Genomic DNA, 53,178 nt, shown 5'->3' with positions numbered 1-53,178 from the left:
TTACTAACAATTTTTTCTTTGTATTTACCTAATCAAAGATGTTAGCCTCTGTTGATAAGGTGTAAATTTACTTTTTGTTATTTTTTAAAGGTTATTTATTACAAGTTGTCTTAGTAGAATTTTGTTTTTATAACAGAGTGTAATATAACTTATGAAATGTTTATATGATTGGATTGTGCGTGCGTGTGTGTGTGTGAAGGCTAACTAAAATTGCAATTAGAATCTTAGAATCAATATATACAGTATATATATATATTGATTTTAGTTACAATTTTCTTCTTTTTTTTTTTTGTCAGTATTCAAAATTGATTTTCTTATGCATTACAGTATTAGTGGGTGCAGTACTGGTAGTACTGCACTTAGGGTTACCACGATACATAACTAAGCCACTTGCTGAAAATTTAAATTATAAACTATATTTAGCCATTTTTGATTTGTTATTTTAAATTAAAAAAAAAAAAAAAATTAAGTATCGAACCTAAATAAATTAATTAATGTTATGTACCGTTACAGTTTCTCACAGTCTATCAATACAGTACTAATATTTTAGAGTTATTGTGGTCAGTTTGTACTCCTCGTAATCCTCCCAGCAGTGATTATAATTAACTACAGTAGGCAAATTGTGAAAGGTACATAGTCACATAATAGTGGATATTTAAAAGTCCACATCCAAAGTTGGTGCAGAACCCTTTGAATTCTTGTGCAGTTTTTCTTAAGAGATTCACACCGCTCTTGACCTTGTTCATTTGCCATCTAATGAACACGGTATTCTGAACTTTATTAATGTAATATTATGACTGAAAGATGGTAAAGAAATATGTGAGTAGAACTAAAAAGAACATATGCAAAATAAGTTCACATGGAGTGTAAATTTAATTGTACGAGACCCAGTACAGCTGTACTGGTTGCAAATACCTATAGCAACGCTGTGTATACAAAGTTGCTAATAGGTATATATGTGATCCCATCAGAATCAATAAATAGATCTGGAAGTGGATTTGAACAGTCTGTCCAATATATACATAGTCTTTGACTAAAGTTCAGTAGTATATTGATATAGCTGTGATTTGTTTTTGGAGGTTTATTTAATGTCTAGGCAGCAGTCCTGTAATTTGAGTATCAGAAATATTTAATGTAAATGCTGTACTGTACTTACCATTTGCTTCTGAAGTAGAAATTGTAAATGAAGGAAAGGCAGTTACATAGTGACAGTATTGCATGAGGGGAATTTGGGTCAGTAAAAAGAGAGTCCAGGGTTGACTGAGGTCAGGGCACAAGAAGAGGCAAATGTAATATCCTCCATTTAATGCATGGTTGGAACAGATATAAAAGCCATTTCCAAATTATTGGAATGGATTATATGAAAAATGAACTATGAAATTTATTAATGAAGTACATTAACAAGTTATTGATCAGCTGTGAGCCTTTCAACAGCCTTTAGAAACATTTGTAAAAAAAATTCCTGCAGCATCACCTATTTCATGTAGTTCAGTTTCTCTTCTGTTATTTTTCCTGGATCCTCCAAACATTCAATCCTGCTAAGTAACATAGTTCCTCTTCTCATGATATTTTGCCAAATAATGTTCATTTATTTGACTATAGCCATTATTTAATGCTGGAGCACGCCTTTCAACCTGTAAATGAATTAATATTCATTTACAGGCTGAGTATTGTCTTACTAGTCATATGAATGGAAACACTTCAGAATCAAGTAATTTTAATATTATTTTAAGACGCAGCACAAACCAAGATTGATATGTACAAAGCTAAAATATATAAAATAAAAACACAATCATTAAATTAATAAATAAATTATTTTTAAGGGAAAGTCAGCCTAAACAGAATCCGTTCATAAGATACCACTTCAACCTTTTGACAGCTTGTTGTCTGGAGATTGGTGAGTGGAAGGTGGAAGGAAAATGTGTGCATTTTTATAGTTTTTTTGGTGTTTCATTCTGCACATCATGCAAATCAACCTGTGAACACTCGCTTGTACAGATATAATACGTGCAGTGCAATATGGCCTTAGATGCCAATGCACTATGTAAATAACAATAACATGTTGACAATATGTACATAAATATAAGTTGGATTGTTGGAAAGAGGCTCAGCAAACTACTAGTGCTGCAAAGTCTCACACATATTCAAGCTGACCGTATATTGACTAATCATGCTTTTGTTTTTTTAATTGATTTCTTGTGCATCTAATGCATCTGACTACAATTTATTTCTGGTTTTCTTATCATTTAGCTTGCATTCCACATTTATAGTTTAAACGTGACACTGAGATTCTAATTTCAACATTGTACATGTTTAATGTACATTTTTCAAAATTGCATATGCTTTTATAATAACCCAATTTAGATGCACCATATATGTTCCTGAGAAGTAATTCATAAGTTGGGAGCAGTTTTTCATATACATATGATATAATGGAGGATTCGAAAAATTTCTGGCATACCATATATTTTGTTATTCGAAAATAAAATAAACATAGTGATATTAAATTACAAATACAGTCGGGCTTCTCTTTAATGAACTTCCATATAACAAATTATTCTATTTAGCATAATTTTTTGATTTCCCCTTGGACATTACGCTGAAAATGGTTTCCATATAATGAAGAAAATTTCCATATAATAAACTGATTTCGGGAGACCAGGGTATGCATTGTTCGCACCTCTGGCCTTTAGGCATTAGAGCTGATGCTGTAAAAAGCACAAATTAAGGGCTAAAAGGATTAAGAATTAAGAGCTAAAACATTCTACAATTTAGTGGTGCCCATACAACTACCTCTATTGTACTGAGAAGTCGCACTGATCAACTGCTATCTATATATCCACAGTCACTGGCAAAGATTAAGGCATATTAAGAATGTGGAATTTGGCTCGGGTCAGCCTGTTTTTTACTGTAAGCACCCTATTAGAGAATTAGGAGAGAGTTATTTTCCTTTATCTCGGAAATTCATCTGTTGTTTCGCAGAAATGAGTCATCTACACTTTCACTAAATTTCGCCTGTTTCTGTTTACATGGTAGGCACAAGCGATCCGTAAATCAGTTTTGTTTTAGCTGCTCTGCAAGTAACCTTACAATGCCTAAGAAGAAATCCTCGAGTGTAGTGGAAAAGGTGGAAGTGCTTAATAGTGTAGATTGGGATGTTAAAAAAAAGAAATTGCTTTAAAATTTGGTATCCCTGCCAGTAGTGTGTCAAATTCCCAAAAACCATGTTTCGATTCTCAAACTGTTTGAGGAAATGGGACCCAGTCAGAAGTGTACAAAATTATGCCTGTATGAAGATGTAGATGAAGCCATTTTTAAGTGGGTGAAGTTGATTCGAGACCAAAACATGCCGATATCAGGGCCATTAATAAAGGAAAAGGCTTTGGAGTACACATGTTTTGTGGGGCACAAAACATTCCAAGCCAGTTCTGGTTGGCTGGACAAATTTAAAAAGTGCCATTGCTTACTTGAAAAAGTTTTTTTGATGAAAGTGGAGTTGTAATCGAAGAAGATTGTACCCATTGGAAAGAAGCAGTTTTGAAAAAAATTATAGAGGACTACGAGCCCAATGACATATTCAAAATTGACTAAACAGATTTAAAATGCATGGGATGCATATAAATTATCAAGCGACTCAGAAGCATATGGCAGATATAAGTTAATCTGTAATCAGGTCACAAAGGAGGTTCGGCAGGCGAAGGCAGATTACGAGAAATCCTTGGCAAAAGATGCTAAGAAAAACAGCAAGGATTTCTTTACTTATATAAACTCTAAAAGGAAGGGGATGAATCTGATCGGTCCACTTGACATCGATGGTTCGACTGTTGATGATCCTGCTCAGATAGCAAACAAACTGAATGAGTATTTTGCATCTACATTCACACGTGAGGAATTATTAAGGTTTGAAAATGGGAGAAGGTTATCAAATTGTAGCAAGATACTTAATGATTTTGTAATAACCGAGAGCAAAGTGGAAGAGAAATTGTTGAAATTAAACGTAAGAAAAGCACCTGGGGTGGATGGGATCTATCCAGTTATATTAAAGGAGATGGCAAAGCAACTAAGCAAACCCTTAGCCATAATTATGAGAGCATCCTTGGACTCAGGGGAGGTTCCCATGGACTGGAGATGTGCAAATGTATCCCCAATTCACAAAGGGGGATCGAAGGGTGACACGAGTAATTACAGACCAGTTAGTTTAACTTCTGTTCCGGGTAAAATAATGGAGTCGCTGGTTAAGGATGCATTGCAGGATCATCTAGACAAGACTGCAGCAATAATTCAGACACAGCATGGGTTTGTTAAGGGAAAGTCTTGTCTGACCAATTTGATAGGATATTATGATGTGGTTACAAAGGAACTAGATGCGAAAAATAATTTTGATATCATATATTTGGATTTCAGGAAAGCTTTTGACACTGTTGCGCATGGAAGACTATTGTACAAATTGGGGCAGAATGGTATCAAGGGTAAGTTGCTACAATGGATAAAAGGATGGTTAAGTGCTAGAAGACAGAGGGTGGTAATCAATGGGTGCTGCTCTTCTTGGACTAATGTTATTAGTGGAGTCCCACAGGGTTCGGTGTTAGATCCACTGTTGTTTTGTATATTTATCAATGATATTGATGAAGGTATATCAGGCTTAATGTCGGAGTTTGCAGATGATACAAATGTTGGCAGGGTTGTTAATGACAGTAATGGCGGTGTGCTACTGCAACAGGATCTAGATAATTTGGGCAGATGGGCTAAGAAGTGGCAACTGAAGTTTAACCTTGACAAATGCAAAGTACTACATGTGGGTAGAAGTAACCCCAGAGAAACGTACCAACTGTGTGGTACTACACTTAAGGTGGTAGAAAAAGAGAGACCTGGGAGTAATTGTGCAGGCAGATATGAAGTTTTCTGAGCAATGCAGACAGGCTGCCAGGGCAGGTCATGAGGTTTTGGAATTTTGCTAGCAGGGAAAAGGAGGTGATTATCCCTCTGTATAAGGCAATGGTCAGGCCACGGCTTGAGTACTGCGTACAGGTCTGGAGGCCTCATTTTAGGAAGGATGTAGATTTACTTGAGCGTGTACAGAGAAGGGCAACAAGATTGGTGAGGGGAATGAAGGGATCCTCTTACCAAGAGAGGCTTAAGTTCTGCAAATTGCAGTGGCTGGAGACTAGGCACCTGCGCGGTGATCTGATTGAGGTATATAAGGCCTTGAATGAGTTGAGCATGCTGAATTCTGATGGGATCCTTCCACTTGTTCAGATTACGAATCTAAGGGGGCATAAATTCAAATTAAGAAAAGACAGATGTAGAATAGATGTGCGGAAATTTTCCTTTAGCCAGCGGGCGGTTAATTGCTGGAACAAACTTCCATCTGTCGTTGTGGAAGTTGATAGGTTGAATAAATTTAAGGAGGAACTGGACAGGCATTTGGAGGGAATGGTGTGATTTTTTTTTTTTTTTTTTTGGCTGATGCTGCATGAGCTCATACATTTGCTTTCTTGCATCACATGCCACTACTACTATTTTTTAAATGTTTGTTGAACTTTTAAAGTTGATTTTTAATTAAAGGCAATAAATGTTTAGGTGGTAAAAATAGTAAGGAGAGAATTGGTCTTGGTTGGGCAAATATGGGTGGTAATGAAAAAGTGAAGCTTTTGGTAATAGGCAAAAGTAAACAATCCCAATGTTTCAAAGGAGTAAAGTCGTTAGAGTTGGACTACAACAAAAAATCTTGGATGACAAGTGAAATTTTTGAACAGTGGATTTTTAAATTTTGATAGAAAGATGATGAAAAAAACCTGAAAAATTGTATTGATTGTTGACAACTCCCCTGCCCGAAACTTGCAAGTGTGAAGCTTGTTGTCTTCCCTCTGAATACCTCCTCCAAACTGCAGCCGAGAGACCAAGTCATTATCAAGAATTTGAAAATGCACTACCAAAGGCACATACTGAAAAATTATACTGAGAATAGAACCAACAAACTTATAGATTCTGTTATAGATTTGCAGATGTGCATATCAGAGTTGGCAAAAGTGTGGAGTCAAGGTGTGATGGAAACAACCATTAGGAATTGTTTCACAAAAGCAGGTTTTGTTAAAATGCCAATGATGAGAGGGATGAACTATTGGAAGATATTGAGCAATCTTGGGAAGAACTCCAAGTGAGAGGTTAGATCAGTGGAGAAATTGTTCTTGACGAATTTTTAGGAGTTGATAATGATGTCATAGTAGCTGAATATTCAAGTGACTCCAACGTTTTGGAGAGTTGTTTGTTATTTTGTTTTTAGGAGCATTAGCAACTAAGGCCATATTGCTCCGGGGATATGCAGTGGTCATTCCGTGACTTTTCTGCATCCTCCGTATTTGGTGGTCACTGGCTCGCACCCCAGTCTAATCAAGAAGCGTGTGCTACGCACTGCTGCTCCTGCCCACCTGGCTACGGAGGCGCCTGTTTTGGAGAGTATTCAAAGAACTAGTGACAATATCAATAATGAGTTGGATGAAAATGAGGGCAATTTTAAACCTTCCAAACATGAAATGTTGGCAACATTTGAAACTGCGTCAAGGCCTTCAGTGTAAAGAAAAATGTGTGATAAAATGTGAGTGTTTAAACAAATGCAAACATTTTTATGAACGATGTACAGTAAAATGCAGTGTACAATAAAAAAAAATAACCAAATATTTTATGAAATAATTCTTAAAAATGTACTTATCTATTGTGCACATCACGTAAGTAGTCATTTCTTAATATGTATGTGTTAATAAATTTATTGTTTTAAAATGTTAGAAAATGTATTCATTACCACTTATTTCTGATTTATTTTCCTTCTTTTACTATATTTCTGAATGTTGAATCACAGTATTTTTCATTGTTGAAAAGGTCATATTTCTTTATAACGAAATTTCTGTTTAATGAATTTTTTCAAGCGAATGATCGATTTCATTATATAAAGATCTGACTGTATTTATATGTATGCAGTTTTAAAGTAATATCTTCAATATTATTAAAAAATTAAATAATTTGTGAAATGAATGCACTGCACTATGTTGTAGAATTATAATTTAGATAACTTTAATTGATTTACATATGCATTAAGATTTTCTCTACATTTTGTAACACTACATTCCTTCTGTGAATAAAACATGAAATTTTTAAATTATTAACAACTTATTTAAATTTTTCATCAAGACAAATATCTGTGACTTTCTCTTAATAATTTACATTTTTCATGTTTATCCACAGAAGTAGTGTTATTAAAAATTTACATATACATCAAGATATTCAATAATAAATTTATCTAAATTATTATTCTACAACACACTATAGTGTATTTGTTTTGCAAATTAAATGTTATTATTAGTTTTAGTTTTAAAAAAGTCATGTCCACCAAAACCAATAATTTCATAAAAGAAAAGAGCTACAGGAATGAAATAACTATTTTAAAGAACTATCTGGGAAGCAAATCTACAAGGATATGATTTAAACATTACACAATTGTCCATCATATGGTACCATAAAAAAACTGGGTTTCTGAATTCAAAAGGATCATAAAATCACCAAAGTTGAATGCAAGTATGGATGACCTGTGACTATCAAGCATAGAAAAAATTTTAGCTAAATGGATACCAAAAGATTTGAATGTAGTCTTGGAGAGGGAAAGGGTAAATTGTGCAGAGAAAATTCTTGCAAAAATATTCTCACAAATCAGACAGGTTTGGCAGCCATGGATGTAACATGAATTCAGCTATGGACAAAACTTGATTTATCTTGGTGACTATGGCTGAAACTTGATTCCTTGCTGTGATCCAAAGACCAAGCAGCAGTCTGTGAACTGACATCGTGAAGGATCTCCTCACCACAAGAAATTTCAAGAGCTACCAAAGTGATAGTAGCATCAGTTCTTTTGGGACCAAGGTGGCGTGATATTCAGTAATTACCTTCAAAAGGGGTAAATAGTAGTGAATATTGTTCTTCTTTGCTGCTGAAATATCACAAGCAATTAAAAGTCCAGATGTCATGGGAATAACAGAGGGAGAATCCATTATTATCATGTCTTTCTACATGAATGTGCTCTCATTCACATGGTTACAATTAACGATTTAGGTTATGAACTGTTGTTTCACCTACTTTATTCAACAGATGTGGCCCCTTGGATTACTAACTTTTTCTTGCACTGAAAAGACATTTGAAATGGCAACACTTGCAGACAAATGATGTTATTTATGCGGTAGAGAAGCAGTTAAGACAATGGGTTCTACATGAAAATCTGGATTTGGAGCCAGGAGTAATTCGTAAAGGCATCTTCAATTAGGGCTATCATTAACTGCCCTCAGGCAGAGGGAGTAGGGTTTCCTCCATGAGTTATTCTGGGTTTTCAGCCCGAACAATGTGCAGATCAGTTTGTGAACGCACACTTCTGCAGGCAAAATTGAGCAATATAGCCTAAGATGTTGATTCTCTGTAAAACTAGTAACAATGACAATTTATATAGCAGGTTTTGAAAAGAGGCAAGAATGTTGCTTCAGGCATTAGCCTTTAGAGGTGACTGCACTAAATAAAAGTTGCTTCATTTCCAAATTCTTTTTATGGTAGACCAGAATTTGGTGTGTGTGTGTGTGTGCACGCGCACAGAAATTAAGTTTAAATTAATGTATTAAAAAATGTAAGAAAAATGAAATACAGTAAAGCAACAGCAGTAGCTACAACACATTTACTAACCTCATATTACTTGAATTAAGTGATATTGAACTAAATTAAGAATAGCTATACAAAACGGCCAAGCTAAATAAGATAGGAACACAAAGAAAAACAATATACTTAACTGCAGTAACAAAAGGCCTTTCTGAATACCTATTCCTAATCTAGTTCAGTATATATTTATATATATAAACCATATGGTATTTGTTAAACAGTTATAGACAAAGTGATACAACTGTCAATGAGGTTTTCTTTTAAATTTACTTCTTTTCTGAAATTTCTCAGTTGTAATAATACTGTACTGTAAGATAAACATCAGGAAAAGCACTGTATATGCTGGATTAACAAGAAACTTCCATAGTGCTAATTTTACAAAAAAAAAAAAAAAAAACTATTGTACTTTATTGCATATGTATGTATAATATAAGTTAAATACTTATATTATACATACAGTATGACATTCTCATCCCCTTTACTTTAAAAAGGCTACATTTTTATGGAATTTGCTAAGTTGAGCAAATGTTGTTAGATCAAACTTTGACTCTGTAAATTGAATTTCTGGTATGAAAAATTCTTGTTTATAAAATTGAAAGTTTTGAAATTAGGATATTACTGTACAGTACTATTTGTAAGGTGTCCACAAATTGTTAGTTGAATGGGTCACACTTACAACAGAGAATGAATTTCTTGAGCAAAGGGAGTTAGAGGATGACTCATTTTGTGCAATTAACGATTTTGGCATATTTTTAAAGTCTGTGGGAGACCAGCCCCTCTTCCTTGTGATGCTATTTGTAGATGTACTAACAAAGCAAAAAAATATATATGTATTATCTATTATATAGTGTATTTAACATCTTGAATAACAGATGTGTCATTAAAATTTTTTAGCAAAATCTTATTTCTAAAATTTTAATGAGTTAACAGATAGTACTTTAAGCTTTAGCTATAAAATTATACAACTGTCATAATAGATGTGTGTCATAGATTATGCAGTAAATTTTTTCATAAAAAAGAAGCACAATATTAGAGTAATCATTTTGACCAGCAATAGGATATTTGATGTACTGTTATTGTGGAATTAAAGTAATTTAATATTAACAATTTTAAACAAGTCAATAAGTATATTTTAACCAATATAAACTGTTACATTAAAATTGTTACACTAAAATTGTTGGTGCTGTTGTGCATTTGTTGCTGTAAAAATTTATTATTCTTGATATTAATAAAAAAAAAAATTCATGTATATATATGTGAGAATAGCTGCTTTCTTTTCTGAATATATAAAACAGTTCATATAAGTTTTGTTAATACTGCATTATAGAATGTCTTATCCTGAAATTTTCCTAAAGTCCACTATCTCCTAGCAATATGAATTCTTTGTTTTGGTTGCTTTAAAGTCTTTTGTGAAAATAATTTTGTGCTTTACAAGGTTAATGATCAAAAAATTTGGGATTGTATTTCAATTGTCACCACTTAAACAAGTTCCTTGAGACTTATAAATGCTGATCAACAATTTAACAGATTCATGATGTGTGATCCATGTTTAAGGGAAAAAAAAAAAAAAAAAAACGTCAATTTCACTTGACATTCAAGCAGATCTGTTCATGCCAGTTTGAATGTGGAACAATTTCTGTGCAAGAGAAATATGACTGTGGTCCCTCACTCTCCATGTTTTACGCTCTTAGCTCCCCATGATGTCTTCTTGTTTTCAAAGCAAAGCAATTGCACAGAAAGGGCAGAGTTCCATGATTTTTAAAAGTATAGGACATGTTAAAGAGGATCAAACAACTGGCTCCAGAATGTTTCATGGTTACTGTGCCATCCATATCTGTGTCACAGTCACATGCCATATCTGTTTTGAAGGAGGTTGGGGGTTAATAGCATGCTATATCTTTTAAATGGCATTTTTTAATGCAATCTGGAACTTTCTCTTATAACTTCTTGCTTTATGTAGTGTTATTGTTATTTGTAGTTTCTGAGTGAAATGGTGTGTGGTATATATACTGAAGTATATACTGAACAAGAGCAGCTCATATTATAAGAAAGTAGTGATTGCAGCTTGATTTTTGAAATTTTCTAGTTTCAAAAATCATTACCAATATTGTTATTAAGGGAAACATTTTTAAATTTAAAAACAAAATATATTCATAAATTCACATAATTCTGCACTTGTCTCGTCCATCTGAAGGCACAAGAAAAAAATATAATGTGTTTAAAAATGCATTCGCTGAGCTATTGAGTTGCATATATTTCTTACAACCAATGTAGACCATGTATTGTGATGACACTGCACCTAGACTGTCACAGTTGTATGGAAAGACCACCGAAAATACATTGCTATGCTTAGTTTGTAGGTTAATTGCAATCAGCAACATCAACAATGTGAAATAGCAAAATTACATTATTACATGCACCATTTTATGATGTTTACTCATGTGCAGAAGTAAATAATATTGGTTTAAAGCAGATTATAGTAGTCAGAGCTGCCACTAAAAACAAATTCGTGACAGCTTGAATTTACGTGTTTGTCCAACTCAGCCTAATTGACAAAGCCTAAGGGATTCTTCCATTGGAGCTGAATTGGCCAATCTGAATGGTAGAAGTAGGCCACCCCCATAGGTATTCTGGGCCTTCTTTCATTCAGCATATGTAAATCCACCCATAGACAGTACACTTACAATCCCCACTTGCCTGGTCAATGTGGGACTTATGGTCCTCTTTACCAACCCCCCCCATATAGGAGGGAGCTATAATCTTGAAGTGGATAAGAAAATGAAGTGGATAATGGATGATGAAAAATGACCATTGATGAAGTTGATTTCTACTGTTATCTCTCATCAAAAATACTTCAATCCATATCTTCCATCTATTTTCCAGGACCCATTATCACAGAAAACCTTTCTTTTTCAGTTCTACTATCCTTTGATAATTCTGTTTTGTTAATTTGCATATCTTTTCCAATTAAATTATTAGCACTTCTATTTGTGATAGCCTGGGAGCAGCTACCTGTTCCCACAAAGTGTCCCTTGATCTGGTACATCCAACTTTTGTTGGGAGACAATGATTTTCTGCATTTACCAAAGTGTTTCACAGGTGTGATTGGCTGCTATGGCAACTTCTAGTATCGGGGGGTTTATGGTTGTGCCAATATGCATACAGTCCCCAAACATGGGACAGTTTTACTATTCTTAGGTGTAGCATTCCAGTGTCAGGATAGGTGGCAGTGGCATGAATGCTGTTCTCGTTCATCATATGCATCAGTAATGTTATGTATACAAGTTATATGCCTTTTTTTTTTTTGTTTCGATTATCCTGACAGGTAACAAGTGTTCATTTTGTAGTTTTCCATTTTGAAATAGTTTTGAGCTCTGTAGCATTCTGAATTATCTGCTTTTTTGAAAGAACCCTCACTGTTAGTAGAATGGCTATCGCCACTGTTCTTGCATATCATATGTAAAAAGGCTTGGGTTTAGTTTGTCATTACAGAAAACAGATAGACCAGACCCAAGAATACATTCACAACAGATACAGTTACTCCAATTATAGAAGTGACCTAGTCGCAGGGATGCATTGTGTGTGTTTCTGTGTTTGTGCAAATATGTCCTACCCACCCAATAATATGTTTAGGGTCGATAAACAGCCCTTTTTACCCACTCTCACACTTACTGTAAATTTGATTTTGATTAATATAAAATACTCCCATTCGATTGGCCCTCAAGGAGGCCAATTTAATGAGTGTGTTTTATATTGAAACAAAGATAGTCACTACTCAAATTTTAAACTCTACTGATATATAGTTTTTGTGTTTAAAAGCTAATACAAACCAAGTTGTATGGATCTCCACTCATGGGAATGGATCCAAGATTACTTGACGAGATATTTTTATCTGCCAATATGGAACAGGATTTAAATAGGCTCCATTCATTCTAGTTAGAACTTTTTGGATTATTATTGTTCTAGGTATTACTACATACATTAGAGTTTGGACAATAACCTGGTGGCACGACCACCAGGTCAGTGGAGTTTACAATAAATCAATCAATACAAAATGTTAATCGTATTTAGCAGTCATGGGCTTGAACCCTGGTCCACCCAAAGAGCATGTACTACTGCACTCGCGCTCTTGACACTCGGCTACGTCAGGCCTAATTGGTTTATATAGAACTGTTCAGTTCTATATAAAACTGTTCAGATTAGATGGCAGCACACATTATGCACTTGTAGAGTCATTTTCTGCACAGTAACACTTCACCTCTTGAATAAGCCATGGCATTAACCCTATAGTAAGAGATGCTCTATTAAAGGAATGTAGACAATATTTAAAGATACACAAGTTACCAAGTAAGTCCACCATATGAGAATTGATTAAAAAATTTCATGAGACTGGCAATGTAACTGATGAACTGTGTAGTGGCAGGCCTGAAATGTCAGGTGTCATTTCAAAAATATGTTTTCAAGTGAGCCCTTAGCACAGATGGTGGGCACTTCCACATCTCTAATAATACATTGTGATCTACAGGTCTATGCCAACCACCAACCTAATAACACTAGCCAACAAGAAATATTTTTTGTCATACCTCTGCAATGAAAATGTGATTCTGGAGGAAATAAACGTGCTGATTCCAAGCTCACCAGTAGAAAGTATCCCTTTATTTAATTAGTATGTCATACATTACTGGCTAGATTATGCAAAATTAGCATATTTTGGTAAAACAACAACTTCTATATTTAATAACTGTGATGTGAAACTATCATGATGATTTTTGAAATATACGCATAAAAATTGGTTAAAAACGGCATTTAAGTTCTTGGAGGTAAAAATTGTGTTGGCTAGTGTAAGTGAAACTCATATACACTACCAAACCCCAGAGTGGTGGAATTACTGTTTGTTAAAAAAAATTGACAACAGTCAACAGTTTCTCAATAATATAAGAAATTCCTGATCTGAATTTTGACTCTAGATTTTGTTTAGTTTAAACCTAACAAAACACACAGAATGAACAAACATTTAAAGGGAACTTGTGCTCACTTTGTAAGGTTTAAATTAAACAAAATTTAAGCATAATTTTGCATTAGCAGGTTGTGCCTGCTAATTCAAGCACAATTGTTACGGTCACTACCCTTTCACACTGCATCAAAAAGAGGTACCTCCGTAGCCAGGTGGGAAGGAGCAACAGTGCGTAGCACACACTTCTTGATTAGACCGGGGTTCGAGCCCGTCACCACCAAATACGGAGGATGCGGGAATGACCACCGCATATTCCCCGAGCAATGTGGCCTTAGTTGCTAAAGCTCCTAAAAACCAAATAACATAACAAAACTTAGTTGCTAATGCTCCTAAAAAAAAAAAAAAAACCAAACCTGCATCAAAAAGGCCTGGATTCAAATCCCTTCTCAACAGGAGGATACTTTTATTAGCAATGTGGCAGAGTTTATCTTGGGTAAGGGTTGCATGGGTTTCTCTCCTGTAAATTTGGTTTTCATCAAGCAATCAGCCAAACCGACTAAAGAAAATATGCAAATATAGACAATATACCAATGCTTAATAGCTGTAGTTGGTTGGCACTTAATACACTTAAGGAAGATTACTGATTGAGACTTGTAAAATCATTTGATATATATATATATATATATATGTCAGCTGGCAGTGCACTAGCTTTTACTGTAACTAAAGCCAAAGTGATGAGGACATTGTCACAAATATGCTACAGCCAGATAGGCAAATAAAAATGCTGTAAGAAATGAATCATTTCTTAAACACCTTAGGTGGCCACACCTGATGGAAAATAAATGCTTAATAGATGAGATGGGCATTTATTGGGGGGGGGGAACTGTCCAGTCAAAGTTTTAAAGTTTAATTTTCCTAAAAAAAATTAGGACATACATTTTTGTAAGCAGTCCTCTCCAACGCACTATCCCCATAATGATAGCAAGTGCTCCAATTTTCCGCTGCCACTTGTGGAAACACTGCTATTTGTCGTTATGAACTGAGCCAATTTAATTCCGTAATTTAAAATTAAACTGTATTTCTTAATCACCTTTTTATGGCTACAAAGAAAGTATAAGTGAATAAAAAAAGAAAAACAATGAGATTTAGAAAGATGCATCAAATACAATAGAAACAGCCTAATACGGTGATGTGTGTATATACGTTGAAATGTTATACGCGGCATACATGGACTATCTCAGTATACTGAAATAGTAAAATGGGGTGGCATCCTGATGAGATACTGTTTCACATATTGCAACCAGTTTAAGGCTCTTATCTGTGCAAAGATGCATGGGTAAGAGCCTTGTTCTAAAGTTTAACTTTTTTTTCCACAGCCAGAGCTATTAGTTTATATGGGGTAGGAGTGATTATTTCTATATATATATATATACAGGGTGTTTCAAAAATGATGGTCAATAATTTAAAGGTGAAAAGTACAAACTAAAATAAGCAAAAAAGTCCCAGTGAACATCAGACCACAAATGAACTGTTTGAGATAATGCACATTTTCTGTTAATATCCGCCACTGACTATGGGAGCACTAGTTTAGCAAAAAGCTATGAATCCTTTGCTAAGGGTGGTTTTATTGAACATAAGATAATACATTTTTAATTTTTGGTTTCAACACCACAGGATTTTACAGATGTTACAAAAGGTGTTCAAAATGCTGTCCTTGCATCCATACACAGCTTTGTAGTCTTCTCTGCATTGAGTTGCAAATCCTCTCAGACATTCCTGGGTAATTTCTGATTTGCTGAAAGGCTCCTTCAACCCGACACTGCAATTCCTCAACTGTGTTAATGTCAGAAGTGTACACCAAGCTTTTTACATACCCCAGATACAAAAATTTGTAGGATTTAAGTCTGGTGATCTGGAAGGCCACATTACAGGCTCACCGTTGACCATACCTTCTAGTTAGATACTGAGTCACAACTCAAGCAAATTTATCATCATCAAGGAGGTCTGGAAGAACATTCTGAAGGTACAGCTCGCCTGTTTGGCAGAAAGTGTGGTCCAATTAGAGATCTAGTAGTCCTGCCCAGACATTCAATGGGAAACTTTGCTGATGTTGTGACTCGTGAATTGCATTAGGATTTTCGTCGGACCAAAGTGACAGTTATAAAAATTAAAAATACCATCACAAGTAAACCCAGCTTTGTCAGTGAACAAAATGTTTAAAAATTGGGGGTTCAGGACACTTGTTGCATCCACTGGGAGGACAGTCTGTATTGCTGAGACCTTGTACAGGCTGGATATGGTAGGGGTACAGTAATTGGCGATGTAAAATTCACCACATACTGCTATGACTCAGTACACACTCTTGCAGAGCAACCCTCCTTGTCAAAATTCTGGATTTTGTTCTATTCTTTCTAACGCCCTTTCCTCAACATCAGGTGTTATGCTTCTGGGCCTACCTGCTCGTACTCCATGTGTGAAGTGCCCATGTTCTCTAAGGCATTGATGTGCACTTGTTGGGCTGCCTTCGGTGGGGAAATGCTTCTTGGTACCAACATACAGCCTCGAGTGCACTGCTGTTGGCTTTACATACATGAAGTGCATGTCTACATACTCTTCGTTGCTGTAACCTCTTTCCATGTTGACTATCCTTTAACAAGTATTGCCTGCTACTTTTCAGAGCATTGAGAGAGGGTAAAGGGAGAGAATGAACATAACCTAAACAAACAAGTCAGTGGTGGATCCCAACTAGAAATGTACAATATCTTGAAAATGATTCACTTAAGGACCCATGTTTACTAGGCTTTTTTTTTTTTGCATATTGTAGTCAGTGCAGTTCACCTTTAAATAATTGACCATCACTTTTGAAACACCCTCTCTCTATATATATATATATTATTTTTTTTTTTTTTTTTGGTAAGATAAGTAGTAGTATGTCAGGTGTGAGTAAATTATAAATAGTTCACAAACTCTAGTACTTGGGCAAACAAGTACTGCATTTCTTTCCCTTTTCTTTCTCATTGATTAAAATAGAACACTTCCAATCAGGTAAGAAAAAAAAGATTGTTCTTTTGCAAGAGGAAAAGAAAAACAGACAATTACCTAATATGGACTGCCTACATTATTTCGACGGGGGATGGAAAGGTTAGTCCAAGCTGGGTATGCTTCAGAGTAAATTTTTCATATTAATATCTATCTCAGTGACAGCGATTAAATTGCTGTGTCGTTCTCGTGAGTTATCATCAGAATTCCCATGCATGTGTATGAAAGATATTGTAAACGTATTCCTGGCACGAAATCAACCCGAACTTTGTACTGCTTGTAAAAGGTTATTTTCAGATAATAAAAGAATAAATGACTCTCCCTGCACGACATTGAGACAAATCGGACATTTCTTTTATAATGAAGTTAATGTGGTGGATTTTCTTATGCGTTGTAGTGGCATTCGCGGAGGCTAAAGTTTACCAGCCCTGCGCACTTGCCAAGGAATTGTTGGAGAAACATGGCTTTCCTAAAAAGTCTATAGCAGACTGTAAGTACACGGTTACAATTTACATTTTTTAGGTTAAGTCAAATTTCAAATAGTAGAATAGACATTTAGATACTGGTTTAACCCTTCTATTTTTACAATTTTATGGTTTGGGAAATACGCCGTTTGCGAGTAGTGTTGAGAAGGATTTAAAATATCGAATAAGAATAAAAATTAATTTTGTTATTCAAAATGAGTTATTCTGTTACGAGGAATAAATTATTCCTCAGTAATAATTTTTTTTATTACTTTCGTATTCATTCAAAATGTTTATTGGGTTTTCACAACTGCAAATTAAAAGAAAAAAAAATTACAACTGGAAGAAAGGTTTTGTGCATGTTATTTTCGTGCAGCTTTGATGGCCAAATTCTCTAACTGATGCTGCCCCCCCCCCCCTTTTTTTTTTCTAAGTACAAAAACGACGAGAGTACGTTGCTGCGTCTAGTCTATCTTCGATAAACTAGCCTTCAGCATGACCCTTTTCTCAAAAATCTCATCAATAAGGTTGTGAGTTGAGCAGATTGGTCATGGTAGTAAAGGAGAAAAAGCCTTCCAACGGCAGCAGAAGATGATAATAGTTATCGTTCTTAGCAAAAATGTTATTTTATTTCCCGATATTTGTCAAGATTAGCTAATTTCTCACCCGTTATCGAAATAATGGGGAATTTCAAGTTCTGCTTCAGGTGATGACAGTTCTGCAGAAATCATTTTGCATTCAGTTCAAATCAAAAAAAGTCAGTGCAACAATTCGTTTAAACAAAGCAGTTTCAAGAACTAAACCCAAGATAATTTATTTTTAAATGTTGGATACGAAATGTGGCAATTGTAGTGTTTTCCGATTCGGGAATACGTAAAAAAAAAAAAAAAAAAAAAAGCATTGAACTGGGTATAAACATTTTACGGAAAGACTGAAAGGGATTTGCAGTAGGCGCATTTGCACTTTGCAAGGAATCGACGTTTACGCGCAATTATTATTGTTATTAGCCATATGGTGCAAGGAAGCCTGAGGCTTATGCTGCACCAGCCAAAAAAAAAAAAAATTCACGAGTTACCCTGAGAGAGAGAAGCAGAAGGAATCACCAAGAAAGAGAAGAATGGTGATATCCAGCTCATGACCTTGGGTGTGCAAAGCCCATACTCACCAGATGTGTTGGTTTTCTGTAAGCCGAGTGCTTTTCGATATACATAAACTCGTAATCCTTAATTTCATTTTTATAGTTTGACATTTCAAATTGCAGAGGGTTTTCCTTGTAGCCCCATAATTTTCATTATGAAAATCATAATAAATTCCACCTTTTCTCACCAGACTGTTGTGTGTATTGGCCTAACACACTTCCAACAACTGCTGATTTTGGCCGTCTGCAGTTTTCCACAATGTTACACCTGCTGATTATTTGGCTGTGCAAAGGTAATAATTCAAAGATAAGTCTTGCGTGGTTTTATCTAAATCAGCAGTAGTACTGAGATAAAGGCTGAGTGCAACACGTTTTAAATGTTGTGGTAACATTTATGGAAATTTTACCATCAAAATGTTGCTAATTTGATGGGATACATTTTCCTCTTCGTCAACATTTCCACTTCATTGAAATTCACTATCGCTTATAACTCTCTTCGGGAATGTTTAGTTGCTTTACTTTAATGCCAAAGGTTTTAAATGCTTTCACAAAATTACAACCTTTGTCAGTCATTGCTGCATTTCTTGTAAGTTTTTAGTTTTATATACGTTACAAAGATATTATAGCTCAGTTAGACTACGTATTTAAAAATCTTTTTCAAACTGTTGTTAAAGAAAAGAAAATTCTTTTGAATTAGGCGAGGATGATCTGAAAAAGGCAGGCAGCCAAAGAGACAGAAAGAGTCTTACACGCCAATGGCCGTGAAGCACATGGATAATGAGGTACTGGGCAGTGGTCAGTAGTGTAGCTGAAAATCGAGGGATCCTACACACAACTGATAAGAGAATCACTTGAGAGTAAAGGTGTCTCTTCCCTCCCCCTTACTAAATACAAGGTCTTTTGTTGTAAGACTGTTATGGTGATAGTAGAATACCCTGTGCCTACTTTTCTTCAGTGTATTTTCCTTTTATGCAACCTTTGGCTTTGAACTGTTTTGGTTTTTATCTAATATGGTTTTGATCTTATGGTTACTTTTAGAATATGGTGCTGCATCCCATGGATCTTTGCGACAAGGAGTGAAGAGCTGGCCTAGTTCTTCCCACCCTATGCTTTTCTTGCACTGATTTGACGATTTATTCCTGTGCGTAACTTCGTTTCCTGATTTTAAAGCGGCAAAAGGGAAACCCCGAAACGATTCCCCTCCCCCTTTGGCGCTGGTTTAAAATCGGGAAATGATTTTTTCCCTTTGCTGCTGGTTTTACATTGGAAATAGATCAGCCATCCACTGCGAGTAAACCCATAGGGTAGGAGGAGCTAGGCCAGCTCTTCACTGCTTGTCACAAATATCCATGATGCAACACCATATTCTAAAGATAAACCGATCTTATTTGATTACAACATATTTATATTACATGAATGCATTATATATTTAAAGGCCAAATAATAACGAAGTAGCACTGAAATGAAAATTTTTACTGGATTTTTTTTATTTAGTAGAAAGGGGAAACAATTTGTTTGCAAGCGAGCCCTTAAAGGTCTTTGCATAAGATCTTAAGATAGACTGACAACAGCAGGGTAATACATAACTAGCAATAAATAAATAACAGTCGAAATACATTTTCCAATCAAAACATTGACCATCCCTATTGCTTTTTGCAAACTGTTTCTCTCTCGGCTGGTGTCAAACTTGTCAAAGTGAAAACCGGCAAATGTGATACTGCAGGTTCGTTAAATGCGCTCCATACGAATTACTTGATCGACATTAGCATTAGTAAAGGCACATGATGCAAGAAAGCAAGCATCAGCCAAAAAAAAAAAAAAAAAAGCATCCTTCTCATTTCACCCATCAACTCCCTCCAAATGCATGTCTAGTTCTGCCTTGAATCTATTTAAGCTATCAACTTCAACAACAGATGGAAGTTTGTTCCAGCAATCAACCACCCGCTGGCAAAAGGCAAACTTCCGCACATCTGTTCTACAACTATCTTTCCTCAGTTTGAATTTATGCCCTCTCAGGCGATTATTCTGAGCAAGAGAAAGAATCCCATCAGCATTGAGCATGTTCAAACCATTGAAGTCTTTATACACCTCAGTCAGGTCCCCTCGAATGTGCCTAGTCTCCAGACACTGTAATTTGCAAAACTTAAGCCTTTCTTCGTAAGAGCAACCCTTTGTTCCATTCACTAACCTTGTTGCCTTTCTCTGTACTCGTTCCAACAGCTCTACATCCTTCTTAAAATGAGGCCTCCGACCTGTATACTGTACTCAAGATGTGGCCTGACCATTTCCTTATACAAGCGGATAATCACCTCCTTATCCCTGCTAGAAAAATTCCTGTATATCATTGACAAGACACCATGAGCTACTCTTGCAGACCCACGGCACTGCTCAGAAAACTTCATATCTGCCTGCACAATTACCCCCAGGTCCTTTTCATTCTCTACCACTGTCAGTGTAGTACCACACAATTGATACATTACTCTGGGATTACTGCTTCCCATATGCAGTACTTTACATTTATCAACGTTAAACTCCTGTTGCCACCTCTCAGCCCACCTGCTCAACTTTTCTAGATCCTGTTGCAGCAGCGTACTGTCATTAGTGTCATTAAAAACCCTGCCGACCTCCGTATCGTCTGCAAACTTGGACATTAAGTCTGATATGCCATCATCAATATCATTAATAAATACAGAAAACAATAATGGACCCAACACTGAACCCTGAGGGACTCCACTAATAACATTAGTATATGAAGAGCAGTGTCCATTGATTACCACTCTGTCTTCTCCCACTCAACCATCCCTTTATCCATAGCAGCAATTTGCCTCCAATGTCACACTGCTCCAATTTGTGCAGCAGTCTTCCATGTGCAACAGTATCAAAAGCCTTTCTAAGATCCAAATATATGATGTCAAAAATTATTCTTTGTATCCAGTTCCTTTGTGACCACATCATAGTATCCAATCAAATTGGTCAGACGATACTTCCCCTTAACAAACCCATGCTGTGTTCGAGCTATAACTGAAGTCTTGTCTAGATGATCCTGGACATGAGCAAACAACGTGATTTTACAGACTTCGAAAAAGGGATGGTCGATGTATGGAGCATTAGGAAACTGCGAATCTTTTGGACTGTTAGTAGAGTGCTGCAGTTATGGTGTTCCAAGGGTGGACAGAGCAGCAGTGGCTGAGCGTTCACGCCTCAATGATTGTAGACTTTTCCGCCTATAAACGGAGAACAGTGGAACGACTTACCATGTCCCTTAACCAGAGATCAACTAGCAGTGTTTCTGAGACCAGATCCATTGAATCCTCCTCCGTATGGACCATCCGGAGTTAGGCACCTCGTGAAAGTACCAAAGCTTATGGCTGCCACTCGTAAACGATGCCTGAAGTTTGCATCTGAACGGCGCCATGACGACTGGAAAAAGTTCTTGTGCAGTGAATTACGTTTCTTGTGATGCCGTGTGGAGGGTACGGCGACAAACTGCGGAGAGAAATCACTACGATATCCTAGTCCAACAGAAACAGGCTAGTGGCAGCAGTGTTTTTGTGTGGGGGTGTTTTACTGGGAATCTCTTGGAGCCTTCATACCCCTAAGCAGCAATTTGAATGCTAAAATCTACCCATCCATTTTGAATAATCAGGTACTCCCGCCCCCTTCGTCGCGACTCTTCTCGGATGGCACAGGCGTGTTCAGGCGGGATAATGTGCCAGGCCACGTTGCCGATATTGTTCGAAAGTGGTTCGCCGGATATTGAATCCCATAGAACATTTTTGCCTTTACGTGGATCGACAGGTCCAACGTTTGGATCCTCCACCACAGATTTATGGGAAGCAATCCTGGCTACATGGTACCACATATCACCTACATCTTTCAGAAGCATTAGCGAGTCCGTGCCTCGCTATTTGGTTATAAACCTTACATTGTTTTTTACATGCCTAGCACGAAGTTAGGCTAATTGTTATATGCTTTGCATCAAAGGATCTTATTAATTATGTTCATACATATCATATTTGCCGGAGCATAGGACGAAACCAACTTTTAGAAGGAGAATTTTGGAGAAAAAAATATTTTATTGCATATATTTGAAAAAAAAAAAAAAAAAGGCGTGAAACCTAATCTTAAATACAAATTCATAGTAAAGATAACATTACATCGGTTGGAGAACAATCAAAATGACTCAGATGCCCTGTTTCCATGTTCTTTGGCATTACTTAACGCCTTCAATTTAAAGCCAACAGTGTAGGAAGACCATTTCTTCCTTGTACTCCTATCATCAGGACTACGATTTATAGCAAATATTAAAACTGCACGAAACAGAAACCTGTGCTATTAAAGTTTGTTTTTCTCTCTCTACTAACGACTCTTGATTCTGTATTAGTAATGGCAAGTGAAAGAAAGCAAGCTTATAGAGCATTATCCAAAAAAATAAAAAATCCTTTCAACACAATCGTCCATCCCATCCAATAATTTTTCTAGTTATTTGACTTTATTCAAATTAACCACTTTCGCAACACCAGATGGAAGTTTGGCCCAACAACTACCCCCCTCCGCTTGCTGAAGGCCAATTTATAGAACGGATTACTGAATCTCGAAGGTCAATCTAATGATTAGTAATACCAACAATCTGGACTGATAGCACTGCTTATTGCTGCACATGCCAATCTCAGCGGTTAACAGGACAAGGAGGGGGGGTAAGGAGTCAGTGTCTCATATACAGTACTGAAGGTAAGACAGAGCTATATGAGAATTCCCTGTAATCCTTTCCACAAAAAGATTTCTAGAAGAAAGTAGGGTTTCATTTCGTGGAAATAAAGAACTCGTTCTTTATTTCCACGAAACGTAAGACCTCACTCCAATGTGCTAAGCAATGAGTAGGGGTGGCCAACACTTTTTGCTACAGCCTGCTACTTATCACGTTGAAAGCGCGTTACATGCCACCTAGGGGCATATCCGTGAGCTACAGGAATCAAATCCTCCCCACTTCTGATCTGCCACCAAATGTTTTTGCTACTTAACGTAATATGGAATTATTGTATGCGCTAAGCCAGTGTTTCTCAACCTGTGCGCCACGGAAAAATGAAAATTAAAAAATAATAAATCCATGTTTTATTATTAGAATACTGCTAAATTATGTATAACTGACAGCAGAGTTGCCAATGGTTGGCTGGGACAGCTTTAATTAATAAATAAATAAATAAAATAAAAACGGTGGGTTGGTTCCTTTCACATTGAAATCTGGGTTATAGTTTTTGGTAATAAAATTAGAATTTAAACCGTATATATATTTTTAAAAATATTTTCTCACATCTGTTGGTGTGCCACTAACACGAACTACCGTGTCAGAGGGTTGGCTACCCCTGCGACATAGTCTTATTCTTGTGATTTTTTTTTTATACGTTCCGACCTGACATTTTCAAATGGGAAAAATGCGTCTTATGGTTCGGAAAATACGGTACTTTGATAAAATGCGTTATTCGCGCACAGATTTCGTTCGGTAGGCGCATTGATGTTCATATTACTTTATGGATTAATAACATAATTCAGAAATGATGCGACTAGTTTATTCTAATAATACAACTTATGACTCGTTTTTGTAAATTTGGTTGAGTTATCAAATACTGAAATGAAGTCCGATAATGGATTTCACGTGCATGGTGTGAGCAACGCACGTTATGGGTGTACCTGCACACACCCATAAATGCGTTGCTCAGACTTCGGCCTTCGTGACAGTTATGTCGATTTGTCTATGTAAGGCAATGGCAATAAGCTTTTACTTCGCACACGAAGTAAAAGCTTATTGCCATTGAATGGATTGGGTTGTTAAAAGCAGGGTCTCGTTCGGAGGGGTGGTCTTGCTTCTGGTGAAGGACTTGTACGACAGTACCGTTCAAATTTATCTCTTTATACAATAAAAAGTATTATTTGTTGATTTGAAGCTCCTCACAATTTGGCAAAAAAAAATTATACTCCTGTATTGCCACCCATCCCTTCCCTTCCCTTATCAAGACTTTGCATATGTGCCTAGTTCCATTTGGATAAAATAAAAAAGAAGCGATAACCGAACATTAAAATTGTTTTTATAATAATTGTTGGCACATTTTGGCTTCGGCTGCCCTTGTGCCCTTAAACATGAACACCAGTAATAATTGCCTATCTGTAATGTAAAAAAAAAGGAAGCCAGTTCATCAACTAGATCTACATAAAAATGCTCTGATAGAGCAACAAAAAGAAGACAAACCCACTCTTCTTTTTTTACGAAATATGTTAAATGCATTCATTCTTCCATAAAAGGTACAACTGATATGGATACTGGATCTATGAAGGTGGTTTGAAAAGTAATGCTTTATAACCTCAGCGCTGAGCGGCATAGCAAGTAGCTAATAGTTTCTAAAATCAGGAGGGAGAAAGCCATCTGCCGGTCGAAGGTCATTCAGTAGCTCCCACACTTTTCTCACTCCGTATACCTTTTACCCACATAATTCGTGGTACTGACTGCATTGCCGTTCTTAGACAAACAGTTTGTTAATGAAAAGGGATGGCATTGTAACTTGAGTGCGACTCGGAGAGCTAGTGAGTAACATTGACCTGCCTGATGAATTTCACCAGACTCTAGTTACTCGTGCTCGATAGCACCTTTGTGTTGTTTGTTTTTAAGTTGTACTGTTTCGAATGGAAGAATCTTTAAGCACACACGGTTCAAACAAAGTGTAGTTCTTTGAGTTTCTGAATGATGAAAATGTTTGATTGTCGAATCCTGAATGAAGTTTGCATTTATAACAAAAGACAGTCCGAGGAATTTCATCATGAAACATCTCCATGAAATTCATAGTCCAGTCATCAGCTAGAATGAATAAACCTGGCAAAACAGCAAGAAACTGGCATGAATTTCGTCGCTGAGATTTGAAGTTCTGTTTCCGCTCTAGCTTCTGTACCTTAGATTTTTCCTCAAACAAACGCATCAAGGGAGGGAGGGAGGAAAGCAGGTCCGTTTCCCCGGACATTGTGGAGTAGGCTTGGAATTGGAATTCGGTTTTTCTTGTGGAGAAAGGCTAGTCGATCCGTGAAGATGTTTGCCATTGGGCCCTTAGTGCCCCTGTTCCCAAGTGACGTCTTCCTTTGTTTTTTCTTTTGTTCCTAAATTTAAAGAACATCTAGGAAACATATCTCTTCGATGAAGAGATTAAAGCAGCCGTGAAGAAATGGTAGACCTTTCAGCCAAAAGAATTTTATTTGAATGGTTTAGACCAGCTTAAGCACTGGATAAAATGTGTCGCGAGACATTATTTCACGAGTATGTATAAAAATATTGCTTCAAATTAACGACAACTTTTCTTATCTACAATTATTCTTTTCTTTTTGATTCGTCTCTGTTTATTCATAAGTTATGTAATAAGAGGAATTACTTTTCCGCCCACCCCCATAGATACTGCAAATTGTGCCGGCAATTATTAGGTAATTCTAAGACAACAAGAACTAGTGGGCAATCAACCTTTAGTAGGTCAGCATGGGACGCAAACACATTTTGGAATTCAAGGAACTAGGCACCTTCCTATAGATGGATTGGACCTAGTGGTCGTGTTTATCATGGCCACCACAATCTTCTAATCTTAAGCCCCCAGGACTTTTTTCTTAGGAAACACATGCCATTTAACGGTATTGAAGACTTGGTTGCCAAAGTATACGTGCTGTCACCAGTCATACACCCTGTTATAAATAAATTTTCGTCTTGTTTTCGAGGCTTGGCACAGTTCAACGAACTTTCAATAGTAATGATTTAAAGAATTTTACTGTATTTTGTAGCTTGACATGGATTCAAATGTGTCGCACATTCTATTTATTTGGCAACTCTTAGTGTCACTACATGTGCAAGCATAAATACACTATATTGCCAAAAGGCAATATAGTGTATATATTCTAGCTGCTAGCTGAAAATATAAAGCAACAATGCAGGGTGCCTCAAAGTTTGGAACGGATTATCATGTACAGTGGTTTCAAAACAACGGAACGATTAACCTCGACATTTAATGCGGTTACATCACGAGTTATCATACCTCTACCGTGCATGCTGGTCCATGCTGACTTCACGCGAGTAACCCTACAACGAAGTGACTAGACCACAGAAGCGACTGAACACGGACACGAGCCAGAAAATAGGAATGTATTGATTCTCGAAAAGCAAAGAATGAACACAAGAGAACTGAAGGAAAGTCATACGGTCTGGTTCTCTATGAGTCCCGATTTATTATTTTCAGCATCGATGAAGAGTGCACATTGCTGAGTGCATATAATGGAAACCACAAGACACACTGGAATCATCCAAGCTGCTAAAGGAGGTTGAACAAGTTTCCTTGGATTCTGACCCAAGTGAAAGACACCATGTACTCTAGGGCGTATCTGAATATCATTTATAGATTACGTACGCCTGGCAGTATTGCATATTTGCACCTATGGACAGAGAAGACACCTTCACGATGACAATGCAACCATCCACTGTTTCAAATGTGTGAAAGAATGGTTTGAGAAACATGAGGGAGACTTCAATCAGCTGCTTTGCTGTACCAAATCCCATTGAGCATCTGTAAAATGAACTGGTAAAGCATGTTCCTGAGCATAATCCTCTGCTCACGTGACTCAGGAGACTGTCGTTCGTGGTATTAGGGCTGCCAAGACAGAACTTATAAGCCCATATATATAACATGTATATAAATTGCGTTTATTTTCTGGTCAGTTTTCCGGATGAAAAATCGAGTTTCGTGTGAAAAATCTTGCTGTTCATGCCCGAGACAGAACAACTCAGCCACGGAGTGAAAAAAAGCCCATAAGTTCCTTGCCTTATTGACGGGATTCAAACCCGTGTCTCTTCCACCCGGTGTGGTGCTGGCAGTGATGATATTCATTGCGCTGCCCGTGAGGGCACATCTCGTTGAATCCGTGCCACATCGTGTCGTAGCAAGCTGATGGCGAGTCTATTGATTATCTGATGGTCTTAATGGAGCAGCCACTTCATTAGGTACACCTACCTAATAGCGAATAAGTCCCCCTTTAACCCTTAGAATTGCTTGGATTCATAATGGCATGGACTCAACAGGATGTCGAAAAGCGTGCCACAGGGATGCTAGTCAATACAGTACCGACTCAATTTCTCCAACAATTGTTGTAAATTGAATGTTTGCAGATCTCTACTCCGAAGGGCATTCCGCCTTATCCCTACCAGTACTCAATTGGATTGAGATTTGGTTACTTGCGTGTCCAGGAACATGTCTCATGTTCCTGAACCCAGTTCTATACAGTTCCGGCCTTGTGACATTGCACATCATTCTGTTGGAAGAACCCATTAGCAGATGGATACATTACAGCCATAAAGTAATGTGCGCAGTCGGAAAGAATTTCTAGATAACCTTGTGACATCCAAATATTGCTCGACGAAAACGCTGCTTAGAGCATTTCTTCATCACAAACAGCATGCGTTATTGACACCTAGAAAAGTGAATCTATTGACTAAAGTTGTTTTCGCCATATTCTGATCCTCCATCAGCATGTAAATAGTAGGAACCGGGATTCGTCAGACCAGGCAATGTTTTTCCAATCCTCCAGTGTTAATGTTTTTGAGCCCACTTTAACCGCAACGTCTCTTATTTATTTATTTTTGACAGGAGTGGAACCACGAGTGTTTGATCGTTCTGTGACGGATTTTTCTGAAATTCCCCTTCGGTTACCACTGTTGCACTAGTTATTTGACTGACTGTAACCTTTCTTTTACCCTGCACAAGTTTTGTCAGCCTCATTTGGCCTTAAGCGCAAACGAGCTGTTCCGACCACTCGCCACGGGATTGCTGTTGTTAGTTGGTTATTCGACAAATCTCAATAAACTCGAAAAACAGCCGTGCGTGTAAACCCCAGTAAGGTTTCAGTTTCCGAGATAGCCATGCCAGCGTGTCTGGCGCAGTCTATCATGGTCACTTAAACCTTTCGTCTTGCCCATTCTTACACTAGATTGCACACGTACAGCATCTTATGTATCTGTACACCTGCTTTATATTGCACGTTACGAGCACGTGATGCTGTTGCCGAAGGAGTGCTCCAGTTCATGAAAAGGTTAACCAACTAATAAAGTAGCCACCCGGAGTATATCCGATGTAGTTTTAGTTCCTGAGTGCTGATTGTAGGGAGACCGCTTTGGTTAACTTTTTTCATGAAGGATATAACCGAGGCGGTGACTGTGAGACCCGAGATGAGTTTTGCCAAGATAACAACTAAATCTCATTTCAGTATTTTAATATTAATAGGAACAAGACGGCTTCTGTGGTATGGGAAGAAGCCTAGGCATATTGTTTGCAATAGGGTGTTGTTTATCAAACTATAATTGGCAAAAATAACTACTAATGAAAACGCTAAAGTTCTCAAAGTTATTGATATAGGATAACCTATAGCTATTGAAAATTGGATGAAAGTTATTGACTTGAATTTGCTAACATTAGATTTAGAGATTCCTAGGCATTGTAACTGAACATCGTTAAAGCCAGGTTCATTAAGATAGGCTAGTCCTATAATTGAACAGCTATGGTGTCTTGCACGAAAACAAGGTCACTAAGCAAGAAACTGCTTTACTATTGTGCTAAGCTGGTTTAATACATGATACGAATCTTTTTTCTTCTACTGTTATAATTCCATCATTATAACAGAGCACATATGATGGTGATCTGCAGAGAAGCATGAAGATGTTGGTGCCACAACTTGTGTTCGATGCTCAGTTGCATTAACTAATCTTGGCCAAGTAGGTCAATGTCTCCCTGGACATCTGCCAACGTCTTATAAGATCGATGGTCAGGCGTGTACTTGTATGCAATCGCTACACTGAGGTGACCTAATTTTTAACGTCGTGAAAAGTAGCGTTGAATTCGAGGGAATCTTCTGAATTTAACACTAATTAAAAGTTTCATTTGGTCTCATTGAACTTATTATTTTATTTATTTATTGTGGGTTTTTATAAAATAATTTTTATCCTTTGTAGGGATATGTTTGATTAAATTCGAAAGTGGATTCAGCACTTCTGCTGTAAGTGGGTCCAATTCTGATGGAACTTACAACTTTGGTCTATTCCAGGTAAGTCGAGAAACTAATCAGATTTAGGGATAACACTTTAAGGATAACACGGCTAATTATGAAATATGGGTTGCATACTCAGTTTGCAAGAGGTCGTTTGGAGAGGTCTGGATTCGAGTCCTATCAATGACTGGAGGAATGTCTAAAGGGTTCTTCTGTTGAAGTTGTAATTAGCCAATCTCAGGTGGAGGGAGTAATATTTTCCTCGTTTAAATTTATACCCTCTCATATGTGTGGTCTGAGCAAAAGGAAGGATGGAATCAGTATTTAGCTTACCCAACACCACAATTAGATTTATTTACCTAAATATCTAATTCCGGGTGTTTCAATCAGCACAACATGCATATCGGCACGTGAATACCCATTTGTTCACGCACGCATAATAAACATGGTTTTAATTTCTATCCACTAAAAATCCGAGAACAGCCATTTGTTACGTTGACACCAAATCGAATTTAGGATAAGTACCTTTAAAAAAAAACCTTTACGAGTGCGCACACTCTTAGTTAATATACAGTACTTGTGTTTGAAATAATGATCATACTTTTGTAAATACGTTATATGTTTTAATAAAAATTGTCACATTATATAGTTCTTTTTCTTTTTTTTTTTCTTGACATGCAGTGATCCAAATAAATTTGGAGATAATGGAAATTTTCTCCTTCAGACTTCACAGATAAGCCTGTTCCAGTTGATGATGAAATCAATAATGTTGGAGCGGTTGTCTGCAGTGTTGGAATCATGAATGAAAAAAGCAGCGCCAGCGAAATGATCCCGAAGATGAGCCTAAATCATAAAATGACAGTTCTCACTCTCCTGTTAGGTACCTATTCAAGCCATCCACAGCCATAGTAGCTGACGTATCGGGAACGTCCATAAAAGCAACAAAATCCTCATATCTTTCTCTAGAATGCAAAAGTTCAAAATGCAAAAGTTATGCATCTTCGGATTCTGAGTTGCTGTCATTTTTGTATATTACGCCATCACATATTCATCCTCTCCCAAAAGTAGTGCTTTCCGTTCGAATTCCTGTTAAAGAATCGGTAGGAAGAGAGAGAGAAAAAAAAAGAAAGCTGTCCAAAATTTAAATTTAGGACTAAGTGTCATCTTGGCTTTAATTGAAAACCAATTAAGAGTATAAATTTTAAAGACAACAAAGATTGACAACAGCTGGTATAAATAGAGGAAAATCATTCTCGACAAAAGTGCAGATCGGATGGCATATTCCCAGAACTTTACAGAAGAGGATTGGATCTAATGCTGAAAACATTCCAAATAATGGTTTGAAACTTGCACATTTTACAAAGTTGGAGATTCTGTTTGTGATTATTGCTTGAGGTGCGTGTTCTTAGATATATTGCGCACACTCGCATGACTCACAGTCCAGCACGCATTTGACTAATTTCGTTAATCACGCGGTAAGTCAAAAACTTAATGACGGAAGTGCCAATTTTAATTGCATGGTGTACAAGTAGTGTTTCTTTTTATATATCTGCAAGTTTCGAAGTTACATAATATATAAATTTAGTGGAAAAAATTTAAATGTTGTGTAACTTCTGTGCATGCTGTGGTTAATGGTTAATAACTATGGATTCTGTCTTTTTATTATTTACAGATAAACGAGAAAGACTGTGTTAAGGGAGAGAAGAGTTTGTGCGGAGTTCCTTGCACAGGTAAGTCACTACTAAACCAGGTGCTCAGTATGGTCGCTATATTTACATTATCTGTTCATCTGACCATGTTACATGCGTTATACACTAGAGTGGACAAAATAATGGAAGCGCCAGATGTGAAAATAGTAGTTTTTGTAATGGCTGTCGTGCGGTGATGGTTTTGTTTATCTTGTAGGTAGTACTGTGAAGGAAGGACGATAAATGTTGATGCTGGAGGTGATATAAAAAGGTACATGAAAAAAATGACAGACCGTCTGAATTGCAAAGAGGTCAAATTGTTGGGCATTGATGACTAAAACTGCTGATTTGAATGTATCTAGAGCAACTGTATCGAAAGTAACGTTTGCATTCACCAAGTATGGAAAAACAAAATCAGATAGGACGAATCGTGGCAGAAAATCAAAGTTGACTGAAAAGGACTGTAGCCCAAAAAACATCAAAAATAACACCAGAACTTAATGTGAGTCTCAGCAATCCAGTTTCTAGCAAAACAGTTCGGCGAGAAGTTCATAAAGTTGAAATTTATGGCAGAGCCACTGTTATCAGGCCACTTAATTGATGGTAATGCTAGCAAGAGGACGCAGTGGTGTAAGGAGTACAAAAAGTCGACACTTGATGATTGGAAACGTCGTATTTTCAGATGAATCATCATCGCACTTTTCCAACATCAGAGAGAGAGAGTTTACGTTTGGCGAATACCAAAGGAAGCGCATCATCCTCACTGTGTTGTGCCAACCGTCAAACAATGGTTTGGGCAGAAATATCTTGGTTTTCTATAGGTCTTATCATCGCCTTGAACCGGTGAATTACTGCCACCTTGATATTCTGAGTGACCAGTTTAATCCCATGGTTTAAACATTGTTTCCCACAAACGATGCCATGTTTCAAGGTGGTAATGTTCTAATACACACAGCCAGATGTGTCCAACCCAATCTTGGTTTGAGTAGCATGAAACTGAGGCCAAGCATCTCTCATGGCCTGCACAATCACCAGATTGAGCCATGGGCGTATTTTGGAGAGGAGAATGAGAAGCAGATTTCCTCTACCTTCATTACTCAAGGAGCTCGAAACGTTCCGCCACGAAGAACGGTCCAATATTCTCTCTTAAGACAATACAAGCTCTTTTAAAAACAAAGGGTGACCCAACACTATATTAATGCATACCTGTAACTCTTATCACAGTTGTTTCCATATTGTGTCCACCCCTGCTTATCGTAATATGTACCTGTATACAAATTCATTGTGCTTTGTATTTCTGCGAAATCTTTGTTCATCGTGCTTCCTTAACTGTATGTATTACATAATTAAAAACATTATACATATTAACTAAACAAAATTTATTCTGATGCAAAGGTGCAGAAATACGAAAACTTAACCAGACCCGAAACGTTTACTTTTTCTTGTACATATAGGTGAACAAATACTCTAGGACCTTGCTGTTCGCAGGGGTTACGTTCCGAAGATGCTGTAGAAAGGTAAATCTGCAATTGGAGGGGTTAACGACCTAAATGAAAAGGAGTGGTTAGATTCTAACCTCGCAAGATATTCTGCATGTAGTTCGCCTTTTCAGAATCGTTAGCTAATTATTTATCAAGACAATCAACTTGACTCGGTTCAAATATTTCATCGCTTATCTACTACCCCTTGAAGAGAAATATCTCTCTCCCGAGCAGACTCCAAAGAGTACTTTCTTCTTAAACTCAGCTTTTTGTTAGGTAATTATTAGATAAGTTATTAGTAATACACCCTCGGGAATTCCTTGAAGCGGCATAGCGTAAGTAGCGCATAAAATCAGCAAAGGGTTGCGAGTTTTCCGTTAATAAGTGCAAAGTTTAATTATTGTTAGTTTAAAAATTGGGCAAAGAATATTCAACCAGCAGACTTCAGTTGGGAAAAATGCGTGGGCACGTGTATAGATTGTAGCTGCTTTGACTGAGTACTGAACGACAGATAAAAATCAAGGAAATAGTCCTAGTTGAATTACGCGAACTATGGCGTGTTTTATTTATAGAGACATATTAACATCGACCAGAATCAGTCCTCAGTTAATAGAGGTTTTAAACTGCGTGGTAAACTTGACGAAGTCAAGAGCCTTGAACTCACGACTGTTTGGAACAGTGTGATGAGGTGAGACCAGTTAAGTAGCCATCTACTACTCCATGATAGATGTCAAGTGCTGGTAGTTGAGGTCAAGTGCTGACGTTTGTATGAATCAAAAGAAGTACATCTACTGTATATGTAGGAAGAAAGTTATGAGTCTAACTCATTTCAGTGGTAAAATTTGGGTGGAAAATCCTAAATATATGCCGAAAGATTCCAACACTTTTATATAAATTAAAGTCCACCCAGTGAATACTAGAAAGCGATGGAAACAAAACAAATTATTGTATAAAATGGTGGGAAGGGAGAGGTAAACATTAGATACGTTTCCATTAAAGTCGCATCTAACAAATAAATTTTGATAATCATTTATTATTTACAGCCCATAAAATTATGAAACACAAAATGGTACGATTCGTATTATCGATCAAAATACGCGACGCCTCATGGTCTTGGTTGCTTTGGTGAAAATTTCAGCCAACCACCGTTCAGTGTGAGTTATCTTTACTATAGAGTAATAATAATAAAAAGTTATTCTTATCACTGGAGTCCATCGATGTGTAATTTTTTTCTGTTTCAGGAACAATTTTGAATTCCTTAAATAATCACCATCTCTGATAAAGTCGAAAGTTATTAATATCAATAATTACTTTTAAACAAATCTGTCAGTTTGCTAGTCTGATAGAGTTTTTAGGAGCATCAGCGACTAAACCTGTATTGCTCTGTGTACTCTGTAAATTGTGCTGTTCTGAGGTAGATTTTCTGTTTGCTGGACGAAAAACCGGAGTTTCCGGGGGAAAAAACTATACTATACTCGCCTGAGACCGATTGACTCAGCCACCTTGTGCAAAAGGACCATAAAAATTCCTCACGTCATCGATGGGACTCCAACTCAAGTCTTTTCCACCCAGTGTGGGGAGGACAGCGATTCTACCAACTGTGCTACCCACAAGGGCATCTGTCAGTGAGATTATAGAAAGCTTGTAAATGTTAATTGAGAACATCTCTGGAATCCTCCTCGGAGAGTCTGCGCAGTAGCGCAGTGGTATCGTCACCGTCCTCCCCACATCGGTAGAAAAGGGCCGGGTTCGAATCACGTCGACGACACGAGGAACTTTTATGGGTTTTCCTCCCGAAACTGGGTTTTTTTTTCGTCCAGCAAAACAGGCAAATCGACCAGAGAATACACGCAGTTTACAGACAATACACAATTATGGGTATCACATTAGTCCCTTATGTAACACCATATTATTTATATATCTATTAATTTCAATAAAGATATTTAGTTCTATGATAAACATTTTCCTGTTCTTCTGTGTTAAGAAAAAAAGAAGAAAGGCAACACAGATTGTCCTGTAAACTTACATTTCTTTAACTTCTAGACAAAACGAACGCTCTGCACAAATACGCAACAGGCGAATAGTGGTAAACTTTCCAGAGAGGGTTGGTAGTATCAAGAGCATGGAAAATACACGAATGCTCTTAACACTCTTCTAATTTTATTTTCCAGATATTGTCGTGGACGACATCAGTAAGGCCGCATACTGTGCTCTCAGGATCTTTGCAAAGCGGGGATTCCTTGCATGGTGAGTAGACATCATAACTGTTCCAGTATAACGTTTACTGGGTGACATTGATATTGATTTCACGAAATTTTGAAACACCGGGAAAGGTGACATCCATACTACCTGAAGAGTGTCTCGTAATTGTCTTATTAGGGTTATCTGAAATTTATCATATTAGGGTTATCTGAGAACAACTTCGTCCACACCTGTGTGCTATGTCCCTGAATTGGTGTCTTCTCTGGTCTGTTTGTTTTGTAGGAAGAAAAACCCTTTCCTGGAGAAAAACTAAACCTTGCTATTATCACTGAGAGACTGACTAACTCAGCCACAGAGTGAAAAAAGCCGATGCAAGTTCCTGGCAGTGACAATCGAACCAGAGCCTTTTCAACCAGATGTGGGCAGGATGGTAATTATAACCATTGCTACTAGCGTGAACTCAGTGATCACTGAATTATTAGCACACAATTTGTAATGCACTACACTGCATAGCTCGCAATATAAAAAAACTGAACAGCTATGATCATACACTACAGCAGTGGTATTTTGCATCTGATTGTGCAAGTCAAAGTGATAAAGTAGCAGTTATGGGATGGAGTAAACATATCAAGCAATTTCAAAAGGAGCATGACTGTGGAACTTGTACAATGGCTGCTTCCATATCGAAAATGGATGTCTTGTCTGTTGCTCGTGGCCCACTGTGGTTAAGGTGTAAAAAGAATGGTGTCGAAAGGGTCAAACCACCTCTCGCACACAGAAATATAAAGGATCATGCATCGTGGGTGGTCCTGATAAACAAAGGATACAGCACGTTGTACGGGCTCAACGGCAAGTCACTGTGCGAAAGTTAACGCAATACAATACGGGGAATGCAAGAAGAATGTCCCAAATGACGATGCGCCGCACACTCAGAGACTCAGCGGTTGGAGACGTAGAAGCTCGGAGGCGAGGAGAGGGTGTCTCTTGGGTCGTCTGCAGTGGGGTTCCATAGCAGACCACCCACGAGACACTCTGTCCTCAACGCTTGACAGCGAATGCTGTGGCTTCAACAACACGCTGGTTGAGCACTTGAAACGAGTGTGTTGGTCGGATGACTCCAAATACCTAGTGAGACATGCCGATGGACGCCTTGGTATGTCGCGCAAGCAACAGGACTCCATCGTGCATGGTGCCCACTGTCCAGGCAGGTGGCGATGGTTGCTTAATATGGGGTACGTTTTGTTGGCAACAACTAGGAGGCCACTCCGTAGCCAGGTGGGAAGGAGCAGCAGTGCGTAGCACACGCTTCTTGATTAGACCGGGGTTCGAGCCCCTCACCACCAAATATGGAGGATGCGGAAAGGTCAGGGAATGACCACCGCATATCCCGGAGCAATATGGCCTTAGTTGCTAATGCTCCTAAAAACCAAATAACAATAACAAGCAACAACTAGGATCTCTGGTGCGTGTGGACCAACATTTCACTATTGAGGTCTACCAGCAGCTCTTAGGAGACCTTGTGCATCCTGCCATGTTACATTTTATCCCGGACAGAAACTGGATCTTCCAAGACGATAATGCGCCTTCTCATCGGGCTGCACTGTGCACAGGTGGTTCGAAGAACACAGTGAAGGTATTACCACCCATTTTGATTGGCTTCCAAATTCGCCTGGGCTCAATACAACAACAGCTGTGGAACGTTTGGGAACGAGAAGAGACGCGTATGGATGCTTAACCGTCATCTGTTCCGATGCTGTGGAAAGATATTCAGGCAGCATGACTACAGAACTGTACGTCCTCAGACATCTAGTGGAGTCAATATGTCTGCGCGTGTAGCACAGTGGTATCGTGACGATACCACTGTGCTACCGAGGGGAAGAGGTCCGTCGATGATGCAAGATACTTTTATGGGTTTTTTTTTTCTTCGTGGCTGAGTTAGTCGGTCTCAGGCGTAGATAGTAAAGATCCCCCCGGAAAAACTCGGGTTTTCGTCCAGCAAAACAGACAAATCGACCAGAGAACACATACAATTTACAGACACAATACACATGGATAGTTGAAAGTAGCTTTCTAGGTGATCCTAATGGAATAGTTTTTAGTTTAGTTTTTTAGTGGAGTCGATGCTGCTCCTGTTGTTGTTTCGTGGTTTTATGGCGCATAAGCATCTGAGGCTATATTGCGCCAATTCAATGGAGTCGATGCCTAGGGGAATAGTGGCTGTTATCCATGTAAACGGTGGCTTAACACATTAAGTAGGCGGTCATAATTCAGTGATTACTCAGTGTATTTGTCCTATAGTGTCCAGTGATGGAACCATTCATTGTACAGCCAGCCTGTTTGACCTTTTCCCACAGATGCTAAGTGGGATTGACGTTGGGAGCCAAAGGAGGCGGGTGAATTGTTCTGCGAATGTCTATCTAGGTAATGTAGTGCACGGTTCAATGAAAGATATCATCTTTCATTGAACAGTGTACTATGTGCTGTCCAACATCGTATAAAATGGATCTGGTCTGCCCATCGTTGCATTAAATAAGTATCTTTGCCATCAGTGGCTGTTTAATACTTCTCTCCGTCTATCTTCCCCTACATCCACTTTCTATTATCCACGAGATCGCTTCTGATGGTGGGATGTAAAGTCTAGCTATGTTTGGTACAATTACCAATTCAAAATACCCCATATGTTAGTATACATTGGGTACTTCCTGCGGTGGCCTAGCTTGTCCTTTATTACGTTGGAATGCTAATTCCCCAAAACCTAAACGGAATGGGGATCATATTTCGATGGCTACTCAAGGTAGTCGAGTATAAACTAGGTGAGAGGTGTGAGATATGGCTAGTGGTGTTTGAACTCCAATAGCAAGGTAACAATTTCGTCTATATGTAAAAGGAATTTAACTAATATTTTGCTATCTCAATTTCAGTAACTCAAAAAATCTCAAATAAACATTTTACTCGATCTTTTTGTTTTATTTTACTGAGCATGTACTAGTCAAATTCCAATAACATATCACTTCCATGGTAAAAAGAGTCTTTAGGGATTGTTTAAATTATTACAGAGTTCTTCATGGTAGCTTAGTTTAACCTTTTCAGACAGAACGTGTTGAGTGAGAGAAAGAAGTTATTGCCATCCTTTGGACTTTCACTTAACACAGTTTTTTTCTCTCTTTAGGCCCAAATGGACGACCAGATGCAAAGGTAACGATGTCGGCTCGTATATTAAACAGTGTCCCTTGAAATCCATGCTCCCATATTTTTGAATTCTCTCCTAAGACTTGGCCACAGATGTTTAAATGTTGCAGAAGTGCATTTACCATTAAAGATAAAAGTTCTTGTCCAAGTTCTCGTGTCTAATTTGCGTCGGAAGGGTTGTACGAATATATTAAGAGCATCGTGATTTTTCATCATCCCGTTGCATTGCATACGCTCATGCAACCATCAGCAGTTGAACAAACACGTGATGGGCAGAAAGACAAATCCCAAATCCAATCTACTTATATGTACGAGGTTAATTTATTTCAGAAATTTATTGCGTGATCAGTACACACTACAGATGCACGGAATTAATAAGAACAATGTTGCTGTATTCATTTCCTACTGAACATAACCACCCCTAAGGATATGTTTTTCATAGGTGAGGAAGAAATCAATCGCAGTGCTGTAATTAGCCGTGCTCAGACGACACGTTGATTCTGTGACAGCCGGCTTAGCTGGGTCTGAAGATTCATGTGTGTTGTGTAGGTGCGGCGTCTAAACGTTTAATTCCTCCAGGGTACACTGTGAATTGAGGGGAGAATGGAAGGACGAACAAAGCCTAGGAGAAGGCGTGCATCGTGGCTTGATAATATTAAGAATTGGACAGGATTGAACACCGAACAGCTGTTCAGAGCTACCAGAGACAGAGGGACATTTGTTGTTGGTGGTAGCGAAGGAGCTACTTCCGGAATATCGATTTGAAGATTCAAATCGATGTTCCGGAAGTAGCTCCTTCCTTCGAGCGGAGGAAAAGAAATTACATGCGGATAGATATGAAGAATAAGGAGGAATTGGTAGTGCCTCCCAAACCCATGACTACACAGATTTCAGAATATACTGATGGAGTAATATGGTCTATTAAATGGCGTTACTTTCAAAGCGCCTTTGAGAACCACACGCAAAGCTCGTCCATTATCAAGATGGAAAATGAATTCCTAAATTTTATTATTTTTTTAATAATGACGCTCGATTAGAATTTCCTACCAGCACTGTTCGAATAACATAATGTTTGGAACTCATATTACAATGTTTCATGATCCACAATTAAATTCACTAAGCACGCACTCTGCACCGTTTATATATAAAAGACAGTCAACAGCAGTGGTACACTCAACGGGAGTTCACTCACGCAAAGTGTATTGAAGAGCAGAATTTCAAAACCAAACCATTTTCAAAGTTTATACCTTTACATTCGATATCAAATGCTATTATAGGACGTTGGATTGAATACAGTTTTAACCCAATGTCCTATTTATTTATTTAAAAAAAAATAACTTTTTTATGAAAACAACCAACAGCATTTGATAGTTATTGGACTGCCTGTCAGAGCTACCAATGCATATATGAAGAACATGTATTGAGATACTTGGTGTTACTAAAGTGAATCACAAACAGAGCTAAAAATGGAACAGGAAAACCATGTTCGTATTGTTAAGTTTGGGTTGTTGGGCAGTTTGTTACTTTGTCACATTGTTTCGGTGCATGATGCTTCCAAACCAGTCCCAGAGTTTATTTCTGTGCCGTGCAAGAGGCATTTCATTAGTCAACTGTGAAGAACTGTGCAGTTTAAGTGGTAACTTGAATTCAGTAAGGAGTGATTATCGCTTGCAGGCAGTTAGAAAAAATAGAAAACAAAAGAATGCGGAAAACGACATGAGAGGTAAAAAAAAAAAAGAGATGTATAATTATAGTTAGTTATAATATGCGCGTAACGAATACACCAACTCCGATTTTTCTTTTCTTTCAATTTCGTGTCATTCAATGCATCATTCAGTTTCGTGTATTCCACGATCACTTGCCCTTGTGGGTAGCACAGTTAGTACGATCGCCGTCCTTCCCACATCCGGTGGAAAAGATCTGAGTTCGAGTCCCGTCGATGACAGAAGGAATTTTTATGGACCTTTTTCAGAAAGTGGGTGGCTGAGTTAGTCGGTCTCAGTCGAGGTAGCATGGTCTTTTCTCCTGGAAACTCGGATTTTTTCCTCCAGCAAACAGAAAATCGACCAGAGAACAACGAAATTTATAGACAATATACACGGAGCAATAAGGCCTAGTTGCTGATGCTCCTAACAACAACAACCATGATCACTTTGCCAGTTTGAGACATAAAAACCAAGAACCCGTTACAGGTACATGTGTAATTGTAAGGACGATCGTGAAGTAGTTTTGTAAATACACAACGAATGCAACGACTAAGCATGCGCAACTTCAGAGAAACTTGAATTTATTGATCCAATGGATTCTTACCTAATAGAAATATGAGAAATCTAGTGCCAGTTATATGAGGGACAAATTTTGATTGTAGCCAGTATAATGGCACTGAAGGGCACGGAAATAAATGAATTCAGAAAGGATTTATCCACTGGACTGGATGGGAAGATGAGCATAACATTGAGTCAATCTGAAGTGACATATAAAGAGTGAAAAAAACAAAGCTGAAAGTGTAATTTGTTACAGATATGATTGCATTGAGTATGTAATCAGCTGCGTGCATACCTGGAGTAGGGAATCAAAGCAGACAATCTTTTTGTAAGGGATTTATCTATCCGGACGTAATCGGAACTTGCAGAACGTTGGAACATTGTGCCGAGGTGGGACCAGCAAAGTAGCCGTTTACTGCTCCATGACAAATGACATGCGTTTGTAGTTGTCAAGTGCAGACGTACACTAAAAGCTAATAACCAATAACATATGCAGTCGATTTGAAATGGCTTTGGTTAATCATCTGCTCAGCATCTCACATCTTTTTCTGTCTCTTCTACCCTTGTTGACTGTTTTTGACTCAAAAGAAGTTGCACGCTGTTGCATTTACTATCAATTTAAAGATAATACCACGTGATAAAGTTTCTAAAAAGTTATGTTTATCTGCAATTCTTCATATTTCTTTATGGATTTGAGTAAGTTGATTTCGAATATGACCGCGATTTTTGCATAGCCTCAACGGTTTTCTCAGAAATGAAAGAAAAGTAAAAATGCAATAATACTATATCAGATTCGGGGTTATACTCATAACCAGGTGGATGATGGGGCCAGCACTTAACTGGGACCTCCAGTAAATTTAAATCTAAAATGCATAAAACTACAAAGGGGCCCCCAAGCGATTTTTCCCTTCAGGCCACTGAAAGTGTAAGTACAGCTCTAATCAGATATATTAAAAATGTTTAATTTCTGTATAGAATAAAGTATTAATCTTTTCAGATGTAAGCTAAAAATCGAATTAAAAAGTAGAAACCTTCCTCAAGTTAATCAAAAAACTGACCTTAAAAATGTATATTTTAATTGCTTTGAGTTTTGTGGTTAATGTGACCCTCCCGAACCAAGAACCAGATATAGTCACTGATCACAGCTTCACCAGACTTTTTTTTGGTACCTCGTCTCCATTGATTATGTGTCCTGGTGGAATCTCTTCCAGTGCTATCCGTTAACATCGCCTAAATTTGGTCTTAAAAATTGCTGGTGAGAGCGCAAGTAATAGAGCTTGATTGAACTTCTGTATCTCATTTTGTCTTCTGATTCTTGTGAAGCCAGCATCTGCTTAATTTTTGGACCAATAAATATGCAGCCTTTCACTTTTGCATCGGATAATTTTCGAAATAGATCGTACGTGCTTGAAAGAATAACTGTGAGGATTTCAAGCAAATTGTTTGATCAGTCCCAGCTTGATACTGAGTGGTTGAAACAAGAGTTTTTCTGAGAACCAGGGATTGTTTATTACATCATGTGTGCACTAAGCTGCAACTGTTCTGGCAGACCATTCTGTTTCTCCTTTAGTGCCAATCTACTCTGCTGTCCTAGAGGAAGAGAAAGCAAGGGAACTTAGCAAAACCATCTTGCAAACCCAGAAGGAACCCCAGCATCTTGCAGTCCCACACACATTTATGCTCGTCATAGTTGATCTCCTGTAACACACACACGCTTCACATTTCCATATTGTTGTTGTTGGGTGTTTGTGCGCATTCAGCAACTTAGAACATATCGAGTGGAATAAAACATGTCTGCCAATTGCGTGCGTTCTGTGTCGATTTGCTGTTTGCCAGGAGAAAATTCGGATTTTCTAGGAGAGAGAGAGAACCATGCTACCCGCGCCTGAGACCGCCTAACCCAGCCACGTTTGATGGGATTCCAACTCAGGTCTTTTCCATCAGGTGTGAGGAGGACTATGATTATAACAACCGTGCCACCCACGAGGGCACATTTTAGTTTTGTTTAATACGAACGAGAGAGCGCAACAGGAATTGATAGGTGGGTGTTCCCATTTTGAAGCAAAACATTAAACTATCTATGAAAAGATTATACTCTTCTGTATTGTGATTAATACCGATTTTTTCGTAAAGACCAACCAAATCAAAACAATAGCACAGAGATTTAGCAAGTGTGGAAGTCTCGCAGCTGAGATCCAGTAGATTCCACTCTTTTAAAGTGTCAGGAGCCCTGCACTGGATTGGGTCAGACTTCAGTTTCCCACTAAGTCATCTAATTCCTGCTGATTAGGAAAATGCGGCTCTTCACTGAACAGGCTACCTTGATATTTCCACCATACGGCAGAGCGGTTGTCATGATGCTTTGTAAGGTCTCTTTATTCTGAAGTGTAGCAAAAGACTACAACGAAACTATTTCTCTAATATTGATCTGCAACCAGCACATCAGAAACGTTGTAGACACAACTTATCTTGATTACCTATGGGCATTCCAAAATAGCCATATGCGCTGTAAAACTTGGTTGACCTAATAATATCTACGAACATAGCCGAACGAGTCACCTAGCCAATAGGCGAGAGGGTCTCATCTTCCCTAGGGAAGGATTGCCTCCAAACCACTTTCTAGGCTTCCGATTTGATGAAGGCACAATTAGCGTCTCATGATCCTGTCTGTAAATCCACCCTAGCTTAGACGTCATCTGAGTTCCATTCAGTGGGAGCAATTGAAATTTCTAAAGGATATAAATGGTAATTGGGAAACGTTGCAGGATATAAACTACTCTAAGTATTTGGACACCCTTCTTAATATGATTAACAGTGCGAACGAGTTGTATCAAAATCAAAGACATGTTTAAAAAGGGCGTGCGAAGTTTCAAAAAGATGAAATTGTCAAGTTCCATATCAGTAATCTATCACAGCGAATGAAACCATGAACTTGAATCTCGCATTGAAGGGTAGCGAATAGGGAAGAAGGAGGGCGATGTAAATGTTCACAGACTCTCATATAGGACAAAAAATTTGACAATAGGAATCGCCAGTTCAGTTCAAGAAATTTGTTGGTTTTCTAAAAGCCCACGACAACTGAAACTTTGTCGTGACACACTAAATACACAAACATTTCCATGTTATGGAAAAGAACCATAAAAATTCGCGTTATTGACGGGTTTCAAACTCAGGTCTTTTCTACACGGTGTTGGGAGAACGGTTATTATACCAACTGTGCTATCCACAGTTGGTATAATAGCCGTTCGAAATACGAAATATACACACTATTACACATATAATATGTTGATGCCTCATATCCTTAATTGCTTTGGAGAAAAAGATAATGGCATTATCTTTAGTAGGTAACTGATTTAGTCATAATGTCCTAAAACGATGTCAGAAATTCATTAACTTACTGCTAAAAAGAAAAGAATCAACAGATGTCACTATGCGAGCTGAATGAAGGACAAAAGTCCTCCAGTATTGAAAGGGAGTGAACTCAGAGCTCTCGAAATGAATAACAAGGGTCCGAACCTACTAAACTGGCAATGGAAGATTTTATGAATATATCTTATAAGTGTGCCATAATTACATACAGAACATTAATACATATAAAAGGTAAATAATCGGTGAATATCGATTGTTATTTTCCAGTCTTACCAGGTCAGTATACACTGAGTGATCACTGAATTATGACCATCTCTATGAAAACTGAATGCGACCCGTTGACCACTTGAGGGACGAGAGTGCGTAGTTAGTCGACCTACGTAGCATAGATAAAGTGTCAGTGGTTCAGTAGGTTGTAAAATTCCGAGCGTGATGGGTAAAAAGAAGGACTAATCGGACTTTGATAAAGGACAGATTGTGGGTGCTCGACGAGCTGGTGCCTCAATTTTCCAAACGGCTGAACTGGTGGGGGTGTGCGAGAGCCGCCATAGTTAAAGTGTACCAGGACTGGCGTCAAAACGGTCAAACAACGACCCGACAGCAAAACTGCAAAGGTCAGCAAAAGGTTGATGTTAGAGGTGAGCCGGGTCCGACGACTCGTACAGGCAAACAGGCGCAACACTGTTGAAGAGTTGACTATCCAATACAACATGGGCCAACCCTGAACAATATCTGCATGACCATGCGTCGCACACTCGCACGTATGGGCTATACCAGCAGACGACCCCCTACAGCATCTTCTCTTAACCAACGTTCATCGGCGTTAAAGACTCGCCTGGTGCAAAGAGCATGCAAGTTGGACGTTAGAAGACTGGAAGAAAGTGTGTTGGTCGGATGAGTCACGTTATTTACTCCACACCGTGGATAGTCGTGTACGGATTTGGCGTCAACAACATGAGGCTCTTCATCCACCGTGCATAGTATCAAAAGTGCAGGCCGATGGAGGCGGTTGTATGGTGTAGGGCATGTTTCACTGGCAGGAACTTGGACCCCTGGTGCATTGTAGAACAAGAATCACTGGTCTCCGCTGTCGTCAACTGCTTGCTGACTGTGTACACCCCGCTATGTTACACTTTTTCCCGAATGGCGATGGTGTCTTCCAAGATGACAATGCGCCAAGCCATCGGACACTTGTTATGCGAGAATAGTTTGAGGAACACAGTTCTGACTTCCAGCACATCGATTGGCCTCCGAACTCCCGCGATATCAATCCCGTAGAGCACTTGTGTGACACTACGGAAAGGCAAAACAAAGCGTCTGGATACACCAATCACCTCCATACCTGCATTGCTGACCGCATTACACACAACTTGGTTGGCCCTACCCCTCGGAAGCTTCCGACATCTTGTTGAGTCAATGGCACATCGTATACCTGCTGTACTGAGGGAAAAAGAAGTATTAGGTAGGTGGTCATAATTCAGTGATCATTCAGTGTATTTCTCTAAGGAAATGAAAGTGCCTTGCTGGTGATTATGGCTCAAAAACCAGCAGGAGGGAAGTTTATCATCTGATTGCGAAACATTAAAATGGTACATGTAAAATATTTGATATAATTCGGTTACGACCAACTTCACATCTCATTTTCATTTAATGCAAAGACTACACCACCGTCCAAGAAGTACTGGGCGCTACTGTTTTCTAATCCATGGGACGTTGTCGGATAAAGAAGTGACTAAGACCGATATATAAGGAGAGCGTATGAACCACATAAGTTATCGTTGTCATTGTATGCACAGCCAAACTGTCTGATTTCGAGAGAGGTGTTATTGCCAGATGTCATGTTGCTGGCTTGTAAATTCATGAATTTGTTGATAGCCTCACCATGCAAAGTTGACCATCACTGACGTTATCATGAAATGCAAGTGTGACGATACTATCACTGTCCAGCAATGTACAGGAAGGCTATGAACTCTTTGCTCGAGACCAGAGGATATTTAGAAGGGTACCACTTTAATCTCATCAGACATTCAATCTAGAATATAAGGTGGGATGAGGCTTGTATGAAGACACTGCGTTCGAAGCTCCATAGTCTCGGTTTTGATGGAAAAGCAGCGGCGCATAAAAAAAACCAAACATCACCAACTGAAATCACCTGCCTTGCATTGCTTGGTGCAAAGAAGCCCTAATTGGGCAATGGAAAATGGTTCTGTGGAGTGACGAATCTCGTTACACCCTATTACGATCAGACATGTGGGTGTGATTATTTATGGGTGCTTGTAGAATGAGTGTTTGGAGTGAGTCATACCAACAGTGAAGTTCAGAGAAAGCGGGGGTGTTGTGGAGCTGTCTCAGTAAGGACTAGAATCTGTGATGGTTGTACAAGGATCCACGAATACTGGTGCTTGTGTTATCAGTCTGGATAGTTCTCTGCTCCCTATTATGTAGCAGTTTTTTGGTACAGACCCATGTTTGTTTCAAGAGGATAATGCCCCATGCCATAAACACGATGCTGTTTTTTGAATTCTTTCTTTCTACCTTGCGAACTTCTCTGACGGCATGGTCGTTCGGGAGTACAACCAGAATTTTTTTTTGTTTCACTGTGCCAATTAACTAATTTCTACAATTAAAAATAATCAAAATTAAAATAATTAAATTGTCAACTGTGTGTACAACGGGGTTCTAAAATAAGTAATTTTGTTCTTTTATTTTAAAACAAACTTAGGATTAGCAGTTACTAAATTTGAACCAAAATTCGGGATAACTTAAAACAGTTCTTTTATTGCGTAATGTCTAAAAAACGTCTAGGCTCGACACTATACACTGATGAGCCAAAACATTAAGACCACCTACCTAATATGATGTTGGAACTTCATGTGCAACCAAAACAGCTCGTACCCGACGAGGCATGGACGCTACAAGATTTCTAAATGTGTCTTGTGGTATCTGGTGCCAAAACGTAACCAGCAGATCCTTTAACTCCTGTAAGATCTGTGGTTGAGGCGCCACAGATCGGAGTTGCTGTTCCAACACAAACCACAAATGCTCGATGGGATTGATGTCTGGGGATTTTGGAGGCGAGGGTAATACCTGGAAGTCTTCCTCATGTTCCTCGAACCAGTCTCGAATAATCCGGGCGGTGTGGCATGGCGCATTATCCTGCTGAAAGACGGCACTGCCAGAGGGGAAGACAGTTGCCACGAAAGGGTGTACGTGGTCAACATGATGTGTGTGTGTGTGTGTGTGTGTGTGTGTGTGTGTGTGTGTGTGTGTGTGTGTGTGTGTGTGTGTGTGTTCTTATATCGGGGTGGCTCCTAGGCGTTAGCCCATCTGCACCTTTGTACTCTGTTATGGTGCAGAAATTCTACATAATGGACCTGAAAAAGTGTAAGTGTATGTGTGTAAATATTAATGTGTTGTTTTGTTTGTCAGGCTACTATGCCACCAAGGTGCAGCCAACACATGGGCAGCTGCTGCCTGGGGATCATCCCTAGCACTGGGCCTAGGTCAACAGTCATCCTGTACCGGTGTAATTACCAGCGAAAATCTCGCACCCGCCATTCGTAGACGTCAGAGTGCCTGGCACATAGATGGATGACTGGACCCAGGGTATCCCAGCAGAATATCGCCCAAAGCATGAGACCGCCGCCACCGGCTTGTTTTCGTCCCACGGTGCATCCAGGCACCATCATTTCCCCAGGTAAACGACGCACACGTACTCGGCCGTCCACATGGTGCAACAGAAAACGTGATTCCTCGGACCCGACAACCTTCTTCCAATCACTCAAGGTCCAGTTTCGATGCTGGCGTGCCCATTGTAGGCGCTGTCGCCAGTGAACCGTGGTTAGCATGGGCACTCGGAGCGGCCTGCTGCTATGCATCCCAATTTTCAGCAGGGTTCGATGTACTGTGTGTTGTGACACATTACTCCCGTCACCAGCATTCCAATTACCGACGAGTTGCGCCACAGTCGCCCTTCTGTTGCCACGTACCACCCGGGAGAGCCTTCGCTGGCCTCGAGCTTCGATGAGCCGTGGTCGTCCAACACCTCGCCAGCGGTTCGTGGGTTTTCCCTCCTTGGACCACTTTCGGTAGGTACTAACCCTGGCTAACCGTGGACATCCCACCAGCCGTGCCGTTTCCGGATATGCCCTGACCCAGTCGTCTGGTCATTACAATTTGGTCTTTGTCAACTCTCTCAAGTCCTCTGCTTTTGCCTTCTGAAGAACAAGAGTAACATTGATTAACGGAGCTCAGTATCAGGTGTTTTTTATACCGTGTCTCAACCCGCGCACGCACCGTTTTTCACCTACAGTTGCTTCGATTTGCATAACGACTCGCTGGTCATAATGTTTGGCTCATCGGTGTATAAAAAAAACCATATCAGGGAGAACATAGTTTTGGCTCAAATAGCTCTCTTTTGAACGGGGTTGCTCAGTCTTAAGAAGACTGAGATAATCACCTTAATTATTCTTTTAATAAGAATGTATCAATAGAAGAGCAGTAACCGTGGTTTTAATTTTCTTACAGCTGTCGTAATTTTAATGCTGGTGATCCTGCTATATTCTAGACTGCTCGCATATTTGCATCCTGAAATTCGCCTCCAAGGTAAGTGAGATTCCTCCTTCTGGCCTTGAACCAACAAAAAGTAAGGAATTAATAGCAGAGAAATTTAAAAAAAAACAAAAAAAAAAAACAGAAAATTATTAGCTATCTAATGGCAAGAGTTTTCGACACAAAGATTGGTCGATTTAATTATATCTTGCTTCAGTTATCATTGAAGTGGGAGGGGGATTGCCCAAGTGCACAATAAGTCCCATATTGGCAATGGGTTGTGTTGGCTTACGTAAACATTTCATGCTGGGGAACTCCGTTTCTTCTTATTTTTTTTGTGCAGAACCTACAAACTAGCTTTTTGGATGTATGCAGTTTACAAACACAAGTCGTGGTAATCTGAGTTACCAAAGCTCAAAATTCATCAATCAGTAGGGTTCAAGGATCCTCAAATTTCAGGGACACAAACTGAACAAATTTGTGTCTTCACCGCAAATTGTGCTGTTTTATTAAGATAGAAATCATCTCTAAGGTCCTCTGGCAAATCTATAATATGCTTGGTACATTTTGCAAGTAATTAAGAGTCACGCAACACGTGGAAAGGTTTCCCGCTGGATAATGCTACTTAAGAAATTTCTACGGCGCTACCCCTCGCTGCGAATGGATCATGGTATGCTATTAACCACCCAGGTGTTCCTCAGTAGGAATATCCATTATTCGTCTATTGTTTTGAACTCTTAGATTTTAATGAATGCCAACCATGTCACAGTTTGGTGTCTTTCACAATTGAAGGGGAAATAAAAAAAAATTCTTACTTCAGCCAATGAATACCTCAGCGGTTTTGATAATGACTCCTTTAACGTCAATATTTGTAGGTCATCTAATGAAACAAACACTGGGATTTTAAAGGTTTCGATTAAATAAAATTTTTATTCGGTTATCACGAAGGACACTTAAGTAGTGTATGCGTGTGTGTGTTAAGCGTCAAGGCAGCTAAGACCATAAGGCGTTGGTATAATGTCTGTAATGGTGTCTTTTCTACGGTCAATTTGTCTGTTTCCTGGATGAAAAACCGAATAAAAAAGCAGGCTTTTCTTCTGTATTTGAAACTGCACATGGTGGGCACAAAATGGAAACCTCTATCAAACGTGAAGTGTTGGACCACAATTCGGAGCCAGTATGGCACTAGCGTGACATCTCAGGGAGCCCACAGAACTCTGGAACTGTAATATATTTCCTTATATAGTGGGTTTAAGGTAAATTGCCAGTTCACGTAGGTTGGACGATTGCAGAACCTTTGTCGTACGTGCTGTTACAGAAATTCCCGCAAATATTCTATGGGATTGATGTCAGGTGATTGGGAAGTGCATGGCAGTTGGGCTACTTTGTCCTCGTGATTTTGGAATCCTGCTTGATAACATGGGCCCACGGATATTTTCCGGGATGATTGTAATCGGTCATCCCGTAAAGACAACCGTCCCGAACGGGCAGAAATGTTGTAGTATGGGTTACAGATAACCGCATAGCTCGTGCCAGCGAGATGGCATGGAATCTACTATAATGAGGGGACCCAAGCTATGCCAGGTGAATGCACCCTATCATTACGGAATTATTGGAATGTTTGACTGTTAGTTGCAGAGTTTCTGAAGGTACAGTTCACTTGTCAAATCGTATCACCTTCTGCTGCTGAGTATGATACGGTCTGACTAGTGAACTACGCTGCTCGACGAAATTAATAGAACACGTAGAAAACGTGGTGGAACTCGTGCAGCTTGCGTTTAAGGAGGACAAATTTGATATGGCGATGTACCACAGAATAACGATAAAATGAGGAGACAGCGAGAAACTTCGCACAGCTATAGGGGACATTTATAGAGTTGTATAAGAATTCCCAAAAGGGTCACATTAGAGAAGCCGATACAAGATGCTCGACAATATGGTCACATGACATCAGTACGTCGTATGATCCCCTCTAACGGATAAGCAGGCCTTACAGCGGTGAACCATGCTCGATATAAGGGTGTCTATACGATTCTGTGGCTATAAATTACATTCTTCTATCAGTAATGGATCATAGTATGCTCCTCGTGTCGTGGATGGGTACTGGGAAGTAGCCTTCCTTGTGATCGCTGCTCCCTGGTAGCTAACCGGCCAGAAACAGCTAAACAACACACGCACACTACGCAACATAACATTACCTCATTTCTGGCCATTGCACAGAGTTTTTTAAATCATCACAGAGAATCATGGCGGAGATGAACTAATGTTTAGAGCCGCCTTACATAACACACACACACACACACACACACACACACACACACACACACACACACACACACACACACACACACACACACACACAATACCGCCGTAAGTGTCCCTTTCTTTGATGTTGGGGGGATGGTGCCGCATTTTTTGTTATCTCCAGATGAAATAACGCCCAGAATCTGTTTTTAGGCTAAAAACAACATTTTTAGATAAAAACATCATAACGGGACTCATCAGAGAACAGAACTGTATCTCATTTGTCAGGGATCCAAGTCACATGTTTATGGCACCAATTTCGACCAGCTCTTGTGTAAAGTCTGCTTGAATTTAGTCTTCTTAACACAGTCCGATTGGAAATGTTTTCACCTGTGGCCGCAACTACCTCAAGAGACAGTTAATGACAGGAAATTGTAGGGTTTCGTCTTGCTGTTAGAGCCAGATAGCGATCTGTTCTGGTTGACGTAGACATCGGCGACTTGGCCAACTCTTCTTGTAATGGTTCCTGTCTCCTGAAACTGCTTCCATAGCGCCGAGACGAAACTGTGTGACATATTAAGACAACGTGCTACCTCCACCTGCGATTGCCCGGCTTCAAGTCATCCAACGGCCCGCCATCTCAAAGGATCATCTAAACAACGATGACTTGCCATCCTGAGTACTGGAGATATGGCTATCTCACTGAGCAAGCCAAAAAAAAAAAAAAAAAAAAAATGGGAATGAAGTGATGTGATCGCAACCAGTGTTTTAATAGGCATGAATAATTTGCATAATGTGCTGCTCTGTAAGGTGGTAGCTCGATTTCTGTTGGATACTCAGCATTTGCTTGCTAGGATGCCATTATATGAAATATTCGCCTAGTCTTCCCACACCGGGTGAAAAGCGCCTGAGTTCGAAAATCCTTAATGACGAGAAGAATAGTTATGAGGTTATCGGTCTCAGGCGAAGTTTAAAATCTTAGTTGCTTTGGTGCTTAAAACACACCTAACATAACCTAACCGGAGACCTCTGCTGTCCAGTGCATATTGTCTGCTGTTGTTATACGATCTTCGAGACAGTTCCTCTTCACTCACTAATATGTTCAGCCGTATTTTTCACAAATGTTCCTGCCAGCTACTCCAACGATTACATCCATGACCAGGGGACTGTTGGTCAGCGATACACATTTGGAAGCGATTGTCTGGTCTCGAACCTAGCTGGTTACGTATTTGTGGATCCCTTCTCTTTTGTATACATGCTGTATGACCCTAGTACCGTATTTCGATTGTTCTGTGCAGTATCTGTAGATTCTTATCGAAAAACGACTCGTATATTGACTCATTGTGTTGTTTGTCTACTCTTTAGATGACCAATATAGCGAGATAGATGGAATATTGTCGTGGGTTATCGAAGTATTGTGCAAGCTACCGGGTACTCGTCTAGCATGTCATCGACCGGATCAGAAAAACGGACTAATTCCTTTGGAAGAAGTGACCTTTCTGGACACATTCTTAGCTTGTTTATGCTACGCCATCTTCTTTGTGTTCTTCCTATGGCGTAAGTACTTATATTTATTATTTTGGAGACCTTCGACAAGAATAACAATTCCATTTTTGAAATCACTTTCCCTTTTCTTGAGAATTCCCATTTCAAGAAAAAGAAAGTACAGTGTGTAGTAAATGGAGAAATAAATAATACAAGTTATATATCCATCGTATTCACCATGTTTCCCAACCACAGAAGGCGTTTCTAAACAACATATAATATTGATTCGTTCATCATATTCATGTGATCAGAAATCAAAGCAAACTTTAATCTTTTTCGTTATTATTACAACCAAAGTGATCATTCTTAAAAGCATACACTGAGTAGACACTTTATTAATTACACCCACTCTTTTCATGAAATGGGATGCTCCTTCAGTAACAGCATTACATGTTCTTACCATACGATACGCAACAAGTGGGCAGATTCGCAGGGATGCTGTATGTATTCGATTCAGTGCAGGAATGGGAAAGCGGAAGATTTAAATTACTTTGAACTTGGCCAGATGCGCAGACATGAGTGTCTTGGAAACTGCAACCCTGCTATGGCTTTGACGTTAGACTTTTTCTCGGGTGTTTCGATATTGGTCTAATAACCAAATAACATCCAGCGAACAGCGATCGATCCTGTAGTCAGAAACAGTTTGTTAATGTGAGATGTCAACAGAGGCTGAGAAGATTTGCAGGGCAACAGGAAGGTTACAGTCAGTCAATTAACAACCCAGTAGAACATTTGTAATCAAGAAGGCATTTCAGAACGTACAACTCACCGTACCTCCTTAATGATGGGGTATCACAGCCAACGACCGAACCGGGTATTCACTCCGTTCAGCAAAAAAGAAGATATGATTACAGGGAGCTCAGGAACATCAAGACTGTATAGTGGAGGACTGAAAAAACATTCCATGTCTGATGAATCCCAGCCCTTGCTATTTCACTCTGATTGCAGGATCAGAATATGGCGAAAATAGCATAAGCCCATGGGCCATCCTGCCATTTGTTAAAGTGCAGGATAATGGTGGTGGTGGGGGGGTGTTTTCGTGGTGCATATTGTGGACTCCTTGATATGGCATCAACATTTGGTTGCCGTAAGTTGTCGGGAAGTTGTTTCAGACCAGATGCTACCCTTCATGATTGCTTTGTATCCATCTGTGCACTAGTTCTTCCAACAGGATAATGCGCCATAACACACAGTCAAAATTGTACAGAACTTCAGAGACGTGAGAGCAAAATCAGCTTATTGCAGTGACCTTCGTGGTCATCAGATGTATATCCAATTGAGCACTTGTGGAGGTGAGGCGAAACGAACTG

The 53,178-nt window shown here is 38.7% G+C and overlaps 1 protein-coding gene across 1 annotated transcript; it reads left to right on the top strand.

The window, feature by feature from the left end:
• Positions 1–16,870: 16,870 nt before the first annotated feature.
• Positions 16,871–38,043, top strand: LOC150074919 (lysozyme C-like). Its single transcript, XM_090389369.1, has 5 exons — positions 16,871–17,171; positions 29,301–29,392; positions 31,008–31,065; positions 34,676–34,751; positions 37,876–38,043. The coding sequence occupies exons 1-5, from the start codon at positions 17,042–17,044 to the stop codon at positions 37,961–37,963; spliced, it is 444 nt and encodes a 147-aa protein (XP_090245495.1). The 5' UTR covers positions 16,871–17,041; the 3' UTR covers positions 37,964–38,043.
• Positions 38,044–53,178: the final 15,135 nt, after the last annotated feature.

Source organism: Mastigoproctus giganteus, unplaced genomic scaffold, assembly GCF_048544385.1.
Source record: "Mastigoproctus giganteus isolate SK-2022 unplaced genomic scaffold, ASM4854438v1 scaffold_15, whole genome shotgun sequence".
Classification (NCBI taxonomy): domain Eukaryota; kingdom Metazoa; phylum Arthropoda; class Arachnida; order Uropygi; family Thelyphonidae; genus Mastigoproctus; species Mastigoproctus giganteus.
The sequence above is the reverse complement of the archived record's forward strand: the minus strand, read 5'-3'. Positions and strand labels throughout refer to the sequence as shown.

Excerpts from the sequence above, each read along its gene's own strand:
- LOC150074919 (XM_090389369.1), top strand. The coding sequence starts at position 17,042 with ATGAAGTTAATGTGGTGGATTTTCTTATGCGTTGTAGTGGCATTCGCG. Across the intron at positions 31,066-34,675 it reads GTGCGGAGTTCCTTGCACAG|ATATTGTCGTGGACGACATC; the intron begins GTAAGTCACTAC and ends TTTATTTTCCAG. Across the intron at positions 34,752-37,875 it reads AAGCGGGGATTCCTTGCATG|GCCCAAATGGACGACCAGAT; the intron begins GTGAGTAGACAT and ends TTCTCTCTTTAG.